Source organism: Sinohyriopsis cumingii, chromosome 7 (genome assembly GCF_028554795.1).
Source record: "Sinohyriopsis cumingii isolate HCF-2022 chromosome 7, ASM2855479v2, whole genome shotgun sequence".
Classification (NCBI taxonomy): domain Eukaryota; kingdom Metazoa; phylum Mollusca; class Bivalvia; order Unionida; family Unionidae; genus Sinohyriopsis; species Sinohyriopsis cumingii.
This window is the reverse complement of record NC_142967.1, coordinates 114,493,828-114,565,916: the sequence shown is the minus strand read 5'-3', so window position 1 is coordinate 114,565,916 and position 72,089 is coordinate 114,493,828. Positions and strand designations below refer to the sequence as shown.

The 72,089-nt window shown below is 37.5% G+C and overlaps 2 protein-coding genes across 2 annotated transcripts; both read left to right on the top strand.

Moving 5' to 3' along the window:
• The first annotated feature begins 12,280 nt into the window (after positions 1-12,280).
• On the top strand, positions 12,281-44,553 carry LOC149795964 (B-cell receptor CD22-like). The gene is made up of 7 exons (XM_089963904.1): positions 12,281-12,290; positions 14,953-15,138; positions 22,924-23,199; positions 25,647-25,916; positions 39,600-39,872; positions 41,217-41,513; positions 44,534-44,553. The coding sequence occupies exons 1-7, from the start codon at positions 12,281-12,283 to the stop codon at positions 44,551-44,553; spliced, it is 1,332 nt and encodes a 443-aa protein (XP_089820030.1).
• Positions 44,554-45,223: 670 nt separating this feature from the next.
• LOC149795963 (uncharacterized) lies at positions 45,224-70,935 on the top strand. Its single transcript, XM_089963903.1, has 4 exons — positions 45,224-45,536; positions 67,904-68,227; positions 70,202-70,330; positions 70,901-70,935. Exons 1-4 carry the CDS (start codon positions 45,410-45,412, stop codon positions 70,933-70,935), a joined length of 615 nt encoding a protein of 204 aa, XP_089820029.1. The 5' UTR covers positions 45,224-45,409.
• Positions 70,936-72,089: the final 1,154 nt, after the last annotated feature.

The window sequence follows — 72,089 nt, the reverse complement described above, 5'->3', positions numbered from 1 at the left end:
GATTGTTATTACGTTTAATACGTATTCGTCGGACTGCAGTGACACCTTCATCTTTCATTCCTTCGATGATGTCAGCGTCGGTGACTCCAGCCAAGTCACGGCAGCGAATCACGCCTTTGGACGTATTCAGTGTGGTGTGAGCGAATGAGGTTACTGGGATATCAAAGAACGTTTTCATTTTCCTGATATTGTCTGATTGACCTCGTCGCTCACACTCAATAAGAAGACAACCCGATTTCAACTTTTTAACACTTTTAGGTGTGCCAATCGATCCTGTGATAGTCTTTTCGATGACAAATGGAGATAGTGCGGCAAGAGTTTTCGTGGCATCTTTGGACTGTATGACCATGAAGCGTGGAAATGACTCCACACTACATGGTTCATCGCCAGACTCTGATAAGGGTTTCGATCTTTTATTTTGATTTTTTTTGGAATTATCCATGATGGCTAGATTAAAAATTCAGCACCCGTGCTCCCCACCCACCAAGGAGCCCAACAAGGGGACACTTTTCAAGTGTCAGGGATACACAGATGCCATACTCAGTTGATAAAATTACCTTTGAATGACCCTGAAGTCGCCAATTTCTAAGGTCGGTAAAATTACCCCCCGATTGACCCGTTAAGCCACCGCCTTCTAGGAAGCCTTCTAAGACTTGGAAAAGGGAAATATAAAGGAAAAGAACATAGGGGCAACGGTGGTATCAAGAGAGATACAAGGAGAGAGAGAAAGAAGGTGGGAAAGTTAATAAAGACCTCCTAGGGCTCGGCGTGACCAGCCGATTTGTCGGAACCGGGCCCATCCCGACCACCCGTCTAAGAGAAGTAGAGGCCAAAGTAGTGTATTGCAGGGAAAGCCACTGCTCAACTACCAGGATCCTTTCCTCCCCCGACACGGGACGCAACCCACGGCAAACAGGTTGCCTCTACTTAGTCGCCTTTTACGACACGTAGCGAGGCACGTCGTGCCAATTCTACAACCCCGGACCCGCAGGGGGACTGTGAAGGAGAACAAATTGTCAAATCGATGCATGTGTATGTACCCGTACCTGGATGTAAATATGTAGGTGTTTTGGTATTATAAAGACACAGATCGTGTCTAGAAATAAGGTCTTCAACTTTGTGACCTCTGTCATTTATATGATTTGATCCCCATAAAATGTTATGGGCATTAAAATCCCCGAGCAAAACAAAGGGTGCGGGAAGCTGTTGAACAGGATTGTCGAGTTCGTTTGGTACTAGGTTAGTGTTTGGTGGGAAATAAATAGAGGAAAATGTAATCACTCGATGTAGAGTGACGCTTAAAGCAATGGCTTGTAAATTGGTGTTTAAATGAATAAAGCTATGAGGAGCTCTGTTGTTCACAATAACAGAAACTCCTCCTGATGCCCTATCAACATTTGGAGAGCAGGTGTTAAACAGGGAGTAGTTTTTAAATGTGATGTTCTCCGTATCTTTCAAGAATGTTTCTTGAAGGCATAGTACCGCAGGATCATGCTGGCTTAAAAGCAGGAGAAGATCATTGTAATTTGCTTTAAGTCCTCGACAATTCCATTGTATGATAGTGCTTTTCATTGTAAATTTAAGTTAAAGATTGTGGAACTAGGTTAGACCTTTCGCAGAGGGAATTTGTTTGGTTATTTCTCTGGAGGAAGTACGGGGATGAATTTTTTGTTGTTAGGTCTGAAGCTACCTTGAGCGCATAGAGCAGATTCTAGTGCATCCATGCCCTCAATGTCTCCAAACCTGTTATATAGTTTAATGGGGTCATCTGACCCCTTTTGTTGTCTGTTTCCGTGAGATCTTTTACTTTTTGGTGATTTAGGTGGTTGGGTATTATTAAATGTAGTCTGAGTAGATGCCGTGTTTTTCTGTGCTTGGTAATGGGGGTTTTTGAATATGGTGTTGAATCGGGTGCTTCTGTTTGTGTTTGAGCGTCCTTCGTTGTTTTAGGATTGCTCTTCACTACAGTGGAGAAGGATGGGCCAGGATAGGCTGTTTTTGCCTGTACAATTTTTCTGGCTTCTGGATAGGGAATATTATTTGTGTATTTTACCCTCTGAATTTCCTTCTCCTGTTTCCAGGTATCGCAATCCTTGGAATTTGCGTGGTGCTCTTTTCCGCAGTTGACACAATGCGGAGTTGCTCTACAATCAGATTCATGATGAGCATTGTGTCCGCATCGGCCACATATTTGGCTCTTGGAGCTGCGGTCTTCGTGATGGCCGAATTTCTGACACTTATAACACCGAAGGGGGTTGGGAATGTAAATCTCTACCTTTACTTGCAAAAAGCCAACTTTTACCACTTTGGGTACAGTTGGCCGTTGAAGGTGAGTACAATGGTGTTGGTGTCCTGCAGATTGTTATTACGTTTAATACGTATTCGTCGGACTGCAGTGACACCTTCACCTTTCATTCCTTCGATGATATCAGCGTCGGTGACTCCAGCCAAGTCACAATAGCGAATCACGCCTTTGGACGTATTCAGTGTTGTGTGAGCGAATGAGGTTACTGAGATATCAAAGAACCTTTTCATTTTCCTCATACTGTCTGATTGACCTCGTCGCTCACACTCAATAAGAAGACAACCCGATTTCAACTTTTTAACACTTTTAGGTGTGCCAATCGATCCTGTGATAGTCTTTTCGATGACAAATGGAGATAGTGCGGCAAGAGGTTTCGTGGCATCTTTGGACTGTATGACCATGAAGCGTGGAAATGACTCCACACTACATGGTTCATCGTCAGACTCTGATAAGGGTTTCGATCTTTCATTTTGACTTTTCTTGGAATTATCCATGATGGCTAGATTACAAATTCAGCACCCGTGCTCCCCGCCCACCAAGGGGACACTTTTCAAGTGTCACAAATACACAGATGCCATACTCAGTTGATAAAATTACCTTTGATTGACCTTGAAGTCGCCAATTTCTAAGGTCAAACAGGTTGCCTCTACTTAGTCGCCTTTTACGACACGTAGCGAGGCACGTCGGGCCAATTCTACAACCTCGGACCCGCAGGGGGACAGGATTCAGAGGGTTTGATTTTAATTTGAGAGCATACTGTGCGGAAAGCATTTCTCTACGATGCGATAACGGTGGTTCATTCGCCTCAGCTAGAAGGCTTTCACACGGGGATGTTTTAAATGCTCCCAGAGCCAGTCTTATTCCCTGATGATGAATTGGATCAAGCATTTTAAGATAGGATTTTCTGGCTGAACCATACACAACGCAACCATTGTCCAGTTTGGAGCGAACAAACGTGCTGTATAAATTTAGGATGACTTTTCTATCAGCACCCCAGTCAGTGTTCGCTACTACTTTAAGTAGGTTAAGTGCTTTTAAGCAGTTAGCCTTTAAGTTCTTTAGGTGTGGAATGAAGGTCAGTTTTCGGTCAAAAATTATACCTAAAAATTGTGTTTCCTCAACAACTTGAATAGGTGTTCCATCCAGCGTGAGATTCGGTTCATCTTGATGTTTTCGTAACTGACAGAAATGTATGCATACCGTTTTTGATTTCGAGAATTTGAAACCGTTTGCATTGGCCCAATTTTGAATTTTGTTTATATTTTGCTGCAGTTGTCTTTCAATTGTATGCATGTGCTTTGACCGATAACATATTAGAAAATCATCAACGTATAACGAGCAATCCACACCAGGAGTCAAACACTTGGTGATGCTATTGATTTTGATGTTAAAGAGCGTTACATAAAAAATACTGCCCTGGGGCACACCCATCTCTTGTTCGTGCAGATCTGAGAGGTAGAGCCCACTCGTACTTTGAATTCTCTGTCGGAGAGAAAGTTGGATATGAAAGAGGGCGGACGGCCTTTTAGACCTAGATCGTTCAGGTCATTTTGTATCCCGCACTTCCATGTCGTGTCATAGGCCTTTTCTAAATGAAAGAAAACCGCTACTAAATGTTCTTTCTTAATAAATGCATCGCTAATAAATGTTTCCAGTTTAACCAGATGATCATTGGTGCTCCGGCCATATCGAAAGCCACTTTGGAAAGGAGATATTAAATTGTTAGTTTCCAAATACCAGACAAGCCGAGAATTGATCATTCGTTCCATTGTTTTGCACACACAGCTTGTGAGTGCAATTGGTTGATAGCTGTTGTGGTCTTCGCTATCTTTACCGGGTTTGGGGACTGGTATTACAGTTGCTTCTTTCCAGATTTTTGGTACATTACCAGTAATCCATAAATCATTGAAGAGTTTCAAAAGAGATGTTAATGATGATTCTGGAAGGTGTTTCAAAAACTGGTAATGTATTTTGTCAGGCCCAGCGGAAGTATCATGGGCCTTATCTAAAGCCTCCCTAAGCTCCGATAGTGAGAACAATTGATTCCGAGTTGTTGGATGCGAATTTTAAACGTGACTTTTCTTTTTGAGTTTTAAGTTTTCGGAAGGCTTCTGAATAATTAGATGATTAGAAGTTGTTATTGTTCAGTGTCAGATGTCGGAGAGGGTTTTGTTTTCTCTTTCCGTTTATTTTGCGGATAGTGTCCCAAACTTTCTTAACAGAGGAAAGAGAGTTTAAAGAAACATATTTCTTCCATGATGCTCTTTTACTTTCTTTGATTGTGCGGCGAGCTTTGACCCGGGTAATGCGATATATATTTAAGTTTTCGGGCGTCGGGGGATTATTAAATTTTGTTAATGCTTCTCGGCATTGCCGTATGGTTTCCTTACATTCCTTATTGGGCCAAGGTTTTAGGGTTCTTTTACAGTTTGTTGAGGACTTGGGGATAGATTCTTCTGCAATGTCTGTTAAAATAGATGTAAAATGCTGAATGGGATCGTTAACATTGAAAACTGTATCCTCATTCAGCCTAGTTTTACAGAGTGTTTCGAACTTGGCCCAGTCGGCCTTCTTTAAATTCCATTGTGGAATTACTTCATCAGTTGTAAAGTTATGATTTACAAGGGAGATTGAGACGTGATCGCTGTTGTGAAGGTCATCGGCGACCTTCCATTCATAGTCCAAAAGCAGCGAAGGAGAACAAATTGTCAAATCTATTCATGTGTATGTACCCATGCATGGATGTAAATATGTAGGTGTTTTAGTATTATATAGGCACAGATCGTGTCTAGAAATAAGGTCTGCAACTTTGTGACCTCTGTCACTTCTATGATTCGATCCCCATAAAATGTTATGGGCATTAAAATCCCCGAGTAAAACAAAGGGTGCGGGAAGCTGTTGAACAGGATTGTCGAGTTCGTTTGGTACTAGGTTAGTGTTTGGTGGTAAGTAAATAGAGGAAAATGTAATCACTCGATGTAGAGTGACGCTTACAGCAATGGTATGTAAATTTGTGTTTAAAGGTATGATGCTATGAGGGGCTCTGTTGTTTACAATAACAGAGACTCCTCCTGAGGCCCTATGAACATTCTGAGAGTAGTTGTTAAACAGGCAGTAGTTTTTAAGTGTGATGTTATCCGTATTTTTCAAAAATGTTTCCTGAAGACATAGTACAGCAGGATCATGTTCGTTTAAAAGCAGAAGAATAGCATGGTAGTTGGCTTTAAGTCCTCTACAGTTCCATTGTAAGATGGTGTTCTTCATTACAACTTGATATTAAAGATTCTGGAGCTAGGTTAGACCTTTCGCGGAGGCAATCTGTTTGGTTATTTATCTGGAGGAAGTACGGGGGTGTATTTTTTGTTGTTAGGTCTGGAGCCACCTTGAAGACATGGAGCAGATTCTTCTGCATCCATGTCCTCCAAGTCTCCAAACCTGTTGTGCAGCTTTATGGGGTCATCAGACCCCTTTTGCTGCCTATTTGTTTGCAACTTTTTCTTACTGTTTGGTGATCTTGGTGGTGCAGTATTGTTGAATGTTGTTTGTGTCGATGTTGAGTTTTTCTGGGGTTTGTACTGCGGGATGTTCGAGTCGGAATGGAATTCAGGTGGGTTTGTTTGAGTTTGTGCGTCTTTCGTTGCTTTTTGGCTGCTCTTCACTACAGTTGAGAAGGATGGCCCGGGGAGTGATCTAGCTTTAACAAGCTTCCTGGCCTCTGGATAATGAATGTTGGATGTGTATTTAATCCTTTGGATTTCCTTCTCCTGTTTCCATGTATCGCAAGCTTTTGAATTAGCATGGTGTTCCTTTCCGCAGTTTACGCAATGTGGACTGGCTTTACACTCGGATTCCCGGTGAGAGGGGTCTCCACATCGGCCACATATTTGGCTTCTGGAGCATCGGTCTTCATGATGACCGTATTTTTGACATTTGTAGCATTGGAGGGGATTGGGTAAGTATATCTCATGTTTGTTTGTTTGTTTGTTTGTTTTTTAACGGCGCATCGGCACTTTTAGGCTATTTAGCGCCAAACAAAGTGTTACTTGTATAATCTTTTAAAACTTATAAAAGGTTCTATATCGACCAGCGATATAAAAGAACAAATGGTTGAAATTAAAAACGGTAAGATGGTAACGGTGCAAAATAAAGCTTCCCGATCAACGGGAGATGTAAAAAAAGATGAATAGGTATTAAAATGGGACGGTATGTATATTGCATAAAACTGCACAAGGTGATAGCATAAAAGTCAGAGTTTAGAGTAAATATTTACGGCTTTCAAGAACTCGATAATACGAGTGATGTTTATATTATCAAAAAGTTCTTTCATGTCATGCACAACGTAATAACGATCGCGCGTAGGTTGTAGGTCAAAGCACTCTATCATAAAGTGCTTGACAGTGAATGGTTCATTGCAAGAAACGCACTCTGGTGGGTCTTCACCTTTTAGTATGTGGGTGTGGGTGATATAAGTATGACCAATTCGGATTCTTGCAATGACTACCTCCTCCCTACGAATGGTTCTGTAGGAAGGAGTCCATTCTCCTAGAGTTGGTTTGATTGCTTGATTGATTGATTGATTGATTGTTTTTTTTTTAACGGCGCATCAGCACTCTTAGGCTATTTAGCGCCAAACAAAGTGTTACTTGTATAATCTTTTAAAACTTATAAAAGGTTCTACATCGACCAGCGATATAAAAGAACAAATGGTTGAAATTAAAAACGGTAAGATGGTAACGGTGCAAAATAAAGCTTCCCGATCAACGGGAGATGTAAAAAAGATGAATAGGTATTTAAATGGGACGGAATGTATATTGCATAAAACTGCACAAGGTGATAGCATAAAAGTCAGAGTTTAGAGTAAATATTTACGGCTTTCAAGAACTCGATAATACGAGTGATGTTTATATTATCAAAAAGTTCTTTCATATCATGCACAACGTAATAACGATCGCGCGTAGGTTGTAGGTCAAAGCACTCTATCATAAAGTGCTTGACAGTGAATGGTTCATTGCAAGAAACGCACTCTGGTGGGTCTTCACCTTTTAGTATGTGGGTGTGGGTGATATAAGTATGACCAATTCGGATTCTTGCAATGACTACCTCCTCCCTACGAATGCTTCTGTAGGAAGGAGTCCATTCTCCTAGAGTTGGTTTGATTGCATGAAGTTTGTTATTTACAGCATCATTCCATGATGCCTGCCACTTCTGACGTAAGAACTTTCTGATACAAGGTTTAAAATCAGTATATGGTATTTTAAAATCAGATGGTTCTTGAGAAAGGGCCATTTTAGCAGCGCGATCTGCTTTTTCGTTACCTTTAATACCAATGTGGCTAGGTAACCAACAGTATATTATATTGTGGGAGACACTCAGCTCGGTATTTTTTACGAGTATGTTTTTCAATAATGGGTTCTCCAGTTTTCTATTGTGTAGTGACTGGAGTACTGATAGCGAGTCGGAGAAGATGACACTGTTTAAAATACGGTTCTTTTCTATATGTTGCAGAGCAAGGTCTATTGCTCTGATTTCGGCTGTAAAAATTGATGCTCCATTTGGTAAGCGAACTTGCGTTGTGTGATTTCCACAAACAAAGGCTGCAGCAGCCTTTTCCTCATCCTTTGATCCATCAGTGTAAATTCTGGTGTAGTTTTTAAATTCGGTGAGGAGTTCATGGTAAGAGTTGTGGAAGATAGAAGGGTTTGTTTCGGATTTTTTTCCATCGTGTAGCGTAAAACGTACTTTTGGTTGTTTAATTAGCCAGGGTGGTGTTTCGGAGATGGATGTTTTCAGAATTTTTGAAAGATCTATATTTGTAGTGTCAAGGCTGGATGATATTCTAATGCCAAAGGAAGGTATGGCGTTTGGTTTATTTTCGTATAAAGTTTTGTATTTGGGTTGAAAAACAGCCGAAAAAGCAGGATTCAGAGGGTTTGATTTTAATTTGAGAGCATACTGTGCGGAAAGCATTTCTCTACGATGCGATAACGGTGGTTCATTCGCCTCAGCTAGAAGGCTTTCACACGGGGATGTTTTAAATGCTCCCAGAGCCAGTCTTATTCCCTGATGATGAATTGGATCAAGCATTTTAAGATACGATTTTCTGGCAGAACCATACACAACGCAACCATAGTCTAGTTTGGAGCGAATAAACGTTCTATATAAATTCAGGATGACTTTTCTATCAGCACCCCAGTCAGTGTGCGCTACTACTTTAAGTAGGTCAAGTGCTTTTAAGCATTTGGCTTTCAAGTTTTTTAGGTGTGGAATAAAAGTCAGTTTTCTATCAAAGATAATACCCAAAAATTGTGCTTCCTGAACAACTGGAATAGGTGTTCCGTCCAGCGTGAGTTTAGGTTCATCGTGGTGTCGTCGTAATTGACATACATAACGTTTTTGATTTCGAGAATTTGAAACCGTTCGTACTAGCCCAATTTTGAATCTTGTTGATATTTTGTGTAGTTGTCTTTCAATTGTATGCATGTGCTTTGACCGATAACATATGAGAAAATGATCAACATATAGTGAGCAATCCACACCAGGAGTCAAACACTTGGTGATGTTATTAATTTTGATATTGAAAAGTGTCACAGATAAAATACTGCCCTGGGGCACACCCATCTCTTGCTCGTGCAAATCTGAGAGAGTAGAGCCCACTCGTACCTTGAATTCTCTGTCGGAGAGGAAGTTGGATACGAAAGAGGGCAGACGGCCTTTTAGACCTAGATCGTGCAGGTCTTTTAGTATCCCGTACTTCCATGTTGTGTCATAGGCCTTTTCTAAATCAAAGAAAACCGCTACTAAATGTTCTTTCTTGATAAATGCATCGCGAATGAATGTTTCTAGTCTAACCAGATGATCATTGGTGCTCCGTCCATAACGAAAGCCACTTTGGAAAGGAGATATTAAATTGTTAGTTTCCAGGTACCATACAAGCCGAGAATTGATCATTCGTTCCATTGTTTTGCACATGCAGCTTGTAAGTGCAATAGGTCGATAGTTGGTAGGATCTTCGCTATCTTTACCGGGTTTGGGAACTGGTATTACTCTTGCTTCTTTCCATATTTTAGGTAGGTTACCAGTAATCCATAAATCATTGAAGAGTTTTTAAAGAGATGTTAAAGATGATTCTGGAAGATGTTTTAAAAACTGGTAATGTATTTTGTCAGGCCCAGCGGAAGTATCATGGGCCTTGTCTAAAGCCTCCATAAGTTCTGATAGTGAAAACAGCTGGTTGTAGCTTTCCGAGTTGTTGGATGTGAATTTTAAACGTGACTTTTCTTTTTGAGTTTTCAATTTTTGGAAGGCTTCGGAATAATTAGATGATGACGAATTTTTAGAGAATGTATCAGCAAGAACATTTGCTATGTCACGTTTTGAGCTAAGATTGCTATTGTTCACTTTTAGATGTCGGAAAGAATTGTGTTTTCTCTTTCCGTTTATTTTTCGGATCGTGTCCCAAACTTTCTTAATTGAGGAACGAGAGTTTAAAGAGGAAACATATTTCATCCATGATGCTCGTTTACTTTCTTTGATTGTGCGGCGAGCTTTGGCCCGGAGAGTACGATATTTACTTAAATTCTCGGGCGTCGGATGATTGTTAAATTTTTTCAAGGCTTCTCGGCGTTGCCGTATGGCTTCCCTACATTCCTTAGTGAGCCAAGGTTTTAGGGTTCTTTTACAGTTTGCTGAGGACTTGGGGATAGATTCTTCTGCAATGTCGGTTAAAATAGATGTAAAATGCTGAATGGGGTCGTTAACATTGAAAACTGTATCCTCATTCAGCCTGGTTTTACAGAGTATTTCGAATTTGGCCCAGTCGGCCTTCTTTAAATTCCATTGTGGAATTACTTCATCAATTGTAGAGTTATGATTTACAAGAAATATTGGGAAGTGATCGCTGCTGTGAAGGTCATCAGCGACCTTCCATTCATAGTCCAAAAGCAGCGAAGGAGAACAAATTGTCAAATCGATGCATGTGTATGTACCCGTGCCTGGGTGTTAATATGTAGGTGTTTTGGCATTATATAGACACAGATCGTGTCTAGAAATAAAGTCTTCAACTTTGTGACCTCTGTCACTTACATGATTTGATCCCCATAAAATGTTATGGGCATTTAAATCCCCGAGTAAAACAAAGGGTGCGGGAAGCTGTTGAACAAGATTGTCGAGTTCGTTTGGTACTAGGTTAGTGTTTGGTGGGAAATATCAGGAGGCTTTTGATAAGTTAAAAGTCATACTTAAAAGCGCGTCAGTTCTTACAGTTTCAAATTTCTGCCAATCATTTAAACTGTCGGTTGATGCATGTGATGTTGGAGTTGGAGCAGTATTGATTCCCAAAGACGAAAACGATGTTGATGATCTATTGTGCTACTTTTCTAAGAAATTAAATAAGCAAAAAAATAAATTATTCAACAATCTTCGGTTATTGTGTTTGGTGATCAGAGCCCCCTTACTTTCATTGGCAAAATGAAAAATATATATCAAAGACTATTGAGGTCGATTTTGTTGTTACAGAACTATAATACTGACATCAGGCACGTCAAGGGAAAATATAATTTAATAGAAGATGCACTTTCCAGTGTAAAAAAAATCTACTATTTTATATATGCCTTGTATAATTAATAAGAGTTCTTCTTATGTTTTGTTTATAAATCTCGTATATAATTAATCTAGGGTAAAAAAGCTTTATTGTATAAATCTTTCGTTTACTTTACGGGAGAAATGTTATGTATATTTGATTTAATTTATATTAGATTTAATTTAATTGTTTGTCTTTTAGTTCTGAGTTTTTTTATTCCTTTACATGTTATTGTAAAGTAATTTTAATTACTGGATTTTACATTTTCGAGGAATTCATTTTCCAGACATTTAGTTCAGTTCTTCGTAAACACTAATACATGAAGCATTTTGTCTAATGTTGACTTAGTTCCTGACATTGATTTATTAGTTGAAGTGAACAAATTTTTAATTTTTTTAAATTGGTTGCTGAGTACTTTCAATAAGTAAAATCGATGCCGTACTTGAAGTACATGACAAATAACATGTAGTTATTATTTCAAATCCTGGTTTAACCGGAAGTTTAACCCTCATCCGGGTATCCGTTTTGCGCAGTAGCCAGATTTAATATTAATGTATTGAGAAATCATTTTATTCTTGCCTTAACACTTGAGACGTCAAAGTGTTTTTCTTTCTTATGATTTTGGATTTTCTCAGGCTTTTATTATTAGGAGATCTAATTTTTTAGTTCTTGGATTATACCTGGATTATTTTTGGATGTGACTCGAAAAACCGTACGTTCTTTTTCTCATTTCCACCTTGTTTTTCTAATGAAAATGTATTTTTTAAATTTTACAAGGCTTGTTTTCTTTACTTTTTTCTTGTTACTGTTTAAAAGAGCCTAAACACGTAAAAGGTTAAACTAATACACTATAAAGTGTTCATTCGAAGTTATCACCACGCACCGTCCTCCGAGTCTGTTATCATATCAGGCGTTGATTTATATGTTCTACTCAGTCATTCTCATTCTGTTCTGCCTAAAATTGAAATATCAGTAAGTATTGTGAATCACTGAGTCTTGAATCACCTTTTTCATTTGTCCGGAATAGGGGAATTTGCTTCTGCTTATCATGTAGTGATGAACTGAGTTTTCAGCTGGGTCATTTCTGACTTATGTATGCGTGGATGGCTGGACTGGAATTGTGACAAGCGGTACATGTGTTTCTGTTTTGTCAATGACAGAACGGAGTTGGGAACAAAACATGAAATTAGTTGAATAAAAATTATCAGAACGACTTCTGTATGAAGTACTGTTTATAAGAGGATATCAAAGTTGTATCCTTTTGGGGTGCAGCAAATTCAAATTTGGAATGTTACCTGTAGCCTGTAGTACAAGTTTGAGCTGTTGGTTTAAGTTTAGAACCATGTGATTTTAGTCAGGCGAAAGAGCTAAGAAATTATATTTTGATGAAATTGAAGATGCAGAAAGGTAAGTACATATATTGCCTTTGTTGTTACGAGCTGCATATTTGTATGTCCTGTCTGTTGTGCGATCTTTGTTGGATGGATACCAGCTACATGACCTGTATGACTTGTACTGTAGATAAAAACTCTTTTTCAAAAATAGTAAATCAGGGAAAATTGCAATGCAGCTGGGATGTGAGGGCCAAGTTTGCCAGCGAATAATAATAAGACTTATTCGTCATCTTAGCTTATTGGCTCAGGAACCCATGCTTTCCTCCCTTTTCAGTTCCATTTGTGTTACACTTTCGTGTTTGGACTGACCTGTACAATAGCACATCCTTGAAAAGAGATAGGATAGCTCATGGTTTTAGTATGCCTTTCTGTGTTTTATATTCTAGATAGCACTTTTCCATAGTCCATTGCGAATCGCGAAGAACATTTCTGCTAAATATAAGTATTTAAAAACCAAATTATGTTTTCAGTACTGCCTATCGCATGTTTGGTGTCACAAAGCCATTGGTGGCCATTGCTAATATTACCTTCAGTAGATAGCTTGGTTCAAAGTTCTGTCAGCTCACCAACGTCGTCATCTGTATCGCATCTACTTTTAAAAGTCTAAAAGAGCCTGCTCATCTCATACATTGACAAATCTAATATTTTGTACACTAAAGTCGTTAACTGGACTGATTGTTTGTTGTGGGGTTTAACGCCACTATTCAGCACACGATAGGTTATGCATGGAGGCCAGTATTGCATGTTTGTTGTCATAAAGCAATTGGAGGGCATTGACAATACTACTTTCAGTCGATTAGTTGTTCAAATTTTGGGGGACTCAGCTCACCAACATCGTCAACTGTATCATCTCTACTTTCAAAAACCTCAAAGAACTTGCTGATCTCATCCATAGATAAACCTAATAAACTAAACTTTTCCGTGTCTGCTACATAAGTACATTGTTTCTTTACAATACAATGTAGATATGGAGCATGATACAATTTTAGACACACGTACGTGCAGTATAATAAAGTGTAGTATGAAAAATTAATGTACCATTAAATCAATGTTAAGGAAAAGGAACAAAATGAGTAATAACAGTAACATGCTTTATTTTGTACATTAAAGTCGTTAACTGGACAGATGATACATCGTTATTAGTAATGTCAATTGTTCATCATTTTGACTGAACCTTCATTATTCCATCCATTTAATTTGGATTTGTTTTCATCTTCACTTTAATTACAATTGTAACTCTAGAGCAATGTTAGAAATAAATTATAAATAAAAAACAAAAACCGTTAATTAATTAAGTAATAATGAACAGATATTATAAATTTACGTTCAAGACTTTTCATTTGCACACAGATTGTATCATTCCGGTTCCATTGTGTGTGGCTTCGCTAGATACTAGGTCCGGAAAGTGGGACATTAGTTCATCTTGTTAATCAATGACAACCGAAACGTAGGTTTTCATATTCATGTTATTTTAATTACAGCTGTTGTACCAGTGGTTTCTGTAAAGCTAAGAACTATTGGCAATGCTACCGATGGAGGATCTCTGACATTTACCTGCCAAGTAGAAACGGATGTAAATATTGCAAGTGTAAACTTCATGAGGGATTCACATGTACAAGTATATATCTTTCCACCTTGTGGTTTGCATTCCATCGATAACAAGAACGATGCATACAACGTAACTTGTTCTAATAATCGATCATATACACTGGTAAAACATAATATCAGCACCAGTGAACACGGGAAGAGTTGGACGTGTCAGATACTCGCAGATGATGGACATTGCCGTAAAGCATGCTTGAGCAACAATGTTACTGTACATGTAAGGTGTAAGTAGTGACTTTTTAATATTCCATATTGTCTTGAACGGTGGTCTTAACTTAAACAGGGTTTGCGAATGGGGTAGTATGTTTATTCCTAAGATAAAACTGAAAGCGTCTTGATGCTATGTTAATCAATGAAACGTGGAATAAAACGAAACGTGTCATGTGAATTAAGCGCAAACAATTTCGTCAACAATTTAGCTCTGACGGTATTTCTTAACATTAATTATCATGTCTTACAAACTATGACCAGAAACAGACAACTCTAATTAGTTGATGTTAATATGCTTAATGTCTCCCAACGCATTTCACAAAGGTGACTTGATAGGTTCCAAATTTGCAAAACTGGTTTAGTAGTTAACGCGGTAGTCTATTGCAAATCAAAATGATTAATGCAGCGGTTGATCACATGACTACTATATTGATTAGGTTTATAAACCCATATAATATGTTTCGATATAAAATTATGTAAAACACTCTGAAGATGTATCAAGATGGCATCATATAAAGCAACAGCCTCATTTCAAATGCATCCATATGCTTCTCAGCGTCTTTAACCACGGTAGCTTGAGATTTAAGAATAAAGTAGGTATTTGGCAGCAGAAACATGATACAACGTAAACACATTTTATTATTGTTTTTGGAAATTGACACCATCTTAAATTTAGATTTTTCTAATACCGACACGTTTTCAAATTGTCCTAAGAAAACGCATCAATATTAGTATTAACATGTTCGACGTGGCTGGCGATTGCTATTACACCATTTTCCTTCGTACTGTTCTGGACTCTTAAGTGAAACTTACAATCAATGGGGACTTGATTTCGCTCTTATGTTTTATTGTTCATACAGTTCCCGTGACTACAGTTCAGCTTACAGATGATGCTGACCAGCCTTTAGTTACATCAGTGTCTGTTATTGCCGGATTAGAAATGATCATCAGATGTAATACGTCTCCAATTGGAAGTAGACCAGCAGCCTTGTTCCTATGGTACATGCGACATGAAAACCAGTCATATGAATTAATAGACGGTCAAAGTATAATCCACAAACCAAACCCAAAACAGGTACCGGGACAGCCAAAATCTGACCTGCTTGTATCCTACAGTACGATGATGTTCATGCCACAGAGGTCACACAATAATATGTACTTACGGTGTGCTGCGAAGGACGACACGTACAGTGCTACTCTTGTTGGGTCACGAGAGGTTCAGATTTTTGTCCAGTGTATGCATATTACTAGATAACACAACACCTTTTACGTCATTTTGCTAATTAATAATTTGCTATGTATGAAGAAATAGCTCATTTAAAATGGGATGAAATGCAGATTCCATATTATTTCAATATTTTGTAGTAAGCACAGCACACGCTTCATTAAACCTAGGGTAGAGTCTCAATCTAAAGAAAATCTATTCCTCCCAGAAAAATTAGTGTGTGAAAATTTCAACTCATGATTCTCCCAATATGTCAATTTTCTCATTTAATTGGGATAAGTTAGGTTCAACTTTTCTTTTAATAAAACTTTTGCATTATATCAACTCTTTCTTTTTCAAAGTCGACAATTTAACATAAAAGCATGCATGTCATCTTTCAGTGTGACTTTAGATGATTGAAAATGTAAAGACATTGAATAAGAAGAATGTACAATCTATACCAAACGTATCTTTCTGGGACCGCCACTAAACTTTTATATTATTTGGTAAATCAACGTTTATAATCATCACAAGTTGTATAACCTTAAAGTTTGATATCAACGTAAAATAAGTTTATTCATCATACTTACTTCAAGACACAAATACATTAGTGATGAGCTTGGCTCTAACTATTCTGATAGATGATAAACAGTCAGGTAGATTGATTGATTGATTGTTTGTTTTTAACGGCGCATCAGCACTTTTAGGCTATTTAGCGCCAAACAAACTGTTACTTGTATAATCTTTTAAAACTTATAAAAGGTTCTATATCGACCAGCGATATAAAAGAACAAATGGTTGAAATTAAAAACGGTAAGATGGTAACGGTGCAAAATAAAGCTTCCCGATCAACGGGAGATGTAAAAAAGATGAATAGGTATTAAAATGGGACGGTATATATATTGCATAAAACTGCACAAGGTGATAGCATAAAAGTCAGAGTTTAGAGTAAATATTTACGGCTTTCAAGAACTCGATAATACGAGTGATGTTTATATTATCAAAAAGTTCTTTCATGTCATGCACAACGTAATAACGATCGCGCGTAGGTTGTAGGTCAAAGCACTCTATCATAAAGTGCTTGACAGTGAATGGTTCATTGCAAGAAACGCACTCTGGTGGGTCTTCACCTTTTAGTATGTGGGTGTGGGTGATATAAGTATGACCAATTCGGATTCTTGCAATGACTACCTCCTCCCTACGAATGCTTCTGTAGGAAGGAGTCCATTCTCCTAGAGTTGGTTTGATTGCATGAAGTTTGTTATTTACAGCATCATTCCATGATGCCTGCCACTTCTGACGTAAGAACTTTCTGATACAAGGTTTAAAATCAGTATATGGTATTTTAAAATCAGATGGTTCTTGAGAAAGGGCCATTTTAGCAGCGCGATCTGCTTTTTCGTTACCTTTAATACCAATGTGGCTAGGTAACCAACAGTATATTATATTGTGGGAGACACTCAGCTCCGTATTTTTTACGAGTATGCTTTTCAATAATGGGTTCTCCAGTTTTCTATTGTGTAGTGAATGGAGTACTGATAGCGAGTCGGAGAAGATAATACTGTTTAAAATACAGTTCTTTTCTATATGTTGCAGAGCAAGGTCTATTGCTCTGATTTCGGCTGTAAAAATTGATGCTCCATTTGGTAAGCGAACTTGCGTTGTGTGATTTCCACAAACAAAGGCTGCAGCAGCCTTTTCCTCATCCTTTGATCCATCAGTGTAAATTCTGGTATAGTTTTTAAATTCGGTGAGGAGTTCATGGTAAGAGTTGTGGAAGATACAAGGGTTTGTTTCGGACTTTTTCCCATCGTGTAGCGTAAAACGTACTTTTGGTTGTTTAATTAGCCAGGGTGGTGTTTCGGAGATGGATGTTTTCAGAATTTTTGAAAGATCTATATTTGCATTGTCAAGGCTGGATGATATTCTAATGCCAAAGGAAGGTATGGCGTTTGGTTTATTTTCGTATAAAGTTTTGTATTTGCGTTGAAAAACAGCCGAAAAAGCAGGATTCAGAGGGTTTGATTTTAATTTGAGAGCATACTGTGCGGAAAGCATTTCTCTACGATGCGATAACGGTGGTTCATTCGCCTCAGTTAGAAGGCTTTCACAGGGGGATGTTTTAAATGCTCCCAGAGCCAGTCTTATTCCCTGATGATGAATTGGATCAAGCATTTTAAGATACGATTTTCTGGCAGAACCATACACAACGCAACCATAGTCTAGTTTGGAGCGAATAAACGTTCTGTATAAATTTAGGATGACTTTTCTATCAGCACCCCAGTCAGTGTGCGCTACTACTTTAAGTAGGTTAAGTGCTTTTAAGCATTTAGCTTTTATGTTCTTTAGGTGTGGAATAAAGGTCAGTTTTCTGTCAAAGATTATACCTAAAAATTTGGTTTCCTCAACAACTGGAATAGGTGTTCCATCCAGTGTGAGGTTCGGTTCATCGTGATGTTTTCGTAACTGACAGAAATGCATGCATACCGTTTTTGATTTCGAGAATTTGAAACCGTTTGCATTGGCCCAATTTGAATTTTGTTTATATTTTGCTGCAGTTGTCTTTCAATTGTATGCATGTGCTTTGACCGATAACATATTAGAAAATCATCAACGTATAACGAACAATCCACACCAGGAGTCAAACACTTGGTGATGCTATTAATTTTGATGTTAAAGAGCGTCACAGATAAAATACTGCCCTGGGGCACACCCATCTCTTGCTCGTGCAGATCTGAGATTGTAGAGCCCACTCGTACTTTGAATTCTCTGTCGGAGAGAAAGTTGGATATGAAAGAGGGCAGACGGCCTTTTAGACCTAGATCGTTCAGGTCATTTAGTATCCCGTACTTCCATGTCGTGTCATAGGCCTTTTCTAAATCAAAGAAAACCGCTACTAAATGTTCTTTCTTAATAAATGCATCGCGAATGAATGTTTCTAGTCTAACCAGATGATCATTGGTGCTCCGGCCATATCGAAAGCCACTTTGGAAAGGAGATATTAAATTGTTAGTTTCCAAATACCAGACAAGCCGAGAATTGATCATTCGTTCCATTGTTTTGCACACACAGCTTGTGAGTGCAATTGGTCGATAGCTGTTGGGGTCTTCGCTATCTTTACCGGGTTTGGGGACTGGTATTACAGTTGCTTCTTTCCAGATTTTTGGCACATTACCAGTAATCCATAAATCATTGAAGAGTTTCAAAAGAGATGTTAATGATGATTCTGGAAGGTGTTTCAGAAACTGGTAATGTATCTCGTCAGGCCCAGCGGATGTATCATGGGCCTTATCTAAAGCCTCCCTAAGCTCCGATAGTGAGAACAATTGATTATAACTTTCCGAGTTGTTGGATGTGAATTTTAAACGTGACTTTTCTTTTTGAGTTTTAAGTTTTTGGAAGGCTTCTGAATAACTAGATGATGAGGAATTTTTCGAGAAACTGTCAGCAAGAATATTTGCAATGTCACGTTTTGAACTAAAGTTGTTACTGTTCAGTGTCAGATGTCGGAGAGGGTTTTGCTTTCTCTTTCCGTTTATTTTGCGTATAGTGTCCCAAACGTTTTTAACAGAGGAACGAGAGTTTAAAGAGGAAACATACTTCTTCCATGATGCTCTTTTACTTTCTTTGATTATGTGGCGAGCTTTGGCCCGGGCAATGCGATATATATTTAAGTTTTCGGGCGTCGGTTGATTATTAAATTTCGTTAATGCTTCTCGGCGTAGTTTAATGGCTTCCTTACATTCCTTAGTGACCCAAGGTTTTTGGGTTCTTTTACAATATGGGGAGGACTTGGGAACGGATTCTTCTGCAATCTCTATTAAAATAGATGTAAAATGCTGAATGGTGTCGTCAACATTGAAAACTGTATCCTCATTCAGCCTAGTTTTACAGAGTGTTTCAAACTTGGCCCAGTCGGTCTTCTTTAAATTCCAATGTGGAATTACTTCATCGACTGTAGAGTTAAGATTTACAAGAAAGATTGGGAAGTGATCGCTGCTGTGAAGGTCATCAGCGACCTTCCATTCATAGTCCAAAAGCAGAGAAGGAGAACAAATTGTCAAATCGATGCTTGTGTATGTACCCGTGCCTGGGTGTAAATATGTAGGTGTTTTGGTATTATATAGACACAGATCGTGTCTAGAAATAAAGTCTTCAACTTTGTGACCTCTGTCACTTATATGATTTGATCCCCATAAAATGTTATGGGCATTAAAATCCCCGAGTAAAACAAAGGGTGCGGGAAGCTGTTGAACAAGATTGTCGAGTTCGTTTGGTATTAGGTTAGTGTTTGGTGGTAAATAAATAGAGCAAAATGTAATCACTCGATGTAGAGTGACGCTTACAGCAATGGCTTGTAAATTGGTGTTTAAATGAATGAAGCTATGAGGAGCTCTGTTGTTTACAATAACAGAAACTCCTCCTGATGCCCTATCAACATTTGGAGAGCAGGTGTTAAACAGGGAGTAGTTTTTAAATGTGATATTGTCTGTATCTTTCAAGAATGTTTCTTGAAGGCATAGTACCGCAGGATCATGTTCGTTTAAAAGCAGGAGAATATCATTGTAATTTGCTTTAAGTCCTCGACAATTCCATTGTATGATAGTGTTTTTCATTATAAATTTAAATTAAAGATTGTGGAGCTAGGTTAGACCTTTCGCAGAGGGAATTTGTTTTGTTATTTCTCTGGAGGAAGTACGGGGGTGAATTTTTTGTTTGTAGGTCTGGAGTTCCCTTGTGCGCATGGAGCAGATTCTTCTGCATCCATGCTCTCGATGTCTCCAAACCTGTTATAAAGTTTGATGGGGTCATCTGACCCCTTTTGTTGCCTGTTTCCGTGAGATTTTTTATTCTTTGGTGATTTAGTTTGTTGGGTATTATTAAATGTAGTCTGAGTAGATGCCGTGTTTTTCTGTGCTTGGTAATGGGGGGTGTTTGAATTTGGTGTTGAATCGGGTGCTTCTGTTTGTGTTTGAGCGTCCTTCGTTGTTTTAGGATTGCTCTTCACTACAGTGGAGATGGATGGGCCAGGATGGGCTGTTTTTGCCTGTACAATTTTTCTGGCTTCTGGATAGGGAATATTATTTGTGTATTTTACCCTCTGAATTTCCTTCTCCTGTTTCCAGGTATCGCAATCCTTGGAATTTGCTCTTTTCCGCAGTTGACACAATGCGGAGTTGCTCTACAATCAGATTCCTGATGAGCATTGTCTCCGCATCGGCCACATATTTGGCTCTTGGAGCAGCGGTCTTCGTGATGGCCGTATTTTTGACACTTATAACACCGAAGGGGGTTGGGAATGTAAATCTCTACCTTTACTTGCAAAAAGCCAACTTTCACCACTTTGGGTACAGTTGGCCTGTTGAAGGTGAGTACAATGGTGTTGGTGTCCTGCAGATTGTTATTACGTTTAATACGTATTCGTCGGACTGCAGTGACACCTTCATCTTTCATTCCTTCGATGATGTCAGCGTCGGTGACTCCAGCCAAGTCACGGCAGCGAATCACGCCTTTGGACGTATTCAGTGTGGTGTGAGCGAATGAGGTTACTGGGATATCAAAGAACGTTTTCATTTTCCTGATATTGTCTGATTGACCTCGTCGCTCACACTCAATAAGAAGACAACCCGATTTCAACTTTTTAACACTTTTAGGTGTGCCAATCGATCCTGTGATAGTCTTTTCGATGACAAATGGAGATAGTGCGGCAAGCGGTTTCGTGGCATCTTTTGACTGTATGACCATGAAGCGTGGAAATGACTCCACACTAAATGGTTCATCGTCAGACTCTGATAAGGGTTTCGATCTTTTATTTTGATTTTTTTTGGAATTATCCATGATGGCTAGATTAAAAATTCAGCACCCGTGCTCCCCACCCACCAAGGAGCCCAACAAGGGGACACTTTTCAAGTGTCAGGGATACACAGATACCATACTCAGTTGATAAAATTACCTTTGAATGACCCTGAAGTCGCCAATTTCTAAGGTCGGTAAAATTACCCCCCGATTGACCCGTTAAGCCACCGCCTTCTAGGAAGCCTTCTAAGACTTGGAAAAGGGAAATATAAAGGAAAAGAATATAGGGGCAACGGTGGTATCAAGAGAGATACAAGGAGAGAGAGAAAGAAGGTGAGAAAGTTAATAAAGACCTCCTAGGGCTCGGCGTGACCAGCCGATTTGTCGGAACCGGGCCCATCCCGACCACCCGTCTAAGAGAAGTAGAGGCCAAAGTAGTGTATTGCAGGGAACTGCTCAACTACCAGGATCCTTTCCTCCCCCGACACGGGACGCAACCCACGGCAAACAGGTTGCCTCTACTTAGTCGCCTTTTACGACACGTAGCGAGGCACGTTGGGCCAATTCTACAACCCCGGACCCGCAGGGGGAAACAGTCAGGTAGACATAATGACAGATTTGAAAGTCGCACTTATGTTTGAGATTGGTATCTATGTTCTTATATTTAGAGACAAAATAAGGTTTGTTTCATTTTGATGCTTTATGTTTTATTTGGCTGTATTTCAAATAGTGAAATTTACGTTTTATATCAATTTAAATGCTTTTTTCTACATTATTGTCGTTGTTTTCTTCCATTATTTAAATCTTGCTTTTAGGTCATGGCATTCCAACTTGTAATAATCCATCTCTACATAATATCTGCAAATCAATGACCTGATACTAAATTTCGGATATGTAATTATCTAAATAAAAATAAGAAACGTCGTTTCAATCTTTCCACCTCACCACTCTTCAAGCCGTTTTACTTAGCAGCCACTGCCTTTATATATTTTATCGAAATTAGGCTTCAGGTCGCTTGGATAAAACTCACATTAATGCATTATGTCGGCAAATTATTACTGAACTTTCGGACCTAGTAAACTTCTTACACTCCTTAAGCAACTATGTTCCTAAAGTGTGTTACACCAACGTTCACAATCAGAACATTAATCATTTTAAATGTCACTGATTTATCGGTTATTTAATCACGCGAGTGCAACATTTATTTCACATTTATAATACTCCGGCAGTCGACCCGGACTGGTCAGAAATTGAACCAGCAACGCTTCTTTTACGAGTTTGAAGTTGCAAACAGAGCTAACGCGACTCCATGAACTACAATTTATATTTAATGATTTCCTTTGCAAATGACATTTGCAAATTTTGTGTGGATAGTAAAAGTATAAAACTTGTCAAAAATTATGGTGTTAGATATACCACAATTTGTGGAAAATGCTTGCCATTATAAACAACTAAACACAGCAATATCAAATGATGTAGCCATATTTTTATTTTGGTATAATTTAATCACGGATTTTCTGACGATAACTTGGCATATCTCGTATGGATTGTTATGGATAAAATCATATCAAACATTGGAGCAAACTGAATATAAGGTGTTCAAATATGTATTAAAAAACATCGTGACAGTATTTATTATAATCAGTAGGTCATTGACAAAGTTTTGTTCTCACCATGAAGGCATGGATACTAAAATAGCAAACTTTGAACAATTTTGATTTAATACATTGTAACGTAAGTATTGTACTGGTGCAGAACTAATCCACACTTTACGTCAAATAAATAGTGGCTAGCTGTAAAGATAAATAATATCATTTATTTTCATTTTCAGATCCCCCGACTGTTCACCTTTACCCCAACAATACCATATATAATGTTACGGAAGGCACAACTAATTTGACGCTAGCTTGCAATGTGATCGACGCCAGTCCTATTCCACAGTTAAATGACTTTATTTGGCTGAAGGATGGGACTACTATATCAGGACAGACCTCATCATCCTATACCATTCAGTCTGTAAATAGGTCAGATAATGGGACTTATCTCTGCAAGGCCAAGAATGACATTGGAGATGGAATATCAAATCCCTTAACCATTCAAGTGCAATGTAAGCATTTGGATATTTTCATTTGAATATTTAGATGCATTGGGTTGTTCATGCCAGAGAAATAAATACTAATTTGAAGAACTAAACTTAAAGGAACATAATAATACATACCCGGCTAGGGGCACGTGGTATGAAGTAGGCAGTTTCACATATATCCAGATCGTTCAGAACCATCGGTAGAATGATGATGAGCCGTCTTCCAAATTTTGCCCAAAATAAGCAATCGATTATTTCAGTGCAGGTCAATCATTATGGCTTTATCATGTTATGATATGCAGATCCCTTGCAAATGTAACGTGAATACTAGGCATCCTTAATCTGGCCATAAACAACGTCCTATCTTAAACTTTCTAGTATTACTCACTGTGATATTCACTCTGATTATATATATATATATATATATATATATATATATATATATATATATATATATATATATATATATATATATATATGTGTGTGTGTGTGTGTGTGTGTGTTTGTATATATATATATATATATATATATATATATATATATATATATATATATATATTAGTGTTTATTTCAGAATGTACATTTTAGTGTGCTGTTTTCTCTAGAAACTAATAGGCTTTATAAAAATGAAGAGTCATCATTGCTCTTTTTTCGTCTAGCTCATGACATATTTATTAAAACGTGTGTAGTGAATCTAAGGTCATTATATATAGTGAATCTACGGTTGTTATAAAACAGATCTTTGTTTTCTTGTTTCGTTTGATTTGTTTTCTGCAGTATAAAGACATCAACAAAATTCTTCCGTATATGTATTTTACTCTAAAAAAATAACATTCTTTACAGTGTATGCATTTAACTATTCTAGGAAACTATTTTAAAATATTCATGAAAACTCCATGCTTAAACATATGCTCTGTTCTCTTATACATTTTCTTTGAATCTCAGTTCGCCCAAAATAGTTATTCGAATACGCTTGCCAGTCGGTGGTTCTTCCCGGGTTCTTATAAATATACAGGCTACCATGTATAGCTTATATTTTGCTGAAAAATGGCACAACACCCATAATAATAAACTAACAGATCATAAACTATGAAATATAGATCCGCTAAAGGTGCGAATAAGAGGCACATAGTGGAGAATATAATTTACATCTGTGCTGAGAAAACCTTTGTACAGTGGGGAAATATTTGTATGGTCATTGGGCTTCCTTTAGTTATATATGACCTTGTAAGCTGTGTACCAAAATATATACAGAACTATTTTCAAACCATAAGTGAATAATATAAGAAGCAGCTGCTTTGAATAAAAAGGTATTGTAAATACTGTTTGATGTTTTAAATTTAATCTAAGGTTTCGAATTTTGTCCTCCCAGGACACTCCATCAGTATGCCTTACAGAAACAAAAAATTAACATGTAGATGTTCTGCTGTGATCACTCTATGTGCTCGTGAAACCCTCTCAAAACGCATTACATTTAAAACTTGTAATTCAAATCTTGAGGAAACTTGACAAAATCTCCCTCAAACAAAAAGATAGCCAGTTTATAGATAAAATGCATGTACCATCCAAGTCACAAAGTCTTTGCAACCGGTTATTTCTTTTGTTTCTTGAAGATATGTTAGTATTCTATAATAAATATGTAATGTCACTAATAGGTTACATTAATGTCATAACGAAATAGATCTTAGCAAGACATCTTTCATAATGTATCCATACACAGGTAATTTGCAAATTTCTAAAAGTGAAATCATGATTTTAAAAACAGATTTATAGTGTGTTTTAACTAAAATAGGATGCGATCATATTCTTGCCATATTCTAGATATGCTGGTTATGTTTTTGAAAAGTGAAACCTCTTCCGATCACAACAAAAGAAAATAAACGAACTTAACATGTTTTTAAAGGCACGAATCTTGAATGATTCCATTATAGGTTTTCGTTTTTTTTGTGTGTAATTGGGCAGATTATAATGCATATCCTCGACACTTAGGAATTTTATACTACAGCCCATTTGTACTATTTGCAAATATATTTGTATGGAAGGTTCAAGACAGTTCCCTCGCTTGATAAATAAATTCACCCTTCATGAATTTCTGACCTGGAAAGGAATCATGTAACAATTCACTTCCTAAGGTGTCTGCATTAAGCATTCAGTTTAACAACACAATTATATATTACACTATGCATTAAAGGTATTCTGTTGAGAAATATGTTTGTGAAGCAATGATATACTAAAATACTTTTTGTAATACAATGCATAGATACTCAATGTTACATTTAAAGGAGTATATGGTAACGAATAATTAAAAATATAAACTTTGGTTAGTAGACTATTCACTGAATATTGAATTCAAGGCATTATTTCGTGTGTTCATAAAATACACGGTTGCTGTAAATAAATTATAAATTTGCTATAAGAAGAATATATTCTTTGCTATTGCCTGATACTAATTAAAATACATTTTCTTCTAGACAAACCGGAAATTTATCTTCTGGCAGAAACAAGCGTAGAGGAGGGTCAAACTCTTGAGGCAACATGTAACGTTTCAGCATGCCCATCACCTGCTGTAAGTTGGACCATGTCAGGAGGAGAAATATCAGCCTCGGCTGTCCTGCGAATTCCCTCTATATTAAGAAACCAGAGCGGAATCTACACCTGTATGGCTCAAAACGTTCTTCATCCAACAAATCTGTCTCCTGTCATCGGTAATGTGTCGGATATTCTCCGTGTTGATGTTTTATGTAAGTAAATATATACTCAGTTCTTCATGACAACGTATTTATATTACTAGCTGAATAATTGCATTCCTTTTTTTGCAAAAAAATGAAAGTGTTAATTAACATTATAACAAGATACATTCCTCGTCTGAACTGCCAATTGTGTTTACGCTTTATGTTGAAGCAGTCATTTTGTTTAATTGATATCTCAGGCTTAACAACTATGGAAAAATATTTGGAAATATAGACACGTGCAAGTTGTTTTACCCATTTGGATATTGCTTAATGTACACTACTGTAGCGCAACTCACTCGACAAAACTACCAAGATTCTCGCTTTCGGGATTTCTTTAGGAAAGGTCTTTAATAGAGGTAGTACCCCGTTGTATCTGTCTTTGGACTGGCCCTCCAGAATGTGACATAATTCTGCCCTAGTATCTTCTGAATCATCGACTGAATCGTAATCGGGATCACGGCTAAATCGCAGTTTGCTTCGTCGACAGTCTTGGTCACGGGTCATCACTCCTTCAAGATCGACGGCGAAATTAATATTATTGAAATAACAAAATAGATATGTCCAGATACTATCTGAATTATTTTTACTTGATCGAACCTTGCAACGCCTCTATTCTGGTCGACGAAAGACTAAATCCATATCATTTTGAGACTATATGCTCTAGACGGTTTCCGTTCGTCGAACAACGGACAAATGTCCTGCTCAGTCGCCACACTAATGTGCATCATACCACACCACAATTGCAACCACATCTGGTTATACCACATCACTGCATCCATATTTGGTGTGAATATAGGTATATATAAACAACAGCAGGATCACGTTGCCAAGCAACAAGACGTTAGATGCCGAAATAAAGTCAGTTATGACTTTAAATCGAAACTTAAAATTAATCAAAACGAATAGTATTGTCCATGTGTTTTCTAGTTGCAGAACCCAAGCCTCAACAACTATGTACTTCAAAACACATACGAATACATACAATGTCATCTGAAGTACGGTTAAAGTACAGAAAAACACAATATTAAATAATTACAATTGAAAACAAATTTCAGTTCAAATGATAGTCATTGTGCAAGAGCGGTTCATCATCAGCTGTTCTAGACTCCGCATTGTTATTGTCTGCTGCGAGAATTCCTTTCATGGTCTCAATGGGGAAAGAAGCAACTAGGCTGCCAGCATCGAAGTCGTTTTCCCTCTGAATGTATGCAACTCTTTCCGATTTCTCATTATTCAATTATATCTCTCCGTTGGCGACTTTATTACGTCCCTGATACCATTTCAGGCGACCCACGTGCGCTACGAGGGGTTTTCCGTGTCTATTGTATTTGACATTATACATGATGTTACTGAACATGTTAAGAACTTCCTAAGGCCCATAACACCATGTCGGTAAATTTGGCGAAATTCCCCCTTTCCTCATTGGCGAAAACAACCAGACAAGAACTCATCAGCGCACCTACCTGGCTAGTATATCACAATAGCACTTCTGTCGGCGGAGGATGCACTGCAAGTTCTCTCTGGCAAAAGGACTTATTTGTAATGCACGATCCCGTTCCTGCAAACTGCACTAGATTTGATTTGGTGGTCGTCCCGACACATCGTCTAACGGCAAATTAGTATCACTTCCCAGCATCATGAAATTAGGAGTAAAAAACTTGGCTTCACGCACTGCTAAGTGGCATGACATAACTAAGTATGGGAGGTGTTGGTCGCAATCAGTTTGCCACTCTTCGACGGACGTAAATCTCACGATGTCTAGCACTCTGTTAATCCTTTCTATCACACCGTTGCTCCACACATGGTACGGACAAGTTCTATTTTTCTCGAGTTCACGGAGATGACACATGTCACGAAAGACTCTCGAATTGACGTCATTCATCCGTATGAATCTATCTTGGCACACCAAAAGGTGTGACGACTTTCTCTCCTGTCATTGTATCTTCCTGGTAAGGCATTGGTGATATTTCAGTTCATTTAATAAAGTATGTAGCGATAACTAGAATGTAAATGTTACCATTTGCGATCTCCAGAAGTGGTATTAAGATGTCAGTGGATGTAGGTTCAATCGGAAACCGCGTCGTATCAAGCTGAAAAAATGGAGCACGCCTTTCATGTCCTCGAGACTTTTGCTTTGCACTTCTATGGCACCATAGTCGAAAAGCTTACTGAAGTGCAACTAAGAAATAAGCTTTTGCAATTTTCGTAAAGAGTTTTCAAAATGCCCAGGAATCTTCTAATGGGCTTGAATCTTAATATCTCCACCCTCGTGCGATTCCCCACTTCGACAGAGTATATCATTCTTTATCTCTAGCTGCTCCCATTGCCTCTATATGCGTTTCACCAAAGATCCGTATATTGCAACTTCATTCCATAGTGGTCACTGATTGTTTTCAGCTCAGCTTCCAAAAATTACTACATCCTGGTCTGATATATTAGCCTAAGCAAACTTCTTGTTACCACATGACGCATGGCAAATGAGTCGCAACACTCCGTTCTATCTCTGTCGCCGGATAATTGCTGTTTGTATGGGGTTTGAAAAGTTCTATGGGGTTCTGAAAAGTTGTCTGAGTCAAGATGTAATCTTTAGGGAGGATGCCAAATTTGAAGCTGATACTGTGGCAGGGTTTGAATCCGCTATTCAAATTGATGTTTGTGTGTTCTTGGAATGATGTAACCACTTCAGAGATCTGTGGTATGTCCTGATCACAAACCTCCTTCCATACAAGTAGTCATTGCTAAATTACAAAAGAATGCCATGGTCACTAACTGCTTTCTTGTGGCTTTCGTTAGCGATCAGCCAGCATAGTCTTCAACCGTCTCGGATCTCTATCCATTGTGTACTTGCGACAGGACAGATCCAAGTCCACTGTCAAGAATAAAGGGTTTTGCAGTGTCTCGGAAGCTAAAACATGGCGGGTCGTCTTTCGTCTCTTAAACTCGTCGATGAAGCCGCAAAGTTATGTCTGCGAAGTCGGTATTTTACAGTCGACCACGGCGGACACTTTGTCTGTATCTGAACGTATCTGCTCCTTCGGCACAGCATACCCAAAGTACTTGATGTATTTTGCTAACAAACGACTTTTCTTGGGCTTGAACTTTAGCCCATCTTTCAGCGTCCTGTCAAAGACCTGCCGAAAACCATCCACCTCTTCTTTGAACGTTCGTCTAAAAATTATTATGTCGATGAGGTACAACCGTGACCTATTTCGTCAGCTCCAACATTTGTTGCTGCCTTTATTCTAATCATGATGTTATTACTGGGCAGAAACCCCGCTGGTATGTCATTTACCTCCTTGTCGCTGTAGCTTGGCTCTACCAAATGGCTCTATCTCGATAGCTAGCTATATCTCGTCGTTAAGGGTCTCTCCTTTTGAATCTTTAATATCATGTAATAAATATTCAAGGGCATTAATGAGCTGTGCATTTGAGAGAGTTGTCTTCTGGACCACCGACTAGATTGTAGAGTTGTAGTTGCGGTTCGACAATGCTTGAAGATCGACAGAGAGACAAATAGAAGCCAAAACATAAACGAAGATTTATTTTAGTTACTATCTGTATTCTTCCTTGGCCGTACTAACACTATTATCGGTCTTCTTGAAAAAGCCTTATAGCGTATCTATCAACGAAAGATCCAATCCATGCCTTCTTTTTAACTCTTTGGTCTTTCCTTATATTGTTCAGTGAACTATGGCTTGCTCTGTCTGTGATGTTTATACTGCTTTGCTCGCAACGTTACGTTTTCACACATACACGCATCATACCACACTATGATTTGTGTGTATAACTATATATATATATATATATATATATATATATATATATATATATATATATATATATATATATATATATATATATATGCATGCAATATACTGACTACGAATAGTGCAAAACTAGTATCTAACTACTTGAGCGTTTTCGACTCTTAATGAGTTTTTCCGAAAGCAAATACAAACCATAGAGAAGAGGAACAAATAAAACAGAAATACAAATCGTATGGTTGATTGATTGATTGATCTTATTTCTAACGGCGCATCAGCACTGTGAGGCTATTTAGCGCCAAACAAAATGTTATATGTATAATCTTTTAAAAATTATGATAAGTCTCATATCGACCAGCGATATTAAAATAAAAATATTTGAAATTAAAACGGTAAGATAGTAACGGTGAAAAATAAAGTTTCCCGATCAATGGGGGATGTAAATGTTGTATGTCAATGAAAAATGATGAAAAGTTATTAAAAAGGGACGGTATATATATTGCATAAAACTACACAAGGTGAAAGCATAAAAGTTAGAGTTTAGAGTAAATATTTACTGCTTTCAGGAACTCTATAATACGAGTGATGTTTATAGTATCAAAAGTTCTTTCATGTCATGCACTGTGTAATAACGATCGTGCGTAGGTTGCAGGTCAAAACACTCTATTATAAAGTGCTTAACAGTGAATGGTTCATTGCAAGAAATGCACTTTGGTGGGTCTTCACCTTTTAGTATGTTGGAGTAGGTGATATAAGTATGACCAATTCGGATTCTTGAAATGACTACCTCCTCCCTACGCACGGTTCTATAGGAAGGAGTCCATTCTCCTAGAGTTGGCTTGATTGCATGAAGTTCGTTATTCACGGCATCATTCCATGATGCCTGAAACTTCTGACGAAAGAACTTTCTGATGCAAGGTTTAAAATCAGTATACGGTATTTTAAAATCAGATGGTTCTTGAGTAAGGGTCATTTTAGAAGCGCGATCTGCTTTTTCGTTACCTTTAATACCAATATGGCTAGGTAACCAACAATATATTACATTGTGGGAGACACTCAGCTCGGTATTTTTGACGAGTATGCTTTTCAATAATGGGTTCTCCAGTTTTCTATTGTGCAGTGACTGGAGTACTGATAGCGAGTCGGAGAAGATGATACTGTTTAAAATATGTTTCTTTTCTATATGTTGCAGAGGAAGTTCTATTGCTCTGATTTCGGCTGTAAAAATTGATGTTCCGTTTGGTAAGCGAATTTGCGTTGTGTGATTTCCACAAACAAAGGCTGCAGCAGCCTTTTCCTCATCCTTTGATCCACCAGTGTAAATTCTTGTGTAGTTTTTAAATTCGGTGAAGAGTTCATGGTAAGATTTGTGGAAGACAAGGGTTTGTTACGGATTTTTTTCCATCGTGTAGCGTAAAAAGTAATTTTGGTTGTTTAATTAGCCAGGGTGGGGTTTCAGAGATAGACGTTTTTTGAATTGTAGAAAGATCTATATTTGTAGTGTCAAGGCTGGATGATATTCTAATGCCAAAGGAAGGTATGGCGTTTGGTTTATTGTCGTATAAAGTTTTGTATTTGGGTTGAGAAACAGCCGAAAAAGCAGGATTCAGAGGGTTTGATTTTAATTTGAGAGCATACTGTGCGGAAAGCATTTCTCTACGATGCGATAACGGTGGTTCGTTCGCTCCAGCTAGAAGGCTTTCACACGGGGATGTTTCAAATGCTCCCAGAGCCAGTCTTATTCCTTGATGATGAATTGGATCAAGCATTTTAAGATACGACTTTCGGGCTGAACCATACAGAACGCAACCATAGTCTAGTTTGGAGCGAATACATGTTCTATATAAATTCAGGATGACTTTTCTATCAGCACCCCAGTCAGTGTGAGCTACTACTTTAAGTAGATCAAGTGCTTTTAAGCATTTGGCTTTCAAGTTTTTTAGGTGTGGAATAAAAGTCAGTTTTCTGTCAAAGATAATACCCCAAAAATTTGTTTCCTCAACAACTGGAATAGGTGTTCCGTCCAGCATGAGTTTAGTTTCATCGTGGTGTCGTCGGAATTGACAGAAATGCATGCATACCTTTTTTGATTTCGAGAATTTGAAGCCGTTCGTACTAGCCCAATTTTGAATCTTGTTGATATTTTGCTGTAGTTGTCTTTCAATTGTATGCATGTGCTTTGACCGATAACATATGAGAAAATCATCAACATATAGTGAGCAATCCACACCAGGAGTCAAACACTTGGTGATGTTATTAATTTTGATATTGAAAAGTGTCACAGATAAAATACTGCCCTGGGGCACACCCATCTCTTGCTCGTGCAAATCTGAGAGAGTAGAGCCCACTCGTACCTTGAATTCTCTGTCTGAGAGGAAGTTGGATATGATAGAGGGCAGACGGCCTTTCAGACCTAGATCGTGCAGGTCTTTTAGTATCCCGTACTTCCATGTTGTGTCATAGGCCTTTTCTAAATCAAAGAAAACCGCTACTAAATGTTCTTCCTTGATAAATGCATCGCGAATGAATATTTCTAGTCTAACCAGATGATTGTTGTGCTCCGTCCATAACGAAAGCCACTTTGGAAAGGGGATATTAAATTGTTAATTTCCAGGTACCATACAAGCCGAGAATCGATCATTCGTTCCATTGTTTTGCACATGCAGCTTGTGAGTACAATAGGTCGATAGTTGGTAGGATCTTCGCTATCTTTACCGGGTTTGGGAACTGGTATTACTCTTGCTTCTTTCCATAGTTTAGGTAGATTACCAGTAATCCTTAAATCATTGAAGAGTTTCAAAAGATATGTTAAAGATGATTCTGGAAGATGTTTTAAAAACTGGTAATGTATTTTGTCAGGCCCAGCGGAAGTATCATGGGCCTTGTCTAAAGCCTCCATAAGTTCTGATAGTGAAAACAGTTGATTGTAGCTTTTCGAGTTGTTGGATGTGAATTTTAAAAGTTACTTTTCTTTTTGAGTTTTCAATTTTTGAAAGGCTTCGAAATAATTAGATGATGAGGAATTTTTAGAGAATGTATCAGCAAGAACATTTGCTATGTCACGTTTTGAGGTAAAATTGTTATTGTTCAGTTTTAGATGTCGAAAAGAATTGAGTTTTAACTTTCGGTTTATATTGCGGATCGTGTCCCAAACTTTCTTAATTGAGGAACGAGAGTTTAAAGAGGAAACATATTTCTTCCATGATGCTCGTTTACTTTCTTTGATTGTGCGGCGAGCTTTGCCCGGAGAATACGATATTTACTGAAATTCTCGGGCGTCGGATGATTGTTAAATTTTTTCAAGGCTTCTCGGCGTTGCCGTATGGCTTCCTTACATTATTTAGTGAGCCAAGCTTTTAGGGTTCTTTTACAGTATGTTGAGGACTTGGGGATAGATTATTCTGCAATGTCGGTTAAAATAGATGTAAAATGCTGAATGGGGTCGTTAACGTTGAAAACTGTTTCCTCATTCAGCCTAGTTTTACAGAGTGTTTCAAACTTGGCCCAGTCGGCCTTTTTTAAATTCCATTGTGGAATTACTTCATCAATTGTAGAGTTATGATCTACAAGGGAGATTGGGAAGTGATCGCTGCTGTGAAGGTCATCAGCGACCTTCCATTCATAGTCCAAAAGCAGCGAAGGAGAACAAATTGTCAAATCGATGCATGTGTATGTACCCGTGTCTGGGTGTAAGTATGTCAGTGTTTTGGTGTTATATAGACACAGATCGTGTCTAGAGATAAAGTCTTCAACTTTGTGACCTCTGTCACTTATATGATTTGATCCCCATAAAACGTTATGGGCATTAAAATCCCCGAGTAAAACAAAGGGTGCGGGAAGCTGTTGAACAAGATTGTCGAGTTTGTTTGGTACTAGGTCAGTGTTTGGTGGTAAGTAAATAGAGCAAAATGTAATCACTCGATGTTGAGTGACGCTTACAGCAATGGCTTGTAAATTGGTGTTTAAATGGATGAAGCTATGAGGGGCTTTGATGTTCACAATAACAGAGACTCCTCCTGAGGCCCTGTCAACATTCTGTGAGTAGGTGTTATACAGGGAGGAGTTTTTAAGTGTGATGTTCTCCGTATCTTTCAAAAATGTTTCCTGAAGACATAATACTGCAGGATCATGTTCGTTTAAAACCAGAAGAATATCATTGTAATTTGCTTTAAGTCCTAGACAGTTCCATTGTATGATGGTGTTCTTCATTACCCTTTTAAATTAAAGATTGTGGACCTAGGTTAGACCTTTCGCGGAGGCAATTTGTGTGGTTATTTCTCTACAGGAAGTACGGGGGTGAATTTTTTGTTGTTAGGTCTGCTGCTACCTTGAGCGCATGATGCAGATTCTTCTGCATCTATGCTCTCAGTGTCTCCAGACCTGTTATAGAGTTTGATGGGGTCATCTGACCCCTTTTTGTTGTCTATTTCCGTGTGACTTTTTTGACTTTTCGGTGATTTCGGTGGTTGGGTATTGAATGTAGTTTGTGTAGATGCCGTGTTTTTCTGTGCTTGGTAATGGGGGGGGGGGGTATTAGTGTTTGTTGTTGAATCGGGTAGATCTGTCTGTGTTTGAGCGTCCTTCGTTGTTTTAGGATTGCTCTTCACTACAGTGGAGAAAGATGGGCAAGGATGGGCTGTTTTCGCCTGTACAAGTGTTCTGGCTTCTGGGTAGGGAATATTATTTGTGTATTTTACCCGCTGAATTTCCTTCTCCTGTTTCCAGGTATCGGAATCCTTGGAATTTGCGTGGTGCTCTTTTCCACAGTTGACACAATGCGGAGTTGCTCTACAGTCAGCTTCCTGATGAGACTTTTCTCCGCATCGGCCACATATTTGGCTTTTAGAGCAGCGGTCTTCGTGATGGCCGAATTTTTGACACGTATAACATCGAAGGGGGTTGGGAATGTAGATCTCAACCTTCACTTGCAAGAAGCCAACTTTGCCACTTTGGGTACTGTTGGCTTGTTGAAGGTGAGTACAGTGGTGTTGGTGTCCTGTAGGTTGTTATTACGTTTAATACGTATTCTGCGTACTGCAGTGACATCTTCATTTTTCATTCCTTCAATGATATCAGTGTCGCTGACTCCAGCCAAGTCGCGTCAACGAATAACACCACTGGACGTATTCAGTGTGGTGTGATCGAATGAGGTCACTGGAATATCGAAGAAAATTTTTATTTTCTTGATATTGTCTGTCTGACCTCGTCGTTCACACACCACAAGAAGGCAACCCGATTTCATTTTTTTGACACTCTTTGGTGTTCCAATCAAACATGTAATGGTTTTCTCGATCACAAACGGAGAAAGTGAAGTAAGCGGTTTCGTGGCATCTTTTGATTGTATGACCATGAAGCGTGGAAATGACTCCACACTACATGGTTCGTCATCTGAGTCAGATAAAGTTTTCGTACGTTTATTTTGATTTTTTTGGAAACATCCATTTTGGCTAAATTAAAATTCAGCACCCGTGCTCCCCGCCCACCAAGGAGCCCAACATGGGGACACTTTTCAAGTGCCAGGGATACGCAGATGCCATACTCAGTTGATAAAATACCTTTGATTGACCCTGAAGTCGCCAATTCTAGGGTCGGTAAAATTACCCCCCGATTGACTCGTTAAGCCATCGCCTTCTAGGAAATCTTCTAAGACTTAGTAAAGGCAAAGATAAAGGAAAAGTCTATAGGGGCAACGATGGTATCAAGAGAGATACAAGGAGAAAGATAAGGTAGGTGAGAGAGTAAATGAAGACTTCCTAGGGCTCGGCGTGACCAGCCGATTTGTCGAGACCTGGTCCATCCCGACCACCCGTCTAAGAGAAGTAGAGGCCAAGTAGTGTATTGCATTGGAAAGCCTCTGCTCAACTACCAGGATCCTTTCCTCCCCCGACACGGGACGCAACCCACGGCAAACAGGTTGCCTCTACTTAGTCGCCTTTTACGACACGTAGCGAGGCACGTCGGGCTAATTCTACGCAGGGGGCCAAATCATACGGTGAATAACAATCATTTCAAGTGCACTGGATCCAGCAAGGGATTACGTGTGTCAGAGACTTTAAAGAATCTTTTTCAAAGACAAATACAAAACATAAACAAGACAAACAATTTTAAAAAAACAACTGAAAAACGGTTACCTTTGCGAAACTTTACGTTGTTTTTTTTCTTCAGGAATTTAACCTTTTAACTCTTATGTGTCATGTAGTTTATTTCAGACTGTTGCTAATACTGGAACATATCAGTATTGACCTAGAAATTGATGAGCCATAACGACATCTATTATTGTATTTTACATTTATGTACGCGCGGATTATACCCCGGATATTTCATTTTTATAGGAGTAATACTCTATTAAACAAATTTAGAGATTTATTTAAAAGAAAATTTGTCGGCTGCAAAAACAACCATGCACAGATAAAATTATCTTTTGCAGCCGATACATTTTTTGTCCGCAGTGATAAGCACAATAAGTATTGAAATTACAAAAGATTACGTAAACATTTCAATTGTTTTCTTCAACTTGGCTGATAATAATGTACAATAGTTTATATCGACCTACAAATGATGAACAATATTACCATCTGACTGCAATTGTATATCGGTGTGACCGTAAACTAGATCCTGGATATTACATATTTTAATCAGTAGCAACAGGTGTATGATTGACTATTGAGCAAAATGAATGTGTAGTGTATACCTAATTTGCATTACTTGCTAGTTTATCCTCTATGATTATATGTTATATTTATATTTGCATTGTATATTTGGCCTTGTCCAAACTTAGTTTCACAGTCTACCTGACTAGGACATTGCTTTTCTAAACAACTCAATACATAGCTAGTATTTCTCTGTTAGCATAGATTAAATATAAAGATCAGTATCAATAGAGATAAATATCAATGTTCCTCTAAATCGGAGTGTACGATTTGGAGTAAAATAAACTGGTTTACCTGATGTTTTTTCATCCGCTTCATTATAATATTAGTCATTGAGTTTGTCTTGATGAAAATTTTTGATATTCTTTAAATTAACTCATGACCCTCATCCTGGTTCTATTATTGTGTTTTAGGTTTTGATATAATGTTTTTACTTAATGAATTACCCATTCTTGCATTATCATCTTCAGCAGAATCGGTCCTATTGTGTTCAGTGTTAAATTTAGGTTGACGTATTTATTCACTATTCTATTCACTTAAATTACAAAGTGCTCAATAATTTTTGTGGACTGGAACATTCATTTGGAAATATAGTGAATTCAGTCAAATACATCTTGGATTAGAATATTGTGATAATCTAAAGACTATTGGCAAATCACTACACTCTAAACAACTAGCAGATTAGCATGTTACAAACTGTAAAAGCGCATTCAATATTGGAACTTATTTGGAATACATGTGGAATTTAATTGGAACTCTATTTGTACTTGTGATAGAACGTGTTTGACTATTTGGGTTTGAATTCAATATGATGTATTCTCTTTTTAAATTTTAATTTTTTTACTCTAGAAAACAAACTTATTTGTGAAATTTACAAAACGTGATTTTGGTATTTTCATTAACATTGTTTAAGACAATAGAGTCGAACAAAATAATAATTAAAAAAAAATATGTCCTGCCTGTCAACAGATAATGATTTCATTTACCTGTATATAGGCTTCTTAGTTGAAGCGACTTCGTTTCAGTGAGACTTCTTTTCATTCCTGGTTTCCAAACTCCAGTTGGGGTTGTGAGCAGTTGCTATTAGTGTCACATTACTGAGGGTATGGTCAAAAGAAAAGAAATATTCTGCACTTCATTCCGTCTGATTTATCATTCAATCAGATATGTGAAGAATTATTTTGCACTTCGTTCCGTCTGATTTATCATTCAAACAGATACGTGAAGAGTTATTCTGCACTTCATTCCGTCTGATTTGTCATTCAGTCAGATATGTGAAGAATTATTCTGCACTTCATTCCGTCTGATTTATCATTCAATCAGATAGGTGAAAAATTATTTTGCACTTCATTCCGTCTGATTTATCATTCAATCAGATATGTGAAGAATTATTCTGCACTTCATTCTACATTTCATTCCGTCTGATTTATCATTCAATCAGATATGTGAAGAATTATTCTGCACTTCGTTCCGTCTGATTTATCATTCAAACAGATATGTGAAGAATTATTCTGCACTTCATTCCGTCTGATTTATCATTCAATCAGATATGTGAAGAATTATTCTGCACTTCATTCCGTCTGATTTATCATTCAATCAGATATGTGAAGAATTATTCTGCACTTCATTCCGTCTGATTTATCATTCAATCAGATATGTAAAGAATTATTCTGCACTTCATTCCGTCTGATTTATCATTCAATCAGGTATGTGAAAAATTATTCTGCACTTCCTTCCGTCTGATTTATCATTCAATCAGATATGTGAAAAATTATTCTGCACTTCATTCCGTCTGATTTATCATTCGAACAGATACGTGAAGAATTATTCTGCACTTCGTTCCCTCTGATTTATCATTCAATCAGATATGTGAAGAATTATTCTGCACTTCATTCTGCATTTCATTCCGTCTGATTTATCATTCAATCAGATATGTGAAGAATTATTCTACACTTCGTTCCGTCTGATTTATCATTCAATCAGATGTGTGAAGATCTATAGCTTTTAAGTTTTTAGGACATTTGACATTTATCCTGACCTACCACGCTGATAATCAAAATGTAGATAAAATCACCCAAAAATACTGGACAATTGGGGAATCTTGTACACACTAACGTTAATCCTCCGGAGCAAACCAGTAATGGCCTACTTCAAATCAAAAGCCTCAAAGACATCGTCGTAAGAAAGAAGGTAATGCAAACCACAAGACAAGACCACCCTAGCAAATATGGTCGCTGTGGGTGATAAAAGGTATATAATAAGTCAAAATAAAATAGAGGCCAGCACAGAATTCCAGTTGCAGAGCCGTACTCGAATGTGGCAATATCATTATTTAAGTTTAAAGTTCAGAGGTAGATGAGTTGTCAGCAGAAAGGAGATCACGAAAATGCAACCAAAATGTAACCAAGACAGAAAATGCACTAACGCAAGCCTTTCCGTTAAACTGACGTTTATTCTTAGACAGAAAATTAAATCGCACTTTGACGCCCTATTGTAAGATGGTTTGATATGACTGTCAGTAAAGATCTTAAGCTGTTCCAGCAAGTACATGTTACTTCATATGTATGGGAAAATATGACGAGTGTGTTTTAACTGAATAATACTGCATGACATTTGGAGTGCAGTATTAGTAAAAAAGAACGAGTTCATATTTTCTCAAAGAAATGCAGCAACTTTTATAATATTTTGATTTTGTTTTCCTATCTAAGGTTTAATTATAAAGGAATGCTCCACAAGAAACAAAGTAATTAAAGGTATGCTGTACTTTAAAAAACAATACACAACCGTCGATTCATGCATGTGTTCATTTCTACTATTAAGACTTGTTATATATGTTCATTTCTACTATTAAGACTTGTTATATATGTTCATTTCTACTATTAAGACTTCTTATATATGTGTTTCGTCTATGTCTTATATCCAATGACTTCCATTGATATGTACAAGTTTCATAGTTTCACATTTTCAAAAAACATTAGAGCTTCACTAATCATTTGGGAAATCATAAAAGTATCCAAAAACAGACATCAGTAATAGAAAAGTAACAAGAAAATGACAATATAATAATCCAATAGGTATTACCGACTGAGTACGCCTCATAGTTCCTGACACTCATTACCTTTCCGATGTCTACCCTTTTAACTACAAGATTGTAGCAATATATACCTTCTAATTTTTAGGATACAGACTATAATCTATTATAAAATACCTCACAACCCGTGGTGTAAATATAGCCTTTTCATTTTTTTTAAAGAGAATTACTTTCTATATATTTACAGACGGTCCAGGTAACAGCACCAGTCTTAGCACTCATTTATCGTTTTATACAGTGGAAGAAGGCTCCAAAGCAATGGATATAGTCTGCAAGGCCACGTGTAATCCAAATTGTTCCTATGATTGGCAACGACACAACATGACGATAACGAACACAAGCACTCTTGTACTGGGTGATGTCAAGAGAAATAATACTGGACTATATACTTGCACAGCTTACAACACATTTCTAGGGGAGACGGGGAAATCAACTGTATCATTGAAAGTGATTATAAAATGTATGTTTCAAAACAATCCTCACATCCTCGTATTCTAATGTGTTGTTGTGAATCTCCATGAATTTACCGTTAATGATAGTATAATGAATACTACAAGTTGTTCCATAAATGATGAATGGTTATTTGAAAATAAATCAGAATATGTTATTGACAATTGATATTTTGTGAAGTATGAGAAAGTCGAACAGTGAACGAAATTAAATGGATAAAGTTAACTTGTACACTTTTACAGTAAAATACAATTTTACGAGAAACATCTGCGATTGCAATTCAAACTTATTTTGTAGCAGGACATTGGCATAAATGTGTGGACCCTCATTGCACAAACACTAACATATGCGATTCATTTTCTTTACCTTAATAGGTATGTTTATAATATAAAGTTTATTTTATAAAGTTTCTCATTGCCTAATTGAATTTTTTCTTAAGCCAGTAAAGAAATGCATGATTGAAAACTCGCCAAATGAATGTCATCGAAGAGTTATTGCTGATTCACATGAACTGCAAATAATAGAATACGAACATTCTATATAAGAGAAGATACAAATATTTCAGTCTTAAGTTCCAATCAATTTTTGAAAATGAAGTTTCATCAAAACACCTTTCTGTGTTGGGAAATATATTGTAAAAGTGCATTTTGAAACTTCTAACTAGTACAAAATTTATTTTTTCTACACATCAACATTATAAATCATGTTGTAATAATCTCATGATGTGCCAATCTATAAGTAATATTTCAAGGATGAGCTTTTGGATATGAACAACAACGCCAAGTAAGTTGCAATAATTGACTGACAATCTCTAATGATACTGAGAATGAAATAGTAGTCTGCTTTTGATGGGTACCATTTCCAATAATGCCGAAATTTACATTAATGTACTCGTGCTGATAAATCAGAAACACTATCTGCATTGCCAGTGATATCTTTCAATTTCCTAGCTCTATGATGTTCATATATGCATCAGGAATATTTATGTTCAATATCATTGTTTGAACTTTATTAGTAATGAATGTGTTACTTTACCACATTATTGATATATGTTTATAATATGTCTTTAGACACTGACATGTCTCAATGGAATATAGACACGGGGCTTGCAACAATGTCAGGGTGCCTGAGCATGCACGAAAACACCGCTTCTCTGAAGACTAACTTAAGCTGAAGACGCCTACATGAGATAAATCATTGCAGAAGTAACTTGTTCTTTGACGTCTAAGAGCACAAAAACCCAGTTTGTATTACTACTGTTCAATATATGATTCAATCATGATTTGAAATTAAGCATTTTTATATATTCTTATGGAAAAACAATGACGTGAAGCAATATTGTTTTAATTTGCAGACGCCCCAAATGTAATGATTAAATTACATGGGTCAGCCATACCTAATACATCTGCAACGTTGGAATGTACACCACAGGGAGAACCACCACAGTACACATTTCACGAATGGATCCATACGGTAGGAGAGACAGAGATTAGGAGACTGAATGGAACCCTTACGGGAAATACCTCCACCATCACCTTGTCAAACATCAGCATCCAAGATCTGGGACTATATTCATGCACTGTAGAGAATTCTGTCACTGGTCTCAATGGACAGCTAAGCCAAACGGCTTATACTTATGTATATATTCAAGGTAAGGAGTTTTATTTGCACATTCCTCTCATAAGAAAAATGTGTTCGATGAATAATGAAGCGATGATAATAAATAGGTTTATATCTAGTTTGTTTTTAAATCTCAAATAATGCTATTATAGCAAACAAATATAACAATGGTAACTGTCTCATTGGATTTTTATTTGCTGCTCCCATCATCCACTTATTCAGTTTGAATGAAACCATCTGAAGACATGTTTCGGAAGGTTTCTTATTTAGCTTGTCTGGTTTATCAAAGCTAAGACGAAGCAATCAATATAGCAACAAGTTGGACTATGAGCCTACAAACTGATCTGTATACACAAAACATGTACACTTTAATGTCACGTGATGAAAAGCACATCTCAGTCTCCTCGAGACTAATATTTTGTATAATTCAAATTTCAAATTTCCTTTTGTTCGTTTCCGAAAAGAGATTAATTCCAATTCCATAAGATATCGTAGCTTAGTTGTACGCAAAAAGATTATTTTACTTGCCATTAGCAGGAATATATTAAATTGCTTGGATCAGTGTATGAATTGTAGGGTTATCTTGCTGAAATATCGTGTCATCATTGATGAAAAGAAGGGAAACCGGTAGTATGTCTCAGTTTTTTCGCAAACACAGTTTAATATGGCTTTAAAACGAATTTGAACAATGTTGTGCAATATATATATATGTAATTTATAAGAACGAAGAAAGAATAGCAGAACTAGGGTAATTGACCTATCAAATTCCTTTCCTTAACATATTAAGTAGTCGAAAAAGGTAAGCAAGCATCAAGGTTGGTCTCAAGGGGAATACTAATGTCGGGAACAAAAACGTATTCGAGACGAAACAATTTGACCTTTGATTACATAGGGTAGATTTCGGAAAGCCAAACTGTGTCAAACATTTAATATGGACTTTTGCCAAGGTTTTAATTTAGCTTTTTCTCAAACGAATAGCCTCTGAAAATCTCATGGAAGGATACAATGCGTTCAACAGTTATTATTTTCCTAAATGGTTTGCCAAATGTAGGGATAGGTTGCAAACGAGTCTTACATATGTTCTCATTGTGGTTTCCTATCATTTGACAAGTATGACAAAATCTACAGTATTGAGAAACATAACTTTTATTTTTTGGCCAATACAATTATAATAAATCTAGCGATAAGTCTTATTAACTCCTAAATAACCAACCTAGGCAGTTTCATGGGAAAGATTAAACATTTCTTATCGATATGACTTTGAAACAAACATTTAAAAGCTCACTGACCACGCGTCAGCGGCGCATACCGACTGTAATCTCCACTTTATCATATGGATCTCCAATGTACACAAAATAACCAATTGAAACTTGTGTATCTTCAGTTTTGCTAATAGCTCCTGAAACAAACAGGAGATGTTAGGATCTTGTTTCTCTTTGATGAACAGTGATCTTCGTATGTCAACTTGACTAGAATTGAGAACATGAGTATGACAAAGGGAATCACTGTAATCAATTCCCTTAATTGATAAATACCAAGAACAAATGTGACCTGATAAAATCTGACCAATAAATGTGCCAGTTCTAGGAACAATTTTCTGAATAACATTATTCTCAAAATCTGGTTTTGCTATAGTTTTGATAGCAGAACGGACGGACAGGGTAAGCATGATATGAATCAAAGGTTTCCTTTGCAATAGGACCAACACGACGTGTCAGTTACAAGCGCATTACCACATACTTATCGCCAGCGAAGTCATGCTAACCTATAAATCAAACACGTTCATTGCGAAACGAATTCACTGTTTCAACTGTACATGTCCTGAGACTAAGTGTGATGACAAACTTGGAGAGAAACCTTAATGTAGGAATATTCTACTTCCTGAATATGAACACCAACACTAGAAGAAGATTTCGTGGAGAAAGATACATTAGATGCTCTTAATCACACAAGACTAACGTAAGTCAAAGGTCTATTAATATTTTAATAGGGATAGGCTTGGCATAATCACCATTAAATGCTATATAACCGTTTGACTTACATTTTTCATAATTCTCCATGCGTCCACCTTTTGTTCAGGCAGAAAGTGTAGATATTACTATGGATGTCATTCGGGCGCTGTTCAGCTAATGTAAGTTGTCTAAGGTTATCATAGTCCTTATGAATCTTTTAATTGACCGGCACCTTTCAAACAGTCATTCTTTTCCCCACGTAAATTCGGCAACGGTATTATTCGTTGTTTTTCTACAATTCTTAAAGATTTTGTCGCCATGACTTAGGTACCAACTCATGGTCCTGAAGGACCTATCCGTTAACCACATTATAATCAGCACCGTGTTCTACCGAGGGTAAAGTATAGATATATATATATGTCTGTCTGTCTATATATCTACATATCTATCTATCTATATATGCGTTTTACGTTCACTCTCTTCTTTGTCCCTCTGCTTCTCCCTTTTTTCGCTCGGACATTGTATTTCAATCCCTTAATTTGTTATTTGCATCCTCTCCTCTTCCGTCATATATATTCTCTCTCTCACTCTCTCTCTCTCTCTCTGACTTTGAATCTCTCTGGCTGTCTAACTCTTCTCTGTCTCTCTCTGCCTCTTTCCCTTTGGTTCAGGTATTCCGTCATACTTTCTGAAGCCGATGCTTTCTAAACTCTATTTGATTTGTTAACTGCAATTCGTTTACTTTTCTATCTGACTCAGATATTTATACAAAATTGCTAATCAAACCCAAGGCTATTTGATTAAAATGAAACATTTGGAACAAAATATTTGTATTTCTTGATCGCTAGAGAACGCTTGCCTTCAAAAGATCATAATCTCAGGCCTGCTCAGGCAACTCGTCCGTTTTCTAGGACATTAACCCTTCCTGAGCACGATTAAACACAAAGATCCCCACATTAGATGACATTGTGAAAACTTGTTATTTCGCTACTTATTTCACAAACATGTGAAATCGAAATAACAGGAACTAAGAAAACTCGGAAAGAACGTGAATTCAAATATAAAAATCAATTTTTTATTTCTGTAAAATATTTTTCAGAATTTCCTATCCCTAGATGAATGCCCCAATGTTCTCTTACATCTCTACGGCCTTAAAATATGTATCGGAAAAGAGAGAAAGGCACGTTTTGTCTAAGTCAACAAACCAAAACACAACCAGAACTATCTGCTTATTCAAAACAAAAGTCCGCATGATGTCCATTAGTCCATCGAAACATTCAGAGGGATATACAAATGTTGGAAAGTATGAAAAATGTGACTCATTACAACATTTTTGGAGGTTATGTTGATTCAAATTGTTGAAACGATGATGAATGCCCGTTAAAGACACTGGCATCCATAACGTTGAAATTCTAAACTGCTTTCCTGTATAATGGTGTTAATCTTACATAGATTACTTTCAGTTTTTTATGCTAATGTAAGTCGCTATGATTGGACAAGGGAACAACATTGTATAGGGATCCACTTATTTTTCAGATAGCTAATTAAAATCACTCGATTTAGAGTAGCTCTATGTTACGTATTAGTTATAATTTAACCTTACTGGACAGCAGAACACATACAGCCAAATATTTGAGTTTTAATGCTAAAGTTGTATTAAAAGAACTCAGTAATATTTTACAATGTATTTTACAATGTATATCCTTCAATCACTTATTGAACATACATCTGCATCACCACTTTCATAGTATTTATTTGATTTTCAGGACCACCGGTCTTTTCTGAACCCCAGTATATATTTACGGGAGAGACAAACAGGTCTACAAGGATAGAAATCCCCATTTATAGCAATTCTTCCATAAAGATACTAAAATTAATCAAACATTCGTTCTCTTCAGCCATCATCAATACATCTGAAACTTCCAGTAACATCTCGCTTGCGAATATTACTGTTACGTTTTATAAAAAGAAAGCGATGATATCTGGATATACAGCCATGCTGATGTTCAATAACCTAAAGGATACGGACTTTGACAACTATACTCTTCACGTACAAAATGAAAAGGGCAATAACTCATTCGAGATCTCTTTGTTTGCTTCAGGTATTTAATTTTCATACTGACTACTACTTGACACGTATGTATGCATGCATGTATGTAAGCATGTATTCATGCATGCATGTAGGCATGTATGTATGTATGGTTGGCGGATATATATATATATATATATATATATATATATATATATATATATATATATATATATATATATATATATATATATATATATATATATATATATATATAACCATTTAACAGAAGATCAACGAAAGCAGTCTTTACAATCTTTAAGAAAAAGGAGCATCCTTGATTAAAATCGGATACATTCAAGATGGCCATTATGTATTTCGCCAGTATGCTGCAAACGAGAAAGGAAAGAGTAGTGCAACATAAAATGTAATATTGGAAATAAGGCAGGGTGATCTTTTGTCCCAGTTCTTTCTGTAATATATTCTAAGCTCCTTTGTGCAAAACAAATGAACCTCATCGTTTACTTTTAATGTAAATTTTGTATCATCTCATTAAACCTCAGTTAAACCATCCAAAGAGGGTACGAAGCGTTATAAGAGACCCAAAATAAATATTTGTGAACATCCATAACATACTTGCATACAGAAATTGAACTATGAGTTAAGTCAAATATCACACGTATTCAGCAAAACGCTTGATAAGCGTTCATTACAAATCACAAGTTCACTCATACTTAGAAATTCTTAACTGGTTTACAGTTAGTTGCGTTTATGTCCCTCTAATGCAGTTACTACTGGTAACTCTGACGAACGCAGCGCATTTGCGCTTGGAACAGAATATATTTATCTAGAAGTATTGTTGATCAAACTTTTCATCGTTGTGGTCGTTATTAACATTAACATTACTATGATAATTATTATTGAGATCAGACTCATTACAATTATTGGTTGATGTAGTAGTGGTGATAGTGTAATATGATAGGCAAGTTTACCAATACTTGAAGAAATCGATCTCGCATTATTTGAGAAAATATCAAAATTCCAAAACGAGAGGGTCACTGAAGTAGATCTAAAGAAATAGAAGAGAAAAAAAAAAACAAATATATACGTATGTATGCATAAAGCATGCTGATTTTTATTTTATACATCCAGTTAAATAATTCAAAACTAACAGCTTCAGTTTCGAAATATGCAAGTATACATGCAACTAGTTTTATTATTTTGCTAATGGTTGATACACTATTCTGCTCACTATTCTGCTTGGAGTATATATATATATTAATTAATAATATAGCAAAAATATAACTGGGTTGGATTTCGGATTTTACAACATAACACTTTTGATGGTGACACAAATACGATGTTTAATGACAAATTACTTGAATGAGAAAAGAACTATGATTAATACGTGTGTATGATATCCAAATATTGGATCAATTAATATAATCCGCACGAACTAAATAATGAAAATACAAATAAATGACCTTTCAAGGTATAAGACAACGGGTGAATGATTCACAGTGATTTGTTTTACTCAAATAGTAAAACTGGAAATTTACTCATATAGTAAAAATTTATTCACTCAAATAGTGAAAATGATGAAAAAAAAGGGACAGATGTACAAAATATATACAGTCCAAAAAAAAAACACACTGGGTATGACAAACCCCAAAGATTAGACCACGACTACAATATTACATGTATGGAGTTACACACTACGTCACTAGCACACTTGGCTACCAGTCACACTGGTCAATCAAGCGGTCAGTATACCAGGTTGGTCAAGTAATCAGCACCCACCAAGCTCGGTCAGCAAGGCCCAATCACCTACTACTCAACGAGCAACATAGTTTACTCAGCTGTACAGCTGCTATGCTGCGGCTTCAAGGCTGCTATGGTCAACTTCTATGGTTAGCTCGGCACCTAGCATACCGTCGACTCCGATCACTCCTATAAAACTGATAGCTCTTATCAGCTATACAGCGGCAACTCCGATCACTCTGGTCTGCTGAAAATACATCTAACACCGCGTAATATGCATTACACGGGTATATACGATAAAACGTAATTACGTTATATACGGTAAGCTACACAGATTACATTATCGGCACAATAACTGCGAAACAGTACACAAGTTCAGAGGTGAGCCTAACCGTGCCCCACAAGAATCCTACGGTGCAAACGTTTCTTAAAACATGCAACTTTTAATATATTGATAATATAAATATCTTGCTTAGTCACAACCAAGAATATAAAAGGTTTGCATAATACTACGTAAGCGGGGGGGGGGGGCGAATCCGACATTTTGTCCAATCGTTATTTTGCTTTATTAATACTTTCTGCACTCAGCGGATCCTGTGTAGTCAGCGCCCGGTAAAAAAAAAACGACGACGGTCCATCCTACACGACGGTGACGTCATTTGGTTTAATACACTTTTCTGCGAGTCGATCTCAGTGTCGTCAGCGTCCGGTAAACACAGCGACGACCGCGTCGATGTCATTTCCCCCCCTGCTGATAAGTGGTTATTTACAATGATCTTACAAACAGAGTGATTACTAACTCCTCCTCTTGTAGATCAATTAGGTTATTTGACTGATCGGTAAGTCTAAAATTAATTCTCGTTAAAAACCGATTATGGCATCGCATATAGACCGGATTAATCGGGCTCTCAACGATTAAGAATCCGGGAGGGGCTGTTGGCGAAAATGAATAAAGGATATACCCCTGTTGAGCTTGATTTGATTGCTTGGTATCTACCTGGTAACTCCCTTCGATAACATCACACACTAGATTGATTGCTATCACCGATGCGATATTTACGTTGTATGGAGCAATATGCCTACCACCATCTCCGTTATCGTGTCTGAGGATAATTGATGGACCGAGAAAATCATTAAGAGACTTTCTTAGTTCTGGCGCGTTGTATCCTGGAAACTTGAAATCGGGTAAATCGGCTTCTGTGATATTATTCTCGGTTAGGAATTTTTGTTTATTATCATCGCTGTTATCGGATATTATTTTAACGATTCGTTCATTGATATATTCCATGTCTGATATAAGTTGATTTAACACCTCAACGTGTTTTCGTGCTTTTGTTTTCCGTAGTTGTTCTAGTTGCAATTGGTAATTACGATTAATCTCGATAAAAGCACTAGCGATATTATTTAAATTAACTGTGAACACTGCGGACGATTCAGGAGTTTTCTTATACTGAAAATACCATTGCATGGCATTCCTGTCTTGAAATATAAACCAACTGGGTAATAACGTGCTTTTCATAATAGACAAACCATCTCGATACCCGGGATTAATTTCATGATACGATTGCGCATTCGTGTGCAAATCCGTGGAGATTTCATTAGGTGGATTCTCGGGCCAACCTAGTATGGTTCTTATTGAACTGTTATAAATATCAACCATATACCCCGGTGTGCTTATTTCAATCGTCCACGATAACGTCGGTTCATGAACCGTAATAGCGATTTTTGATTCTTTTCCTGTGATCGATTTTATCCTGCGTTGAAATTCTTTATTGATTTGTTCTACTTGGTATGACCCAGTTGGTATTGTAACCTCCTTCCAGTCTGGGGTCCCATTGGGTTTATTTGTCCATGCAAAAACCAGCGAGTTATTAGGTTGTTGTCCGTTAAATGCTTCCGCTCGGATATTAGGCCAGCTGTGATATATTCGCAATTTTGCCAGCGCTATTTCCTTTACTGGAATCGGAGAAGGGAAGTTTACACTGAATTCTGGCTTCGTTGATGTTATCGATATCATATTTGTTTGTACCGGAGTGGTGTTCTCCGCGATCCGTTGAAGTAATTGAAACCCTTCGGGGTTCAGCGACATTATTATTATTCGTAGTTTCTAGTGTTTAATTTCAACACCGAATATTAACAACCTGCTTGTTTTCAGGAGAATGTTTTAAGCCCATTGAAGTGGTTTCAGGAGAATGTTTTAAGCCCATTGAAGTGGTTTCAGGAGAATGTTTTAAGCCCATTGAAGTGGTTTCAGCCACGTGGTTTCCAGCTTCCAGTTGAAAATCCTCGATTTTTGACATCGCGGAGTCATGCAACTGGACCATCGTGGAGAATTCAGCATCGGATATAAACGAATTATCTATCGCCAACGAGATCAACCCGGATAATTTTGAGTACGCGTCGGATACTATTTGATGTTTTACTGTATACTCGTTGAGTTTTTTCTGAGAACACGATGATATCCTTCTAGTGATTGCGTTGGCGACTCCAGCAATTGTTGTCGCCGCGGAGATAGCGATTGGAACAGCGATCGGGGCCATCATGGTCACCGTGGATAAAATAACACCGGTACCGGCTACTATACCTGACACCGAGTACACGACCGCGTCGATGGTGGTTATTTTTCGACAGTATTTTTTTATTTTTACACGGTATTGTTCGGAAAGCGTTTTCAAATTCGCGGAGAATTCTTTTACGGTATTGAATCGATATTGATGTGACGTCGGTGATACCTCTGATGCAATTACCTTGGTGGTCATTTTTATTTTAAAAGAGCTAGTGTTTTTAATTACTTAGATCCGTTACAAATTCCACATACCATGTAATGTTTGCCCCAGTTAAATGTCTATCGACGGCATAAATTGTAAACTGTTCAGTTGCGTCCTTGTCTATAATTGTTGATATTGTATTGTTAAACCCGGATGAACTCGACGATAATATATTAAACTGCATCATTGAAACCAGTGTCAATCGATAAATACCCTTAATAGTTGCGGTGATTTTTACTGTATTCTGTGTAGGAGTCCAAGCGAATGATCCATGATGAATCGTGTATACTGTGTTGATGGTGTTTTCATGAGGGATTTTTATTTTTGTCACCTCCGGTAGTCTGTCTTTAATCGATTCAACGTTAATTTTGATTGTTCCTATTTCCTGTGTATGCGCGTCTATACCCTTTTTGTTCGCTGCAACATCAGTTTTGATTGTTTCTATTATCCGTTTATGCGCGTCTACATTATTTATGTTCGTTGCAACATTAGAGCTGATTTTTTCTATTATCAGTTTATACGCGTCTACATTATTTATGATCGTTGCAACATCAGTTTTGATTGTTCCTATTTCCTGTCCATACGCAGTGATATCATTTATAGTTATTGTAATTTCATCCGGTCTGGTATTTTTGTTACCAAAGAATTTATCAATGGTGTTATCAGCCCTGTTAAATTTTTTTCGTAACGTGTAAAATTGGCCCGACAGCGTTGTAAACTCCGAAATAGTACTTTTTATCCCCACAAGATTCGGTTCGGTTACCGTCGGGGTTCCAAAAAAACTAGCAGTAGTGAGTTGTATATCGGTGACAGACTTTTGTATCCCCTCGAACTGATTTGCTTGCGCGTTAAATTTATCATACAAATTTTTTAACGAATCCGACACGGATATATAATTGTCGCCAAGTGTACTTATTTTTCCATTTATCGTCAAGATGGATTCACCTGATTTAAGTCGTCCGTCATCGGTATACAACGCGATATTGTTCTCGGCGGCATCACGCTGTCGTATTAAAACGTCATTCAGCGACACATTACTGGATTTTAATTTACCCTGACGATCTTGAAATACAACTATTTCGCCCGGGTCAACACTGGTTAAATTTAACGTATCAGCGATTTCATCCTCGATTAGTTTTTTTATGTCATCGGTGGCGAGCGTTTCCGTGGATTTTTTCAGCGCCGAAACCGGTCGTCCCCAGATATCAATCATTATTATTGTAAAAAAAAACAGTGTTTTTAATTAACCCGCCGGGCCTCTACGACCCCACTAGTGTATTCGTTTACAACCACATGAGGTGGTTTCCGCGATGATGAAATCGCCGCGAGTACGTTCAATACCTCACGGCCGCATATCGGTGGGTCACTTAATTGTTGTGTTGGCAGCGTGGAATAAAAAACCGGGGCTGAACACGCCCGGATATACCGCATGAACTCGTTTGGCGGGGCTAACCGGTATGAATCAAAATAGACGATCGCACGCGGATCAATTGCGTATGCAACCCAATGAGTTCCCGCTCCGGAGGATTTATCGAGGTTAATTATACCGGTTTCAATATTCCTTGGTTTTGTCGGTAATTGATCCCTCATAAAAACACCTCTGAAGTTTTTTATCGCTAACGCGTTTGCGGCATCTATTAAATCAAAATTAGACATAGGAGTCATTAAACGGTTCCCGGTAGTCTTAGACCCTTCCCCGAGTACCATGAATACGGGGTTCCCGGTAGTCTTAGACCCTTTCCTGCTACGGGTCGTTTTTTTTTATAGCCTTTCCCGGTTGCCTTCTTCAATACCATTCCCGCCGCGGTACCAACGGCTCCTAACGCCGCCGCCTTCGCCACTGATGGGGCCGCCGCGGCAATCAACGCTGGAATCGCAGCTAACAGCGGAAATATCCCACCGGTCTTTTCCATGTTTTTAATCGCTGCGGCCGAAAAATCTATTTGAACACCCTTTTTATTCTTCATCGCATCATTGAAATGTTTTATTTGACGCGCCGTCAACGATATCTTATGATTACCACCTGCCACCTGTGACGGCTTTAACGTTATTGTGGTTCCACATTGTTTAGCCGACTTTGATCGTAATTTCTTGACTTGACCATCGGTCAACTCTACGCCGACAACATTATACGACATTTTTATTGTAAACGCGTTTATGTTTTCAATTACATGTTTTCCACTGGTGCATCAACGATTCTCATTCGTCCACCAACACCTTCCAACAGCATTGATTTATCGCTGAGAATGACAGCAACCGCTCTATAATTAACATTACCCGGGGCTATACGAGCTCGGAAGTGTATATCAACGACGGACTGTCTCGTTAAATCAAGATGTTCCAGCGAAAAGTAATAAATCGGATACAGGTTTTTAAAATCAAGTTGTGATATTTGCAAACCGGTGTCGACGTTTTGATCACGACCCATATATGACACCAATCGATGGTACACACGTGCGACATGGTTGTCGCCGTAATTAAGCTGTATATCCTCGGATGGTTCCTGTTGTCCGTTTATTCTCAGCGAAACCTCCCTGACTCCTAATTGATCAAATATCATATGGCTGCGTTCTTGGGAACCTAATCGTTCCCTATTCTGTAACGCAACAAATATATGACGCGGGGCTGAAACACCCTGTTTTGATGCCAGGTGCCATGTAAATGTATCGCCGACATTATCTTCTTTAGCATCAGTTGTTACCGCTAGCCAACTCAACAACGATTTTCCCCCCGTTCCATAAATGATAACAATCGTGCTTCCGTGGTAACTGATGGAGTCAACACCGGCATCCACAATGCTATTTTAGTTAAAATGACTTTACCGGCAGCGACACCAGCAGCATGCCATATTGCATGGTTATCATCGCCCCTTCGCGTTAGAGCGATTGTGTGCTTAGCCCCATAGATAACTTTTCTGACATTTCTGCAGAATCCGAATATGTGATGGAGTGGAATCGCGCATGAAAACTGTCGGCGTTGTCCTTGTAATGTTGCTACTCGTGTTGCAAACCCTAGATTAAAATTATCGTTAGTACTTTTTATAACAGTAAATTCAGCGCCTGGTCTTGCCCTGCGGTCTGGGTTGGCTGCTTCAGCCTGTGGGTCAACTGCGGTATCTCTTTCCGCCAGCACATTAATGTACTGAATATGATCAGCGTTATCAGTGGTATCCTTCGCGAACATCATAGATGGGCCCGCCGATCTTGTATAATCATCAGAATATCTTGCTAGCCCGATTATCGTTGTTGCAACATCAACATCGTTTTCTATTGATTCAATTTCTCGTCCGTCAATAAGATATCTGGCGCTCTCAAATAACGCCATGATACCGTTGTTGACGAAGCCAACTCGAACACGACCGTCATTTGCGTATGGTGCATTATCGGCAGCATTTGTTACAAGTTCTCCCTCAATTTCGATAAACGCTTCACACGGCAAAAAATATTTACTGGTATCTTGGACTTGAAGTTCAATTCGCGATCGTAGGTTGGCTTGTGGTGGTTGATAGGAATAACATTGATAATCACGGACAGAATCATCCCTGCGCACTGGGGCGTCCATATCAAACGCGGGATCAGCGGTTTGCGCAAACATTTTATTATTTATCATGTTGATGTTTAATTCATCAACGTCGTTTTTGTCGTAGGCCACTTCCCGCTATCGCGTTCATGAGCGCGTTGGTTGTTCCATCGGTGGATGACTGAGCCGCCAATGACTCTAGTTTTTCTTCCACGGCGTTATTTATTACTTTACTGACATTTGCAGGCATCACTGTCGTTGATGGCATCACCGGTGGTTTCTGTTTTCTTTTTCTCACCAACGACATTAGTTTGTCCTTTGCTGCAGAAAACGCCCTTCCGGCAACATCTCCAATAGCGCTGATTCCCTTATCACGAATAACACCAATGGCCTTCATTCCTAATTGTTTAGCTAACGGCGCCACTTTTGGAGCCATTCTTGTAAATAACCCCGCAATGGTGCTACCGAGACCGTCTCCGTACCACTCGCGGTATACGGGCAATCGTGAGTTTACCACGTAGACGCTGACTGGTTTATCATGGTTGTAGTGTATAATCGTCTTTATTATAAAAAACACCAGTGTTTTCCAATTAATGGTTGATCACCCCCCTTCCCACCACCGAATTATAAATTTTGTCAAAAACATCGATTTTCTCTAAATGATTTCCTGGGCTTTTCATCGGCGGTAAAAATCCGCGTTTTTTGTCAACTTTTGTCAATTTTTGTCGTTTTTTGTCAGTTTTTGGTCGTTTTTGGTCGGTTTTTGCCGGTTTTTGGTAAAAAATATCGATTTTCTCTAAATGATTTCCTGGGGTTTTCACCCGTAAAAACTAACCAAAAACGACAAAAAAACGACCAAAAAAAGACCAAAAACGACCAAAAACTGACAAAAAACGACAATTTTATAATTTTTTTAATCATCCACTAACTCGTCTATGAGCGTTCGATATACATTAATGTCCATGATACCACCGGCAAATAACCGCCTGCAAATATCAGCGGCCTCATTGATTATTTCCGGAGAGTTATTTCCGGCTCGTTTTCCTCCGATTAGTATTTCTAGCCGTGATATATCACTGAGAACACTACCAGGACAAGTAACGTCTTTACCAACAGAGTATCCTTTTCCGTGCTTTGGTCTTTCACTTTTTACTTTATTGTGGAACATTATATAAATATTATCACGCGGTGGTAATTCATTTTTATATTTACTTGCCAAATACACTATTCTTGTCCAGTCCTTTAACGACCTTATATTTTTCTCGTAGCCGCTATTGATATGCTCATCTCGTGTGTCCTTAGCAAAATTTGTAACAGTAAAATTAACTAATTCTTCGTAGCCAAGATTTCTAATTTTATCTATTGTGCTCTTTTTAAGCACATTACGGGGTATATTCCCCTCTTTCTCTATTTCTTCCGGTATTTCCTCCGGTATTTCTTCCGGTATTTCTTCTTCTGGTTCTCTTGCGGTGGCGCCTAGTTCTTCTTCATCGGCTATTGTAACATAAGGTTCTTGTGGGTCCGTTATAGCGAGTGGTGGCGGCCTCCGTGTTGTAGCAACCGCTATTTTCGCAGGGAGTGTTTCCAGAGACTTTTTTGTTTGCTCGGTCTGAGCCGCTATCTTTTCAAGCGCACCGAGGACGGGCACAGTTGCCGCCGTAACATCTTTGGTCGCTTTAGTTACCGGAGCAAAGAGCTGTTCGCTTCCAACAGCAAAATCAGTTTGTAGTTGTTGCCGCGTTTGAAGTTGTTTTCGGACCCTGTCTCGTAACGGTATGAACTTTTTAAGCGCTACTAGCCGCTCTCTGGCTAGCCGAGTAGTAAGTGATTCGCCTACCATTATTGCAATTGCTCCGTAATTTCTAATTTCCCGCCGAGTGTGGCGGGGGGGATATGTCCCAGGGGCTCCAGGGAGTTTTCGTCTATAATCCTTCTAATGTTTTTAATTTTATTAGAGATTTCTCGACGTCGTTCAAAAGCCTGTCCGAGTTTTTTTCGTACTGTCTCAACGTTAGTAAATAGTCCAATAAATGCATTTACGTCATTGCCATACAGGTTTTCATTGATCGTATATTGTAATCGCTTTATAAAAGAATACTCGCGTGGCAAGGTATATCGACCTTTCTTTGATTGCTTGTTAATAATTTCATAATCGGACAATATTTTTTGGTTATCAAGCTTATCAGATAATACAATTCCTTGATTTTCTAATTTTGAAATCTCGGTTAATATATTATTGATGTCTTCGATATTCATATTCTTATAAAACATCTTATTTCTAATATCAAAAAAAAAAAATATTTTACAAAATGAACCCCGCGTATCAATCCCGAGGTGTGTTAACATTCGATGAAACATAAAACAGAATATTACAGTTGTTTGTAAAGACAATTTATTCCATCAGTTTTCTTCCGGAAGAAACAATGTATTAATTGTAATAGACTGTAGCGTTCACACTGTCGGTAACTTTGTCACTCGGTGATATACCATCACGAGTTATTTCCCCTTGATGTTACATATGAAAATCGAATTCTGCGCCCGGTCTTTTTTGAGATCGCTGAATTTTGTATTCCTTCTGCAACAAATTGTACTGCGGGCACACAAATATCAAAATATCTACTGGCTTCATTCATCGACTGAAAAGTTTTTTCTTCGTGCGTTATTGTATCAAATGACTTTACGGGTTTTGCTTTATTTGAGTATTTACCGGTTCCTCCTTTTTTGGTATTCTGACTTTGCGAGATAGCTTGCAAGTTTATAAGAGAATTATCAGTCTTATTATTATTAATATGATCAATCACAAACCCATTCTCGATTAATCCGTTAAATACTTCAAATACAATCCTGTGAACATAATAGCTTTTTCCTCCCGCAGTAAACATAAAATACCCGCGATTATTTACGGTACCAACCGGCTTCTTCAGTCTGCGGTTTCTAACAACGCCGTCGCGAGATGCCTCGTAATTAACGTGCACAGGATGCGGCTGAAATTCTTGGTTCATTTGTATAATAATACTACTTGTCTAATTCATTATTTGGTTTAATTATAAACCTTGCAATGTAGTCCTGAGGAGTTTTGATGACTGAGTCAGCGGTGGGGTCAATGACGGCGTTTTTTATTCGTTTATCATAATAGCGTTTTAACTCTCTGTATCGCTTTCCGCCACAATTGATACACAACTGCGATTTTCCTCTTACACCAACGTGGCAAACCAAGCACGGTAGGGGGCCAAGAGAACCATTACGAACGCTTTGTAAATGATACCCGCAGAATTCACCTCTACATGACTTATTGCACGGGGTTATCGACCCAATCATCAACCATTTGCATTTATTCATTATACTATATTCTTTTATTTAAATACTTGTTTTAATTATATGGAGGAGTTCGAGAGATTAGCAGCAATTAAGCCCTGGAAAAATATTAAGTTCAATCTCGATAGAGCCCTCAAGGACGCACCAAAAGCGTCAATAAACGATAGAACCCTGTTAAATAAAATACGCGATTGTATCAATGAATTCAAGCGTGATGGTGCATCTCATAGTTGGTCAACATTTCGAATTGATGGTGTTGTTGATGCTACCATGAACGATAAACGCGCGGCAACGATAATATCACAACTTGGCTCCAGCAAGTATTTCTTCAGAGTAAAATTTATTGTCCGGGTGGAATCAGGCAATTGGATCATACGTGATAAATTTGAACCAGTTCTCAGCGACAAGAAAACAGTCACTGTTAGCCGCGACTCTAAGCCCGGGCTGTTAACCGGAATTGACAGACTATACTATGAACGAGCGTATCCTGAAACAGCAGTTGTCTATGGAATATACCCGTTAAATAAGAAACCTGATATCGGAAAACTAGCGCCGATGAAACAGTCAACGGGGATAAATTGTGTAGCAGAACGAGTAATAGAGCATTTTACAAATGCGTGTCGAGGAAACAAATTGACTGATTTACGACGTAGTAAAATAAACTAATGGGAGAAGACAGTGCGCGAGCGAGGAGCAACCATCAGCGACATAGCGAGATTAGAAACGTCGCTGAGATTTCCAATAACCGTTACAACGATAACCGGTGAAGTATTATATGAATCAAAGTATAAATCAAATGGAGCCCCAATCAAAATTATTGATCATAACGAACACGCGTGGACGCCCGCGGTCACAATATTTCCACGGGATAGAACAGTAAAGTATATCCCCGGGGAATTCCTGGGAGAGGATGGTTTTCTCGCGGAGAGGAAACTATTTGATGCTATTGCTTGTTTGTGTAAAAACGACCCTGTATCAGTGTGGTTACTTCGCAGCGCTGAAAACGATGCGGATATCTTTGATCAGTTTGTAAGACCAAACGGTGAATTATATCGCACTGAAGCGTTTCACAACAAGATGAAAAAAACCGCCATGGAATTTGAAGAGCATGATGAACAACTGCTAACAAATTGTTTTACGATTCCATCGGTTGCGGCTCATGTTGCAGCAAGGAAAAATGCGTGGAGACCAACGCGCAAGGAATTTCTACCGGATGTACAATCCAGTTGTTTGGAATACTATCACGGTGGACTATGGAACACTGCATACAACCGCGACGCTATGATTTCCGTTGATATGGTTGCCTGTTATCCAGCGAGTTTTCTCGGGTATGGATCCGCCGCTGTGTACTTCAAACGATTTGGACACCCCAGACATGAAATGACTCGTGTTGCTATTAATGCACCACTGCCTGATTTTGATTTAACCGGATTCGCTCGCATAGTATCATTTGAATTCGCGGCAGGACTTCATCGCTGTTGTTATATTTGGATCGGTAGACACATGGCTGAAAAGACATGGCTTCCAATAGCGCTGCTACGGTATATGATTGATTGTAGCATGCTTGTATCGTTGATTGTCAGCGACGCAATAATATCATATCGGGCGCAGACTGAAGTCTGGTTACCAGAACCAGAGCGTCTAGATAGCATAATTGACGAGTCCAGGAAACACATTGATGCCGACGAGGAATATATCATCGAATGGTCCAAAAAGATATTCAACCAACGAAACTGCGAGGCAAAAGATCTCGGTAGAAGAATAATCGGTAAGTTCACACAAGGTGGAAAAAACTGCGACTACAAACGATATTGCTCACGGCTGATTATAGATGACGCAGAACATGATTTCGTAATCAAGGACGCAGTGGCAAAAAATAGATACGTGAACTGCAAAACAGCTTTCTTGTCCAATGGAACAAAGTTGGGTACAGTTGTTACCTACAGCGATGGAGACAGCCCCGCGTATCCGCATTTGAGGGCGTCTATGCTGGGTTACGCCGCTATCAATTTATTCTCGATGATAAATAGATTTCCCGACACCGCGGTTAGAGTAGCCGTTGATTCATTTTATATAGACGTAAAGTACAAGGGAAACTTAGCCGAGTTTACTAGTCCGGACGAGAGTTGGGGTATATGGAGAATTAAAAATGAAATACGACGCGATTATTCCCCGTCAGCAGATGTCACCGTTGAAAATAATTACTTACGCGGTGATAATTTATCAGAATGGTCTAATGCACCACCGTGTTCTGATCCAATTTGTAGATATAAAACTGTTTATTGAAGCGGCTGTGGCGGGTCAGGAAAGACGACTCGGGCAATTGAATTATTTCGAACGCGGGCAAGTATAATCGTGCTTACACCGACCCATAGACTAGCGCGAGAGATAAAACAACGAAATGTTGACGCCGTTACTTATCACAGCTTTTTTCGATACAGCGGCGGTGAGTGGACTCCTGATCGAATGGGGGAAAAATTTATTCCTGAGGTTATCATCTGGGATGAGATATGTACTGTTTCGTTAGATACTTTACAAATGTTTCTTGAGTGGTTGCTGCGCGCGAATACAGCGGTAATCATGTGTGGCGACCATGGCCAACCACCACCATTTGTCGGCGAGGGTCCACATGATTGGTTAAAGAATTTTGTGGACTATTATGAAGAAACCGATACTGATTACCGAGCACTTGAAGAAGAACTGCGCGAGGTTAAAAAATTAATCAGATTACAGCCGGATAGAGTTTAATGTGAAATAATCCGCGAGGTGATTCCGGAAACGCCGTTAAATGAATTCTGGGAAACATGGAGACCAAACGATTTGATTGTAGCGAGTAGAAAGATAGTCAGAGACACACTTCAGCGGAAGTTGTTTGCGTTGCATAAGGAAAAGTTTCCAACGCGTCCAGTGCCGTTATGTTATAGACCCGCGGACACACGGCGGCAGAACATTGAAGTTGAAATCCCGGGCCCGACAGCGTCAGGGACAAAAAAATAAATTCTTGTGCTGAATGATATTGTGCTCGTTGATATCAGCCTCGTCGAGGACGCGCTACGTGCTGATAAATCCCCGTGGACGCTAGGATATGCAACGACAATACATTCCTCGCAAGGATTGACTATCACGGATACAATTGTTTGGATGGTTGATAATCGCATCGAATGGTCAAATCTAGTCTATCTTGCAGTATCCCGAGTACGGAGAATGAATCAGCTTCGAAGAATTGTTATTGACGAAGCCAGTGACAAAGTCACCGACAACGATGACATCATCGATGCAAGCGTCATTGATAGAAAACTCTCGGGTTACCGCCAACAGGACAAAAAAAATCAGCGGCGTTTTGATATTGATGCCGAATTAATAATTGCGTTACGACAACAACAGAATAATCACTGCGCGAGTTGCAATTGTGTAATGAGTTGGCGTTATTCGGATAAAGACGCTCGCCAATTTACCGTGGACAGGATCGATAACAGTCTCGGTCATGTCAAAACCAATGTGAGGTTGACCTGTCTTGAGTGCAATAGACGCAACGGTGCTAGTTAAGGCCACGTGGGGGTAATTGAGTATCGTTAGGTATCACTTGTAGTTGCTCACGAGTAAATCCGCGCTGTGGGGCAGTTGAATCCAGTCTATAGATCGGTGGTCTACCAGTTGATCGTGTTATCGTTGATATGTTATGTGTGGTAACACTCCAGATAGGAACAGTAGCTCTTTTTTTACCGCCTTCAAGCTCTCCTGGTTCATACAGATATCTAACAGTGACATTGCCGAGAATCGGCTTGGAAACGCTATCTATTTTTGATCTTCCGGGTATATACTTTTTTTAATCGCGTCGCTGGGCTTCATGTTGATTGCTCGGGTAATCTCGTTATTTAACGCTGCAATAACGCCTGGCAACCTTTTGACCCATTCACGAGATCGTTTTTCTTGGATGAATTCCTTCGCGTATTGATACCCAAATAACCGTTCAGCAAGAGTCCGATTGAATCGTTCAACAATTGCCTGATCACGATGTAGCGCAGTATGACCTCGTCGTATCGCGACGCTATGATGTTTCAGCGTTGATAAAACAGCGCCGCGAAATTCATTGCCAGGATCAACTTGTAATAGATTTGGCCAGCGCAGAGGACCCCTTCGGTAAATCCGCTCAAACGCATCGGCTACTTCAGTTGCTGACTTTGTTTTTAACGGCTCCGCTTGTTTGTATCGACTCGCAACATCAACTACGGTTAGCGCGTATTTGTAACCGTTGTCATGCGGCAGAAATAGTATATCAGCCTGATGAACTTCATTAGGTACGCTGACATCAAAGCGCGAAAAGTTGATTTGTTTAGGTGGTGGTAGATAGATTTGCCATATAGCCTGTTTGGATAACCAATTAGCCGCAGTGGCCTTTGTTACCTTTGCAGCGCTTGCGAGTTTACCAATTGCGGCCTTTCCTTTCCAGTATCCTCTCGGAGAATAATAGATGGTTTCCATGTTGTTATTATAAACGCTAGCGTTTTCAATTACCAGCGCGAGAAGCTCCGCTTCCAATCATTAATTTACCTTTCATAGCCGATTTTACCAACCATGAAGCCAATTTTTCTTTGAATGATTTATCAGGAATAGCATTTAACGCGTGAATTAATTTTACATCCGCGATATGACGCTGTTGCAGATCGCTACTTTTGTAGTAAGCAACATCATGAGCATGACACGCCTTATCGATAGCGTTTATTGGATACTCACCGGGTTTGGGCTGATTTTGATCATCGAGTCTGATATCTAATCGTGTTCCGGGGCCACAGTAGCTATATCCTGGGAGGTGCTTTTCTCCTGGATACTTTGCCCACGGTGTTCCGGGGAGTTTTGATAACTTGGCTGCAATATCACCTCCTCGCTTTTTTTTAAAACATCATCGGGTCTAATAGAAATAAATCTAAATTTCTTTGTACCGCATTGTACACACTTACCAGTAAGCGCCGATCTGTTATTTCTTGTTGTAACGGTTGTCATATCATTTGTGCCAGTACGCACTCTACACTTCACACAATATAGATCCATAATTTATGTATAGAGATATGAATATAATTGATTTTTCGGTGACTAAAACGAGAGAACCAGTTAAGCATGTTGCAGCGTTACCAAACTCGATCCGGATGATTATCATCGGACCATCTGGATCCGGCAAGACGCAATTGTTACTCAATTTAATAATGAGATGGATGAAGTGGGATAAGTTGTATTTAATCGCCCCTAGCGTGGATGATCAACGATGCTACGAGGTGTTGAAAGATTTTAACGAGAATGCATCAGCAATCGCTGAAAAAAATGTTATTGAGTTTATTACATATATCAATGATGCACCAGGTATTGATGATAATGATGGCGACGTTAACAATCTAGTCGTGTACGATGATGTTATGTTAGACAATCAAAAAAACCCAGCTAGGATATTTTCCAGAGGCAGGCATAAAAACACCGACGTGATATATGTCACTCAACGATACACTCAGATTCCAAAAGTAATCAGAGACAACTGTAATATTCTTGCTGTATTCAACGGCGTTGATACACACACGCTACGAAATATTTGGCAGACATGGTGCGGCGGTGACATGGACTTTAATGGTTTTCGAAACTTTTTTAGTCATGCTCAGTCGACCCAACATGGATTTGTAACGATAAATTTACATGATCCTCGGACACGATATCGTATCGGACTTGACCAAATATTCGGTTAGTTGTAAATAATTTTCATTGTAAATAACCACTTAGCAGCGGGGGGGGGGGGGGAAATGACATCGACGCGGTCGTCGCTGTGTTTACCGGACGCTGACGACACTGAGATCGACTCGCAGAAAAGTGTATTAAACCAAATGACGTCACCGTCGTGTAGGATGGACCGTCGTCGTTTTTTTTTTACCGGGCGCTGACGACACCGGATCCGCTGAGTGCAGAAAGTATTAATAAAGCAAAATAACGATTGGACAAAATGTCGGATTCGCCCCCCCCCCCTGCTGCTACGTAAGCCGAAGCTATATAGAAAATATACAAGAGTAAACGTAGTAGTACAATAGTTATAACTTATTCACATGAAATTATTAACTCACATACCTCTACAGCTGAAGATGTACAAGTCCTTAAAGTAGACACGGTGAGGTATTTATACACAGACGATACCGCAATAGATCGTCTGTGAGCTATAAGTATTCAGTTCTTCCCATCGAAAACACTTAGCACGTACGGCATAGGATGAAACGAGCTCACTATTTCGAAATCTTTGCACAATATACATAAATGGCCCTCGGGTATCGTTGTACGCAAAAAAACGAAACCTGAGTACATGTATTAGTACATAAAAAGATTTATACAGTTCTGTGATAAAACATAACAGACTGTGTTCGAATAGTTATTAAAATCATTAATTATTTGTACTTACTATTTTTCTCTCACTAACTTAATGTTATGTTAAAAATGGAATGTTAAAAATATTACCTTAGAGTTTATCAATATTTCTCACTTTATTTATTCATTTTTATTAAAACAGAAATGATACCATAGGAAAATAAATTTTTCTTAGCTCTATCTCTCTATCTGTCAATATATCTATCTATATATATCTATCTATCTATGTATCTATCTATCTATGACAAGATTTTTATTTATGTTACGTTCTGGAAAAAATGATGTTTTATTAATAGCCCCTTATACAATATAACATTTTAATTCATCAGTAAGGCGAATACAAACACTACTTGAATATAAACATAGCGTCTCTCTTAGTTTTAGCTAAATAATACTTATAGTGACATTATGTTCAATTACATATGATAGCTAAAGTTTGTAGCCCTGTGAAGTCAGAGAATTTATATTCAATCATGGTTAAAAGTAATTTGGCATTCTTCTTAAATAATCAGAACTTTTTCTTTCTTTCATTAAGCATTAGGACCATTTTTGTGTATACACAAAATGAAAAGTGAATAAACCCGCTGTAACTTCACGGTCATACTAGTTTGACCTGTTATTGCGATCATCTTACCTTGGGTTAATACTATCAATTGCAAGAATTTATTCCAAATTATGTTTTGACTTGTCTGCCTTTTAATGATGTAAAATCCTCCGCTTGAAAGTATAGTCATTCTGTATATATATATATATATATATATATATATATATATATATATATATATATATATATAATTGTTAATTGTTTACTTATATCTGTCTCTTCATATCATTGGCTGTTTTTGCAATCCGGTATTCTGTATCATCAAACAATCTACTTAATCATTATCTAATTTATCAATAATTTCTTATGTACTGTTATGAAGTTCTTTGTCTAAATTTACTTTACTACCTGCTGGGTGTTTTCTAAATTGCTGCTGTATGTTCAGGTTTGAGAATCACAGCGTCATTTTCATTTGATCATTTTTTTTCCTTCTGTATGAAATAGAATAATAAATGTTTAATTGTACAGATCTAGACTTCAACTAAGGTTAGACTTCATATTTAGTTCATTTATCCTTCTAAGTTATTCCTTCTCCCATATAAGTAGTATTTGACGGTTGTTCGTCTTTGAACCAGTTATAAACCCTCTATAGATAAAGGATATACTGTATCACTACTATTAGAAACATGTATATCATAACTCGTATTCATATATATAATCGTATTTTAACAGCATGATAGGGTCGGAGTATTTGAAGTAACTATTTGCTCAGTTTAATTGATCGAATTATATAAGGATTTAGCTCCAAACGGCCACATACTAAATCTGATTTTGTAGGTACATTTGCACGTATTAGATGCCCATTTAATCATGTATGAGGGGTCTGGCATTCGAAAAAGATGTTTAGTAGGTAATTCCGCATCATGCATTCCGTATTCAACACATAGAATTTTAAAATTCTCAAGTTCCGGTGTTTTCTCAAAACCGAACACTTCTTTCTTGAAATTATGGGATTGCAGTTTGCATTAAGATTTACTTGCCTCCGAAATGGAAAAGCTTTATAACATGTCAATTTATGCAATTCCGAAACAAACATTTTGATAATGGATGTGTTTCAGATGCATGACCAATATTGCGTTTTGCAAAGCCACGTCGTAACCCATTTTTACAAGTATTTTACTAAGTTTAAACTAAAAGGCAGACATAAGTTAGAATAACCTTAGCAATACACGAAAATAAAGAAATTAGTGGGGCTTCGTGCTTTGAACAGTTTGTTTTCTCTAAATATACAGACGTGTCCTCAGCGCCGGTCAGCGTAATGAAAATGACGAACATTTGATAGCAAATTGCCAGATTGCACAGTAGCTTATTTAACGAATATGGCGTAGAGTGCTAAATTTGATGAATAGCACATCCGGCCCGGAACTAACTTCTCAACTTAAAACATATAATATTAAACTTAAAATACCAGTAATGAGGTATTGATGCATGTCGGAAGTTATTCACAGATACCAACATACTCTTGTAAGTTTAATAATTGCAGTTATATTTATTGACAACGGCCGCTTTAGCCATTGGAGATAATGGAAGAGTAACTAGCATAAATATTGTTGACAGAGATTGAGGGAGAGACAGAACGTGCATTGAAATATTTTAACGTCTATTAAAAGTAAGAAAGACTAAGAGAATCATGCCAAAATTCAAGCATGACTAGAAATGCCCCACATTTGGAAAACACTTAAATTAATTTTTTATACCCAAGAGAAATTCTACAACGTAAATCGTCGAAAATTGAAAACAGCTAAAATCTACTTCAGCTTCATACGTTTCAACTATTTTCTGCGGAAAAAATATTTTAAAGGAGAAGGTTTAAGTGGAGGAAATCACAATTTCTCTATTAAAATTACAGAGGAACTTAATTCGCATTAGTAAATCTATGTATAAAACTAACCAACATTTGCACCATAAAAGCGTATCGCATAGATCAGCAGTTTTTGTATGCTCATCTTAAGTATAAGTATTACATCCTGCTACAATTTTGAGATCACAGTGGCTAACAGACTCAACATTCCGATGTCGTAGCACGCTCATTCGTTTACGCGCGCTCAGACTTATAAAGTGGATGAAACTTTAACAATAAATGTTTTTCTAAGACTTCCACACTGATCTAATTTTGCTTCGCCATTTTGGAAACTATTGATGTTTTCTTTGAATATTTCAGTGTGCTACCTAATTAACAAATAGTGTTTCTTTTATTTAATAATCTTGCGTTTCCAAATTCAAAAGCGCTCAACTTACAAATAATTTTGTTACGCTTTATTCGGTACTTTAATCTTGTTAAAAGTATCTTCATTGGTGATTTAGGTATCGTTTACAACGTACATGCAAGTTATATAAACGTTACCTTCAAGCTATTTTAAAGTTAATCTTCAACTTATTTTCAAGTCATCTTCAACTTATATTCGAGTTACACTTGAATTTTTTTCTTCATGTTTCCTTCCCAGATCTTTTCATATTATGTTCAAATTACCTTGAAGTTATTTTCATTGATATTATTTATACTTGTTAACATTATAACGCAGCTAGGTCGGTGTTTTCTAGACCTATTCACTTTTCTTTATAAAATGAGTATATTTACGTTTGAAAGAACGGTGTTTCAGCAAATGTGATATTAACATCATCTCAAAACAGGACAATGATCTTGTTGATTATTGGTAACTTATTCGCATTAAACTAAGCAACAAATCATGCGAAATGTTATAATTTCGCTCTTGTCAAACCATGAATGGACCCTAGAGAATATTCAACTTTGACATTAACGTATTCAATAGAGGCTGAACAAATTGTAATCAAATGTTATACACAATATCAATAAATTGTTTTAAGTTAGAAAATAAGCAAACCATCTGCCTTTCTATTTTTATACAATGGTACTTTCGAAAACTTAGTATAACTAACATTAATATGATTGGAGCAAGTGTCAGCAGCTGATATCCTCCCATTAAGTTTCCTCAAATAGCAGCCGTCCTCTCCTCAGTGGCCATACATTTGAGACATTGGATAAAAGAAAGAATATATTGATCGTATCTTTCTTTCATGGCTATATGTCTGAATTCCTGATGCAAGTTACATCATAATCTACTATTATATTCCACATTAGCCCTCCAACTTACTTTAATATAACAATATATATATATACCTTTTCATTCCTGCAATATTGAAAACGGGCTGTAACGTATTCTTCTTAAGCATTTAGTAGTCAAACGTATGGGTCACATTCCAAAGATACAAACTGATTCCATTACGATTTCATGAAATGGCCATGTGCTACTTTATATGACAAATCTTGACGAAATGCGGTAATGCAAGATGAACATACAGTTCTCATGTGTTTTCTTTATCTTGCGTGCCCGTCAGATTCTCCTTACTTTTGTAGCCTCAATTTAGTTACTGGCATGAACATACTATTACTAATACTACTACTAATTATTATTATTATTATTAGTAGTAGTAGTAGTAGTAGTAGCAGCAGTAGTAGTATCCAGACAAATTTTGCAAAATAAACGTATTGATACTTTTGCTTGTCGTAGTTTAATTTATATCCGGAACGTAAAGATTCCAAATTAAATATAACCTATCAGCATTCCTGATAATTAAACAGGTAAATATCGTACATTAAGTATCCCCACGCTGTCAGCTTTATATTGCGTCCGAATGTGTTCACGTTACATATAGGTGCTAAGTCTTTTTGGGATGTGTTTTTAATACTTCGGCTATTTTGTTCAAACTGTTTAATGTTTACCTTTTCGTTATAATCAGCGGTTGTCATCATTGCGCAAGCCTGTATTTATTATGTATTGCTCTATGCGTCCAAATCATCATTGCGTTGCTCTATGCGTGTTACAATTATTTGCTCTTGATGAAGACTTTATGTCCAAACGGGAGAAAATCCATGCTTTTTTCCTAGATATTTTCCGACTTTTGTGGCAGTATACATTATGTGTACTGTTATCTTTCATTATACTTTATTTTCCATTTTTTTAATTAGGCGCACTTCAAAACTGAGAGAGAGAAAAAAATATAGAGATAAATATATGTAATGCTACCCATAATAATTTGGCACTTATACTGTTTTTTCAGGTCATCCCCGGCCAGTTTTCCGATTTTACTTCAACAGCCTAAAGAAGGACCAGATTGAGCTTCACTTTGACCCTGGTTTCAATGGAGGTCACAATCAGTCATTTGTCATTGAGTACATGTCCATACTCATTCATGATAGTACTTGGGAAAGTACCAGTATTAACGGCTTGCAGGAAGGAGAAAACCAGTACCGGCTAGCTAATGGTACTTTCTCTGTGAACCTTACCAAACCTTCTCCGGGTCCATATATGTATAGGATGTATTCATGGAATGTGAAAGGCAAAAGTCCATTATCGGACAGTATTCTGATTATCATACCCAGAGGTAACATAGACACATTCATGCTAATGCATGCTTTTTCTGTTATTGTTGTGCATACAGATAAACGTGTTGCTTAAAAAATGTTGATAAGTTATTTGTCCTTGTTTCCAGCGTAAATTCAACACATAAAGATACATTGCAGGGAACATTTGTTAAAGCACATTTTGAAAACCCAGGTAACGGTTATTATTTTCTCGCAGAATTTCAACCATCGCACTAGTTATAGTATGACTCCTGGTGCAATCGATACTATCTGTTGGTAGTTTTTATAATTATAGTCATCTTTTCACAGTTATCATAAATATAAGCATTTATAAATGATTTTCAACATGATTATTAACTTTTCAGTATTGTATCCAATTGATTAGTCATGTATAAAAAATTGTTAATATAATAAACAACGTATTTACAAAGTATTTTCGGCAAACTTAAACGTTTCAAAACTATTTTGTTACCTACATTTCTAAACCAAAATGTGGAAATTTCCTGTTTGTGTTTTCCAGTATAAATAATTTGTACCAATATGTATTTCATAACGAAATGTGAAACAGAACTACCCATTTTTATATAATAGTTGAATATAATTTTTATAAAAGTATAAGATAGAAAAACCAGGAAGAAATGGTACTTTAATAAAACTACATAATCGTTTTAATGAAGAGGCTTTATGTTCCCTGATTTCCACTATAGACAAGAATTCTGTCCAAGATAATATTCAAAGACAATGTCTAGTTCACGTGTGTTGCAGAACAGAAACCGAGTGGGTTTTTGGACTAAATGAATAAGAGAAACACAATGTGAGAAAGATGGAAATTTATGAATGAATTAATAGAGAAAAATATATGATGTAAAAATACAATGATTCTCTCACGCTCTCAACATACGATTTACTAAAATCACTCTACACAACATTCACACATCGAAAATAAATCAAAAATATTAAATCAATATGAAGTACAGATCCAAGAGCCCTCATGGACTGCAGATATGCTTCAAACAGTAGTTTACACTATAAGAGAGATCCACATAATCTCGAATATGAATTATATTAAGATTCAACAAAATCTTATGAACATAACTAAGATTCAAAATATAATCTTATGAACACAACTGCGATTCAAAATAATCTAATGAATACAACGAAGATTCAAAATAATGTTAATACATTCGCTTAACTGGAAAAAACACGTATTCACCCTAGATAACATTGTTCTATGTACAACGAGAAATAGTCGAATAGTTCTAAGACAAAAACCAAGTTATTTCTTTGCCTAATTATGTGACAGCGTGTACCTAAAATTTATTAAAGTAAAATATGCAGCTAGGGATGATCGCTTGAAAGACTGAGTTTTGTTATTCTTCATATGACAGTCACGAAGGTTATTTAATAAGTAGATAAAGATTACATTGTATACTCTATATCGGAAAGGATATATTACATGCAGTACAAAGTAAAACATTTAGAACAAACTAAACTTTTAAATAAATACGTGTAGTAAAATGTGCAAATAAGATGCATTAAAGGATGTTACAAGATTAAATATTAGCGAATGTCTTGCAACAAACTGAATATGACTTTAGTTTTTTTGAAAAGTGATGTAAATTTCTCAACATGTCAAAGTCATCAAAAATGACTGTCATATTAAAGCGATAATCATCAAGAACATGATCACTATAACTTGAAAGTATTTTAACAGTAACTGTTTAGGTGAATTTCGTTTAGAAGATGTCTTCTGTTTTCTGTTTTAATAAGAAACTCACATTCGTTTAGCCGGGTCTTAATACGTGGAAAAGTTATTCGTAAAGAAATGAAACCATCATGTTTTTCTCTCTTTACGTACATTTATACACGTACAAATCTGTTAAACGTTCTTGAAATAGGACTACAAAATGAAGAACTTGATAGACAGAGCCATGCTATGCTGTAACATTAATCTTAAAAGCACCACTTCAAGTCTTTCTTTTATTAAATCACAGTAGCTGAAGAAGAGACAAATCGAAGTGATCAACTATTTGCAGCCATGCCAGTCGTTGTTGGGATGGGAGCAGGAATGGCAGTGTTAACTGTTGCTTTAGTCGTCGTTATTCTGAGGAAAAAGTCATATGGTATATTGTCTTTTAATCAATGAAGACAGCCTTTTATGGATTGATTAAGATGTAATATCAGTATCTGAAGAGTTTGTAGATATCGAAATGCATGCATACATTATATATTTTATGTTTATTTTCGAGTTTAAAAGAATGAAACAAAATGAAACAAATGGTTTAAAATTCGCCCATATATCAAGGAGTATTTAATACTGTAAGACACATTTACTGTATAATGTGAAATAAAGATGCAACAAAATTTGATCAGAGAAGAATATGAGAGTTCATATAAAGAACAGGAAATAATAAACGCATTAAGCCGTATGCCACCTGTTATCAGTTCTACAATGTTGAGTGGGCAACCAGACCTGGTTAATTATTATTATTATTATTATTATTATTAGTAGTAGTAGTAGTAGTAGTAGTATCCATTGGTTAGCTTTAATGAAACTAGGTATTTGCTCCCAGCGTCTTTGCAAACGTTTAGATGGCTTTTAAAATGACTTAGTTTTGGAAAAATAGTATGCAGAGTGTAAGAGTAAAGCTGCTTCTTTCCTCTTACTATTCGAGATATTTGTTTAATTACAGGTAGTACGTCTGAAGGAAACAGAGTTTCTAGGTAGCAAAGCATTGCATTTCTGTACATACATTTCATAGGTAGAACCGAATATATGCAAACACAATACCTAGGTAGCACAGCATGTATATTTATGAACACGTATTTCCAAAGTATCACATCATTAGTATTTACATACACACATGCCCCAGGTATGACAGCATTTCTATTTACATACACATAGGTAAAATGTAGCAATGCATTTGTATTTATATGCACACATGCCCCAGGTAGGACAGCATTTCTATTTATACACACATATGACATAGTATCACAACATTTGTGTTTATATACACATATGCCCTAGGTATCATACCATTTTAACCTATATACACATAGGCAAAATGTACGACAGCCTTTGTATGTATATGCACACATGCCCTAGGTAGCACATCATTTATATTTATATGCACATATGACATAGTATCACAGTAGTTGTATTTATATACACACATGCCCTAGTTAGCACACCATTTATATTTATATGCACATGCTTGTTTTCTTTAGGCTTATGGGTAACCCTAACACATCGCATGCTTTAGCAAATCGGGCCATCAGGCGTTGAAGCTCAGCTTCTGTGTGGGTGGCTAGAGCAACATCGTCTGCGAAGAGCATGTCCCTGATGGTTACTTCACGTACTTTTCTCTTTGCCTTTTGTCGTGCCAGGTTGAACAGCCTGCCGTCTAATCGTGTGTGCAGGTAAATCCCTTCTGTTTACGTCCAAAAGGCGTGCTTAAGCAGGACTGCGAAGAAGATGCCGAAGAGTGTGGGGGCAAGGACACAGCTATGTTTAACTCCACTGCGGATTATTTATATGCACACAGTCAGATGTAGCCCAGCATTTTTATTCATATACATCCATGTACCCCTAGGTAGCACAGCATTTGTATTTATTTACAGATAGACCCTTGGTAACACATCATTTATATGTATACACTTAATAGCACTGGGCAGCACAATATTGGTATTTATATACACATTCCAAGGTCATACAGTGTTTACATTTATATGCAAATCGGACATATGTAGCACAGCATTGGAATTTACATGCACACATGCCATAGGTAGCATATCATTGGTATTTATACGCACACAGGCCCAAAGTAGCACATCATTTTTAGTTGTATGCACACAGGAACTAGGTTGCACAACATCTGTATT

Bases quoted from the DNA above. Each gene is read 5' to 3' on its own strand.
- LOC149795964 (XM_089963904.1), top strand. The intron at 23,200-25,646 runs GTAAGCATTTGG...ATTTTCTTCTAG, and splicing joins CTTAACCATTCAAGTGCAAT to ACAAACCGGAAATTTATCTT. The intron at 39,873-41,216 runs GTATGTTTCAAA...TTTAATTTGCAG, and splicing joins ATTGAAAGTGATTATAAAAT to ACGCCCCAAATGTAATGATT.
- LOC149795963 (XM_089963903.1), top strand. From the start codon at position 45,410: ATGATATCTGGATATACAGCCATGCTGATGTTCAATAACCTAAAGGAT. The intron at 45,537-67,903 runs GTATTTAATTTT...CTGTTTTTTCAG, and splicing joins GATCTCTTTGTTTGCTTCAG to GTCATCCCCGGCCAGTTTTC. The intron at 70,331-70,900 runs GTATATTGTCTT...GTTTAATTACAG, and splicing joins TCTGAGGAAAAAGTCATATG to GTAGTACGTCTGAAGGAAAC.